Genomic DNA, 58,522 nt, shown 5'->3' on the forward strand with positions numbered 1-58,522 from the left:
TGCACTGTCCCTTAGTTTTTTGCTCGAGGATGGTACAATACCACTTGAGCCATGGCTCTTACTTCTAACCTTTTGCTGGTTAAAGCTAAAAGTCTTAAAAGACTTTCTTCCCAGGCTGTCTTCAAGCCATGATTCTTAGATCTCAGCCTCCTGAGTAGCTATGATTACAAGTGTGAGCCACCAGCACCCAGCCTACGTGATATATTTCTTAACGGTGGGAAGGCTAGCATGTATGGACTACAACCATTGCCTTAACAGTTCACCAAAAATGCCCTTATTTAACTTTTTCAGGGATGCCTGTACAAAGGCTTAAACTCAGGGCGGGCCTGGGTGCTGTCCCTGAGCCTTTTTTGCTCAAGGCTAGCACTCTACCACTTGAGCCACAGCTTTACTTCTGGATTTTTCTGAGTAGTTTATTGGATATAAGTGTCTCATGGATTTTCCTGCCCAGGCTGGCTTCCAACCACCATCCTTAGATCCCAGAGTCCTGAGTAGACAGAATTACAAGCATGAGCTGCTGGTTCCCAGCTTAACCTTTTACTTTTATGTATTTATTTTTTTTTGCCCAGTCCTGGGGCTTGAACTCAGAGCCTAGGCACAGTCCCTAGGCTATTTTTGCTCAAGACAAGCACTCTACCACTTGAGCCATAGTACTATTTCTGGCTTTTTCTGTGTATGTGTTACTGAGGAATCTAACCCAGGGCTAGGGGAGCACTCTACCACTGATCCACAGTCCAAGCCCTTGACCTTTACTTTTAAAGGATGTTTACCTGGATATAGAATGCTAGGTTGGCAGTTTTTCAGCACATTCAAAGATACCATTCTCCTGGGTACCAGTGGCTCACTCCTGTAATCCTAGCTACTCAGGAGGGTGAGATCTGAGGATTGCTGTTTGAAGCCAGCCCAAGCAGGAAAATCCATGAGACTCTTACATTCAAAATCAGGGAACCAGAAAGTGACACTGGGGCTCAACGTGCTAGAGCACTACCCTTGAGCAAAAGAGCTCAAGGACAGTACCCAGGCCCTGAGTTCAAGAACCATGACTGACTAAATAAATAATAAAGATATAATTTCATTGTCTTCCATTATATCTTTGAAAAGATATAATTGGATATTTTTGTTTTCTTTTTTGTTGGTCATGGGGCCTGAACTCTGGGCCTGGGCGCTGTCCCTGCACTCTTCAGCTCAAGGCTAGCGCTCTACCGCTTGAGCCACAGCACCACTTCCAGTTTTCTAGTGGTTTATTGGAGAGAAGAGTCTCATGGACTTTCCTGCCCGGGCTGGCTTTTTTTTTTTTTTTTTTTTTTTTGGTAAAGATACTATACAGAGGGGTTGCAGTTACATGAGTAAGGTAACAAGTACATTTTCTTTTTTTTTTTTTTTTTGTCGGTCGTGGGGCTTGAACTCTGGGCCTGGGCACTGTCCTTCAGCTCTTCAGCTCAAGGCGAGTGCTCTACCACTTGAGCTACAGCGCCACTTCCGGTTTTCTGGTGGTTTATTGGAGATAGGAGTCTCACAGTCTTTCCTTCCCCGGGCTGGCTTTGAACCATGATCCTCAGATCTTAGCCTCCTGAGTAGCTAGGATTACAGGCGTGAGCCACCAGCGCCCAGATAACGAGTACATTTTCTATCGAGCATTATTACTCCCTCCTTTGTTTTTTCCCTACTATCCCTTCCCTCCCAAACTCCCCAGCTCCCCCTCCCCAAGTTGTAAAGTTCGTTTTCAACATAGTGTCTTGTACATCTCATTGTTACAATGGGTCAACCTGTATCCTTGTTTCAGCATTTTGTTATTTCGCTTCCCTTCCCCAAATTAGAAAAATGTATATACACGATGCAGGGTATCGACATCAAATACAGTGGCAACAAGGGTCATACCATGGAGGGAAGAACATTCAAAAGAAACCAAAAAAATCACATGGTACAAAAAAAACAGCAACAATAAAGAAAAAACCTCTTGTGTCCATATCTTTGGATTCATTTCAGTTAGCCTCATCTTATTTGGTCAAATGTACATACCTTTGACCTTTTCTACTTGTCTGGTAAGATTAGCCTAGACATATATGCTAGTTATTGCAAATAAGGGAAACCATGGGACCTATGTTTCTTTGGGTCTGGCTTACTTCACTTAATATAATTTTTTCCAAGTCTTTCCATTTCCTAACAAATGGGGTGGTGTCATTCTTTCTGAAGGCATAGAATTCCCATATCACGCTGGTATCTTTAGTATGGCCTTGTTTGCGATCATTGGGGTAAATGCCCACAAGTGGGATTGCTGGGTCATAGGGGAGCTCTATGTGGAGTCTTTTGAGGAACCTCCATACTACTTTCCAAAGTGGTTGAACAAGTTTACACTCCCACCAACAATGCAGTAGGGTTCCCTTCTGTCCACATCCCCTCCAGCATCTGTTATTAGATTTCTTTTTTTTTTTTTTTTGGTCGGTCCTGGGGCTTGAACTCTGGGCCTGGGCGCTGTCCCTCAGCTCTTCAGCTCAAGGCGAGCGCTCTACCACTTGAGCTACAGCGCCACTTCCGGTTTTCTGGTGGTTTATTGGAGATAGGAGTCTCACAGTCTCTCCTGCCCCGGCTGGCTTTGAACCGAGATCTTCAGATCTCAACCTCCTGAGTAGCTAGGATGACAGGCGTGAGCCACCAGCGCCCGGCTAGATTTCTTGATTATAGCCATTCTAACTGGGGTGAGGTGGAATCTCAATGTTGTTTTGATTTGCATTTCTTTTATGGCTAGAGAAGATGAGCATTTATTCATGTGTCTATTGGCCATTCTTATTTCTTCTTCAGAGAAGTCTCTCTTTAAGTCTTTAGCCCACTTATTAATGGGGAGGTTGTTTCTTTGAGGATTTGTTGTTGGGGGACTTAATGTTTTTTAGCTCTAAGTATATTTGGATATGAGGCCCTTGTCTGTTGTATGGCTAGAGAAGATCTTCTCCTGATCCGTGGGCTTTCTATTGAGCTTGCTAGCTATGTCCTTTGCCGTGCAGAAACTGCAGTTTCATGCAATCACGGGCTGGCTTTGAACTGCTTTGCGATCCTCAGATCTCAGCCTCCAAGTAGCTAGTATTACAGGCATGAGTGACCAGTGCCCAGTCCTTTGGGTGTTTTTAATAGTTCTTTGCCTTTGATTTTCAATAGTTGAGCTGCAGCACGTCTAAGGGTGCTTTTCTTTGTATTTATCCTGCTTAATGGTTACAAACCTTTTTCAGTCTGTGATTTGATATGTTTGTATGCGTTTTAGACAAATCACAACCAGCATTTCCGCAAATATCGCTTGTCTCCCCCACCTCCACCCATCTTTGAGGGAGTGAGCACCTTGAGTCATGCCTGCATCGGTTGTTCTCCAGTGCCTTCTGTTTAAAAATAGCCGCGATGGCTGTTTTCAGTTAGTCTCTTAGAGACACTGTCATAGAGGCGCTATGGCTGGGCTAGAAGGCAATGGCGGAGCTCACGCACCATGGGCCAGGCCGTGGCTTTCATTTCTGACATTATTATTATTTCTCCTATGCCTTCAGGTACAATCCTCTCACCAAATGACCAGCCCATGTGACTTCTTCCCAATTTTCCACTTCTCCCATTCACCTCCCCGCATGTCCACATGCACGCGCGGCCCTCCCCGTTTCAGTGGGCACGCGTGGAAAGTGGAAAGCGAGGCCACCTCCCCAAACGAGCCTTCCTCCCATCTCAGACTTTTAACTCCCCCTCCCCCTCTCCACTTCCCTCCCTCCGCATAGACCCCGCCCCCCTCCTCCAGCCCCTCCCCACCCCCCCCATCCCTGTAAGCCAGAATGGCGGCAAAGGAGCTCTGAGTGCCCGAGCTGTTCTCTCTGTTGTAAAGAATACCTGGCTCTACAGCTACTGATGTTGGGGGGTTTTGTCCCCCTACAAATCTACAAGAGCCATTCTTGTGGTCTACGGGGCACCAGTTGCTGTAGCAACCTAGAGCAAGCCCTTGTGAAAGGAAGCTTGTTTTGCCCTGTCAGCGGGAGGGTGGAAAACGAGGCTGCTATTAGTGGAGGCTGCATATTAAGCAGAGCCACAGGCCGGCCTGGCAGAAGACAGGGGGCCATGGTGGCCATCTCGCAGGGACCGAGCTGCCAGCACCTCTGCTCACACAGGGAGGAAGCAGGAGAGCAGGGTGGCTTTTGTCGCCAGCCTTCACTTTTAATCAGCTCACCCAGGAGAGCTGCTGCGCCTCGGAGACAGAACGCCCCCCTGCCCCCAGCCCCCCACCGTCTCTCTGTCTCTCGGTCTGGTTCTTCCTCCCTCCTTCCCCCTCCCCCTCCATGTCTCCCTCCCTCTCTCCCTCCACTCTCCTCTCCCTCCCTCCCTCCCTCTTCCCACTTTCCCCTTCTCTTTCGCTCTCCCTCTTTCCCGCTCTGGCTGGAGTTTCTGCTGAGTCACTGCCTTAATGGCTGCCACCGCTAAGCAACTCGCCCTGTTTCTAAGGCAACCATGGAGCCCGGCTAGGAGCCACCAGCCAGCAGCGAAGCCAGCCTGGCCTATGAGACACTCCCATCTCGGCCCCCGCGTTGTCTTCTTTTTTTCCACCTTCCAGAACAGACCTATGTCCCCACAGGCAGGACTGCCAGCCATTTTGATGGATGGAGCTACTGTGTCCTCTGAGCGCGTGGGCACGGCAGGTGGGATGGGTGGCAAATGTACACTTGACGGTTGCTCTGCACGTTACTGCTCTGGCAGGGGGCTAGTCACTCCACTGTCTTTTTCTTCCTCTGCCTTTTGAAATCATGTCTTACATCCATCCGGTCTTTGCCTGTTCCCTTTGGATGCGGGCCTTATTCACTAGTCACAGGTGTTGCCATGATCAGAGTTCGAATCCCTGGTCATCTGTGTGTGGCAAATACTCTGCAAGGCTTTGGGATGTCTTTGATACGTCCTGTTAGGAAAATGAGTCAGGAGAGTATTGGAATAAAGAAAGAGCAGAGAACGTGGAAACTGAGTCATGAGTGTTAGGAGAGATCAGGCAGAGTAAAGGAGAGAAAGAAGAGAGAGACCCCAGCCGACCAGAAGAGGCTTTACTCATGGCTGCAGGGGGACTCCATGGGACACCAAGGAGAGGATCGGAGAGACAAAGAGCCGGGAGTGGGGATGGGGGTTAGGTTTGTTGCCTTTGGTTTTGTTTTGTTTTCTGGTTGTGGGTCTTGAACTCTGGGCCTGGCCACTGTCCCCAAGTTCTTCAGCTCAAGGCGAGTGCTCTACCCCTTGAGCCACATTGCCACTTCTGGTTTTCTGGTGGTTCATGGGAGATAAGAGTCTCACGGACTTTCCTGACCAGGCTGGCTTTGAACTGCAATCCTCAGATCTCAGCCTCCTGCGTAGCTAGGATTACAGGCCTGAGCCACCAGTGCGTGGCGGGGGTTAGGTTTTTCAGGCTCTTCTTTGGAATTGCTTTGTCCTGTTAGGGATGTTTATTGTCAAACTGTCCTGTTGGGAATTTATGGTACAAACTGCTCCATTTTGGGTCTTTCTTTCTTTTTTGGGGGGGGGGTCCGGTCACCATTTTGGGTCTTATGTAGGGGTATCATCCTAACTCCCTCGGTCCTGTGCTTTTGGATAAGGCTGGGGTGAGGTTTTCCTGAGGACTGAGGACCAGGGGAAGGTTCCCAGGGGAGGGCAAGTGGTGGGCCATGCGAGCAGCATGGACTTATGAGAACAGACCGATTCCCACCAAAACGTACTCAACAGACCAAGTCAACTTTAATAGAAAGTTGAAGAGGGATGCCAGGGTGACCTGAGGAGAGTCAGGACACAAGAGGCATAAAGGGACCGCATAAAGGTACTGGGGTGGAGGGACATAGAAGGTAGCTGGAGGGTTCAAAGAGTTTCCGAAGGGGCTGGGAAGGTGGCTCAGTGGTAGAGCGCTTGCCTTGCATGCCTGAGGCCCTGGGTTCGATTCCTTAGCACCAGATAAGCAAAAAGAAAAAAGCCGGAAGTGGCACCGTGGCTCAAGTGGTAGAGTGCTAGCCTTGAGCTGAAGAGCTGAGGGACAGCGCCCAGGCCCAGAAGTCAAGCCCCATGACCCCCCCCCCAAAAAAAAAGAGTTTCCGGAGTTTAAGGAGTAGCTCTGGATGCAGGAAAGAACCCATTGTTGCAGCAAGTTCCCTGTCCCTTCTTTCGGTGACCCTCACCTGAGAGGGTTGGCAGTGGGCTTTCATATTTACATTCAGATTATATGCTGGAGGTGGGGCTGGAGAATTTTGGGACAGTCCCCTGGGGGGACGGTATTCCGTGGGCCAAGCCATGGGAACAATATTGAGTTAGGAGAACAAAGCAGATTCCCATCGTTTCCCATGCAAAATTGGACTCATCTTTCCTGTATCTCTGGTTTTCACAACAGGCTTTAAAAAGTCTTTCTGCAGCCAGGCACTGGTGGCTCTTGTCTGTAATGCTAGCTACTCAAGAAGCTGAGACCTTAACATCACAGTTTGAAGCCAGCCCACGCAGGAAAAATCTACCCAAAAACTGGAAGTGGGACTGTGGCTCAAGTAGTAGAGTCCTAGCCTTGAGCAAAAAAGTTTAAGAACCATGCCCAGACCCCGAGTTCAAGTCCCAAGACTGGCACGCGTGTGCACTCATGCACACATGTGCACACACACACACACATGCACACAAATTTGCCTCTAAATCCCAATAAAACTGGGACACACACACACATACACACAGTACACTGCAGCTGGGCACTAGTGGCTTATGCCTATAATCCAACTACTCAGGAAGCTGAGATTTGAGGACAGAGGTAAAAAGCCAGCCCAGGCAGGAAAGTTCATGACATTCTTTTTATTTTTATTTATTTATTTATTTTGGGTCCGGTCATGGGGCCTGAACTCTGGGCCTGGGCGCTGTCCCTCAGCTCTTCAGCTCAAGGCTAGTGCTCTACCACTTGAGCCACAGCTCCACTTCCGGCTTTTTTCTTTTTGCTTGTGTGGTGGTGAGGAATCGAACCCAGGGCCTCATGGATGCAAGGCAAGCGCTCTGCCACGGAGCCACCTTCCCAGCCCTTCATGACATTCTTATACTGAGTGAAGTACCAAAAATCCAGAAGTGGAATTATGGTCTGTGGTTCAAATGGTAGAGCACCTTGAGCAATAAAAGCTCAGGGACAAAGATAAGTGCCAGTGGCTCACGCCTGTCATCCTAGCTACTCAGCGAGGCTGAGATCTGAGGATTGTAGTTCAAAGCCAGAACGGGCAGGAAAGTCTGTGAGACTCTTAGCTCCAATAAACCAGCAGAAAATTGGAAGTGGCGCTGTGGCTCAAGTGGTAGAGTATTAACCTTGAGCTGAAGAGCTGGGGGACAGTGCCCAGGCCCAGAGTTCAAGCCCCATGACCAACAAAGAAAAAAAGAAAAAGATAAAGCTCAGGGACAGTACCCAGGACCTGAGTTCAAGTACCAGGACTGACACAAATAGCACGTCGGGATTCCCAAATAACACGTCTGGATCCCTATAATTACCTTTTTTCCCCTGCCAGTCCCAGGCTGTTCACATTTGCTGGGTATTCATAGAGCTGTTGTCGGAAAGCCTGGAGGCAGCAAACTTTCCTCTGCTATACTAGATTGCACTTCTTTTTTTTTCCTCCCTGGAGGTCTGTCCCGTTTTGCTTGAGCTATTTTGAACCTATTTTTACATTATTCCTAAAATGTTTTGTTTTGTTCTGTCTGCTATTAATATAGCTGTGCCAGCCTCACTTAGTAGCTGCCTAGCATATCATCTTTTCTCTTGCTTGCATTCCACAGACATGTGCCTTAGGGGACCCTCTAGTAAACAGCACGCACCTGGAGGTTGGGGAGCTTTGATCCAACTTGACAGTGTCCAGCCTCTACCAGCTCCCCACCACAAGTCCTCCAGGCGGTCACGGTGTGTCTTTCCTGGCAGAATTCCCCAGAGAGGCCAGCTCAGCAGTCCTGCATGTCTTAATGGTGAGTGTCCCTAGCCCCACTCCTTCGCCTATTTGGGTTGTACAACATATGGAGCTATCCAGAAAGAAAGCCATCTGAATTGCCAAGGTAGACTTTCAAATGGTGAACACCTCTGCATAGCCTGTCAAGCCAAGGCCAGGAACTTCCCAAAGGGAAACTGAGGTGCTGTGGCCTCCCTGTGTGTCCACAGGACCCCTGATTCATTCATATGAAAGAGGGTTTACGGGCTGAGGGAGGAGAAATTGGGGGGTTCATGTAAAAGGGGGATGCAGTTTCAGTTTTACAAGATGAAAAGTAGTTCTGGAGTTGCTGGGTACTAGCAGCTCACCCCTGTCATCCTAGCTACTCAGGAGGCTGAGATCTGAGGATAGAAGTTTAAAGCCAGGGGCTGGGAAGGTGGCTCAGTGGTAGGGCGCTTGCCTTGCATGCATGAGGCCCTGGGTTCGATTCCTCAGCACCACATAAGAAAAAAGCTGGAAGTGGCACTGTGGCTCAAGTGGTAGAGCGCTAGCCTTGAGCAGAAGAGCTGAGGGACAGCGCCCAGGCCCAGAGTTCAGGCCCCATGACCAGACCCAAAAGAAAAAAAAAAAAAGAAGTTTAAAGCCAGTCTAGGAAGGAAAGTCTGTGAAACACTTATCTCCAATTATCCACTAGAAAGCCGAAGTGGCACTGTGGCTCAAAGTGATAGAGTGCTAGCCTTGAGCACAAAAACTGAGATACAGTGCCCACATGATGAGTTCAAGTACCACAACTGACAAAAAAAATTCTGGAGGTGGATTATGTTGCTAATTGCACAACTTTATATTTCAGTGCAGGATATTAAACCCAGGTTCTTGCACAAGCAAAACACTTGTTCAAAGGAGCAACATTTCCATACCCTAGAAATGTATTTACTACCATTAAAAGGTACACTGAAAATGGTTAAAATGCTGTGCAGTCAATCTGGAACACGAACTTGATTGGTTTAAGAAAGGTTTAGGAGATTAGGGAGATTCCAGAGAGGATTAACTAAAGGGCTGAGGCTCACTTCCCAGGAAGAGGCTGTGAGGCCACATTGGCTAAACTCTAGCCTATACATTAGCCCTAGGGCTCCAATGGAATCAAAGGGAAAAGGACAATCTACTATTCTCTCTCTTTTTCTCCCCCCCCACTCTTCTTCCCCCTCCCTCCTCCCATCGCTCCCTGTTTCCCTCCCTCTCTTTTTTCTCTTTCTCTGTCCTTCTTTCCTTCCTCCCTTTCTTTTTTTGGGGGGAGGGAGTTTAAATGTATTTTTTGTCTTTTCTTTATTGGTACTAGGGATTGAACCTAGGATGTTGTACTTGCTAGGCAAGTGCTTTGCACTGAGCTACATGCTAGCCTTCCTTCCTTCCTTCCTTCCTTCCTTCCTTCCTTCCTTCCTTCTTTCTTCCTTTCTTTTTTTCCTTCTTCCCACCACCATGATATCTTGTCCTCCCCACCTTGAAACTATGAAGCAAATAAATCTTTCCTTCATTGTTTTCCTCAGCTATTTTGTCACAGTGGTGAAAAGTGTAACTAATACAAATGGCAAATTTTGCCCTATGTGCATTTTACCACAATACTTCTTTTTTTCAGATTCCAAAGTGCTATATTTTTCAAAATAAAGATGACACAGTTTAGAGACAATGTCTACACAAGAGTTACAAAAAATAGCTGCCCAGGCATACATACATACAGGTTTGTTCATTATACGCATATGGTTATATGTGTGCTTGCAAAAAAAAAAAGTTCTTTGAAAATAGATACAAGAAGCTAGGCATCGGTGGCTCACACTTGTAACCCTAGCTACTCAGGAGGCTGAGATCTGAGGATCGTGGTTCAAAGCCAGACCCCGCAGGAAAGTCCACGAGACTCTTCTCTCCAATGAACCACCAGAAAACCGGAAGTGACACTGTGGCTCAAAGTGGTAGAGTGCTAACCTTGAGCTGAAGAGCTGAGGGACAGCGCCCAGGCCCCGAGTTCAAGCCCCACAACTGACCAAAAACAAAAACAAAAACAAAAACAAAAATGCTACTAGTGTGAACAGAGCCATCCTGAATGCCCCAATAATTCGTGTGTGGCACTGAGGATTAAAGCCAGGCCCCTCTCCATGCTAGGAAAGTTCACGTATGTGCCAGTCCTGGGGCTTGAACTCAGGGCCTGGGTGCTATCTTTAAGCTTTTGCATTCAATGCTAGCATTCTACCACTTGAACCACACCTCCACTTAGAGTTTTTTGTGTGTGCTGTTCCTGGGGCTTGAATTCAAGGCCTGGGCACTGTTCCTGAGCTTTTTGCTCAAGGCTAGTGCTCTACCACTTGAGCCCTAGCTCCACTTCTGGCTTTCTGGGGGGTTGGTTGGAGATAAGACTCTCATGGACTTTCCTGTCCAGGCTGGCTTCAACCTGCAATCCTCAGATCTCAGCTTTCTGAGTAGCTAGGATTACAGAAATGAACTACTCACTGGTACCCAACTTGTTTTCACTATTTTTGTTTCTGAGACAGTCTTACTGACTTTGTCAAGGCTGGCATCTATCTTGAGATGTTCTTGTCTCTGCCTCCTGGACAGCTAGTTTTACAGGTATAGGCCACCATCCCCACTCACAATAAACAGGCCTCATGCCTGTAATCCTAGCTACTCAGAAAGCTGAAATCTGAGGATCGCAGTTTGAAGCCAGCCTGGGCAGGAAAGTCCATGAGACTTTTTTTTTTTTGTCAGTTGTGGGGTTTGAACTCAGGGCTTGGGTGCTATCCCTAAGCCTCTTTGTGTTCAAGGCTAGAGCTCTACCACTTGAGCCACAGTGCCACACTTAGGAGTTTTGACTGGTTAATTAGAGGTAAGAGTCTCACGGGCAGCCCAGGCTGGCTTCAAACTGTGATTCTCAGATCTCAGCCTCCTGAGTAGCTAGGATTACAGGTGTGAGCCACTGGCACCTGGCTCCATGAGATTCTTATCCCCAGTGATCCACCAAAAAGGTGAAAGTGGAGCTACAGATCAAGTGGCAGAGTACTAGCTTTGAGTAAAAAAAGTTAAGGGACAGTGTCCAGGCCCTGAGTTCAGGCCCCAGGACTGGCAGAAAAATAAAGACATTTGGATCCAAAGTCATCATTTCAAGGGGTCTCTGGAATAGAGGTACTAACAAGAGTGACAGAGGAAAAGCCCAGAGCCCTAAGGCCCCTTCCTGTCTCTCCACAGTGAGCCATCCTGAGCTGTCAAGCTGTTAGCACTATGACTCATGCACCCCATCTGTAAGATGCTGTGAGAGTGATGGAGTCTTGCTCCCCTGCAACTTCAGGCTGTGGCAAGTAAGATTGGGGTTCCCCACACCTAAGATGTACTCAGGTCATCCCTACTCACTATTGCCTATGCCCTACGAGACAGGAAAATGAAACTCACCCCATTACTGAACAACAGAAATAAACCTTAACTCTGTGACTTTTTGACTCTGTGTGTGTGTGTGTGTGTGTGTGTGTGTGTGTGTGTGTGTGTGTGTGTGTGTGTGTACTAGTCTTAGGGCTTGAACTCAGGACCTTGGCACTGTGCACTTGAGCCACAGCTCCACTTCTGGCTTTTTTGGTAATTTGTTAGACATCAGTGTCACAGACTTTCCTGCCCTAGCTGGCTTTGAACTTCGATCCTTTTGAGTTGCTAGGATTACAGGCTTGAGCCATCAGCTATTTGAGAAGCATAAATAAGAGCATTGTGGCTAGTCCAGGATTATGCCAGACATAAATGCAAGATTCGATTGTTTAAATAAAAGTGAAAATGTACTATGGATAGGGTTCAGGTGGTTGACTACTACCTAGCAAGTGTGAATCCCTGAGTTAAAACCCCAGTACTGCCAATTACACACACACACACACACACACACACACACACACACACACACACACACACACACACACACACACAAACACAAGCACACAAACAGAAACTGATACTCTGTGCCTATTAAAGATTAAGTTCTGGGCTGGGAAGGTAGCTCAGTGGTAGAGTGCTTGCCTTGCATGCATGAGGCCCTGGGTTCAATTCCTCAGCACCACATAAGCAGAAAAAAGCCAGAAGTGGTGCTGTGGCTCAAGTGGTAGAGCGTTAGCCTTGAGCTGAAGAGCTGAGGGATAGTGCCCAGGCCCAGAGTTCAGGCCCCACGACCGACAAAAAAAAAAAAGTTCCTACTTCCCCCTTTGTGCATGTTGTAGCATGGGTCAGAATTTCCTTCCTTTTCAAGAATGAGTGATATTCCATTGTAAGTTTGACCACATTTTGTGTTTCCACTCATCCACTGATTAATATAGGTCTCTTGTACCTTGTGACTATGCTAAATGATGCTGTTGCAACCATGGCTCTTTTCTTTTCTTTTTTGTCAGTTGTGGGGCTTGAACTCTGGGCCTGGGCACTGGCCCTGAGCTCTTCAGCTCAAGGCGAGAGCTCTACCACTTGAGCCACAGCACCCCTTCCAGTTTTCCGGTGGTTCATTGGAGTCTCATGGACTTTCCTGCTTGGGCTGACTTTGAACCGAGATCCTCATATCTCAACCTCTTGAGTAGCTGGGATTACAGGCATGAGCCACCTGTGCCTGGCAACCATGGCTCATTAAGTCCCTGCTCCTAAGTCTTTTAGGGATATACCCACAAATGGGATTGCTGGATTGTGTGGCAGGTCTTTTTTATTTGTTTTTTTTTTTGGGGGGGGGACCTCAATAAGAAACTGGGAAATGGGGGGGTGGGAGATGGGAAGAGATGGGAGGGGGAAACAAAGGAGGAGGCAACAATGCTCGATAAAAAATGTACTCATTATCTTGCCCATGTAATTGTAACCCCTCTATAAGGTATTTTCACAATTTACAAAAAAAAGAAGCCAGGCGCTGGTGGCTCTCGCCTGTAATCCTAGCTACTCAGGAGGCTGAGATCTGAGGATCATGGTTCAAAGCTAGTCTGGGCAAGGAAAGTGCATGAGACTCTTAGCTCCAATAAATCACTCAAAAACTGGAAGTGGCACTGTGGCTCAAGCGGTAGAGCGCTCGTCTTGAGCTGAAGAACTGAGAGACAGCGCCCAGCCCAGAGTACAAGGCCCATGAATGACATTAAAAAAAAAAAAAAAAACTGGAAAATGGAGGCTGGGAAGGTAACTCAGGGGTAGTGTGCTTTCCTTGCATGCATAGGCATTGGGTTTGATTCCTCAGCACCACATAAGCAGAAAAAGCTGGAAGTGGCATTGTGGCTCAAATGGTAGAGCACTAGTCTTGAGCTGAAGAGCTGAGGGACAGCGCCCAGGCCGAGTTCAGGCCCCACAACCGACAAAAAAAAAAAGAAAAAGAAACTGGGAAATGGAAACTAAAACAAAAGGAAATTGTGGGTTGCCCCATGAGCTTAGCAGAGGGTAAACCCCGCAGCCACGCCAGTCCTGGGAGGCCATGATGCTATGGAAACTTAGGGGCAGGGATTTGGCAACCAGAGTGTTCTCATACGTAAGCGCCGAGTGGCACGCACAGCCTGTCTGCATTTGTGAGCAATGAGGAACCATGCCACGGCTGAGCTCTCGGCAGTGCAGGACACATGCAGAAGGTGGAAACCAGACAGAGAGTGGCATGGCTCTTGTGCATATCCAAGGAGCCTGTTGCACCGGGCAGCTGGGTGGAGAGCAGGGTTGGGCCCCAACTGAATGTGTCAGGTTTCAGGCCAAGATGGTGGCAGTGGGGACTTATTGGCTGAGGCCCACTGCAAGTGAGGCCGGGAATGGGAAGAAGAGGCAAAAGGAAAACCAGAAGTCAGCATTCTGAAATAAAACAGAAAACAGCTGCGTGTCAGCGGCTCATACCTGTAGACCTGGCTACTCAGGAAGCTGAGATCTGAGGATCACTATTCAAAGCCAGCCTGGGTAGGAAAGTCAGTGAGATCTTCATCTCCAATTAGGCACCAAAAAGCTGGAAATGGCACTGTGGCTCAAAATGGTAGAGCACTAGCCTTGAGCACAAAAGCCCAGGCACAGTGCCTAAACCCTGAGTCCAATCCCCAGGACCAGCACAAAAGAAGAATGGAAGGAAGGAAGGAAGGAAGGAAGGAAGGAAGGAAGGAAGGAAGGAAGGAAGGAAGGAAGGAAGGAGAGAAAACAAAGATCAAAGCAAAAGGTGAGGGCTGGGAAGGTGGCTCAGTGGTAGAGTGCTTGCTTTGAATGCATGAGGCCCTGGGTTCAATTCCTCAGCACCACATAAGCAGAAAAAGCCAGAAGTGGTGCTGTGGCTCAAGTGGTAGAGCACTAGTCTTGAGCTGAAGAGCTGAGGGGCAGCACCCAGCCAAGAGTTCAGGCCCCACAACTAGCCAAAAAAAAAAGAAAAGAAAAAGAAAAAGGTGTCAATGGAAGAATCTAGAAAAGCTTGAGAAGGTGAGCAAGACCCAGACTGCCACTTCAGGCCTCACTGACTGTCCAGAGCTAGAGACCCAACCCTGGGCACACGATGCCACACACTGGGCAAAGTGTGTAGTGGCCATGTGGGCAGGGTAGTTACAAAGGCTGCTTGTCAGCCTGGAATACACAGAGCTCAGGAAGCCAGCAGGCTAGGCGATAGCTCAATGGGAAGCCTCCCCTGACGCCAGATTATTATGTGCAGGATGACTTGAGGACACTCTTTTTTTTGGGGGGGGGGTCTGGTGGTGGGGCCTGAACTCTGGGCCTGGGCGCTGTCCCTCAGCTCTTCAGCTCAAGGCTAGCACTCTACCACTTGAGCCACAGTGCCACTTCCGGCTTTTTTCTTTTTGCTTATGTGGTGCTGAGGAATCGAACCCAGGGCCTCAGGCATGCAAGGCAAGCGCTCTACCACTGAGCCACCTTCCCAGCCCTTGAGGACACTCTTGAGGACATAAGTTACCTACTTTTTAGCTTTCCAATGTTTCTGCTCATGAAGGCCTCTCAAGGAAACATCACTGGCCCTGTGTTCCTGGTTTAAGGGAGCAAAGTGCCCTTGTAGTCCAAGGCTAAGACAAACTGCTTCCTGTTCTCTATAGAACATGACATGAACTTATTTATAAATGCACAGTTGAGCTTTAACAATGATTTTGGAATTATTATTATTTTAGAATTTTTGGTGTTGAAGATTGAACCCAGGGCCTTTTGCATGCTGAACACACTTCATGCCTCTCCCCTTAGATTAGCTTTCAAATTTTATAAGCGTGTCACTGGTGGCTCATGTCTGTAATCCTAGCTGCTTGAGAGGCTAAGATCTGAGAAGCCAGTCCTGGCACAGAAGTCTAGGAGATTTATCCCCAATTAACCAACAAAAAGCAGGAAGTGGTACTGTGACTCAAGTGGTAGATGGTAGCCTTGAGCAAAAGGACACTGGGGACAGTGTCCAGGCCCAGAATTTGAGACCCAGGACCAGAAAAAAGAGCACCTGCAGGGGCTGGGGAGGTGGCTCAGTGGTAGACTGCTTGTCTTGCATGCTTGAGGCCCTGGGTTTGATTCCTCAGCACCACATAAGCAGAAAAAGCTGGAACTGGTGCTGTGGTTCAAGTGGTAGAGCACTAGCCTTGACATGAAGAGCTGAGGGACAGTGAGTGCCCAGGCCCAGAGTTCAGGTACCATGACCAGCAAAAAAAAAAAAAAAAAAAAAAAAAAAAAATGAGCACCTGCAAATTATTAAAAGACAGGGCTGGGAAGGTGGCTCAGTGGTAGAGCGCTTGCCTTGCATGCATGAAGCCCTGGGTTCAATTTACCAGCACCACATAAGCAAAAAGAAAAAAAGCCGGAAGTGGCGCTGTGGCTCAAGTGGTAGAGCGCTAGCCTTGAGCTGAAGAGCTGAGGGACAGCGCCCAGGCCCAGAGTTCAGGCCCCATGACTGGATCCCACCAATAAAAAAGAGAGAAAAGACCCTGGAAATGGGGAAAGAATATATACTAGCAATTCACAGAAGGACAAACTCAAACTTGTAACAGAAAAACATGCATATGCTAGCAGTGCATTAGTGTGTGGATGGGGGGTGGGCTGTGTTAAAGTTACGATCAGATCTCTTTCCCTATCAGATTAGCACAACAGGAAAGACTGGCCACCCTTTGCTGGTGGGTGAGGGCCAAGGGAAGCAGGGAAAGTGCTGGAAGAAATGAGAAACAATCAAGAGCTTAACACGAGGGCACTTCAGCACGACTGGACAGCTCCGGGCCAAGGCTACCCGTCACCATAAGAATCACACAGTAGGTGCGTGAATGTTAATATCTCTAGCCCCCAGCTGCATCTGTGGAACGCCCTCTACCCAGACCCGAACTCCACCCTGCCCTTCACAAAGACAGATCCCTCCCTGGGTTCCCCTCCTGCTGGTTGGTTTCTCTGGGATAGGAAGGTCTGCACACTCTCCGCCCAGACCTAACTGTGCATGCAGAGAACCTCTGGCCTCTACCCAGATGTGATAAGGATGCCCCTGAATGGGGAGGGGCTCCCTGTCTCCCTCTCCCGTGGGGGAGGTGGCCTTGTCAGCCTCATCTGGCAAATAAGCCCCTTTTCCTGTACAAGACTCTGACCGTGTGCTCTTCTGGGATGGGGCTTTCAGTGGGCACACAGCCCAAGTGTGTGCAAGGCAATGAGGGAACATGGCAGCCCTGACCAAGAAGCATGCGTGTGCTGTTGAAGCCACACAGGCCTCGGGATGGCTGGGGCCGGGGGCACTGACATTCTTCTGGAGACTTTTCTGTGTGGCTCGTTTCTCCTTACCTGCCAGCCTGCACTGTCCATGCACCAGAACAAAAACAACAAAGCATTGTTTGGGGTTTTATTTTGAGCCAGAGTCTTACGATGGAGTCCAGATGGGCCTCAAACTTGTGATCCTCCGCCTCAGCCTCCCAACTGCTGGGATTCGAGGTGTGCTGTTACTGTGCACTCTAGTTGCAGTTTTGTTCTTCTGAGACACGAGGGACGGTCCACATGGGTGCTGACCTCGCTCTCCCCTTAAGAGCCTCTGAGCTATTCAGTCAAGGGTCAGGGAGAGGCCCTGGCTGTCATCCCAGCTATGGACCCCAGAAGCTCAGACCACAGGAATCCAGCAGCAGCCAAGTTCCCTAAGCCCAGTGGACATTTTGTGGTGCAGAAAGCCACGGAGGAGAGGTAGGGAGAGGGAGGCCCAACCACGAACCCTGCCTCATTATTGTGTCGGTGGCCTCTGGCAGCTGCCATCTCCAGGTCTGGGCTGCCACAGTGAGGTTCCAGCCCCAGTAGTAACATTCCCCTAAGCAGGAAGGAATGAATGCAGGAAGCACGAGGCTGATTTTTTTTAAAGGTGAGGTAGTTCTAGCCTACCACCTGCTGGGGGCCCTCTCACACCTCCCTCCTGCTTAGCCCCGTCCAGGCTCTGGGGCTTTTGGCTATGGTTGAGTTGGCTCCCTGTAGCCCTGCTGGATGTAACTAATAAAAAAAAAATTATAGGGCAGCAGTTAAATCTGAATTTCAGTAGGACAATGAATAACTTTTCAGTATAAGCATGCAATATTTCACACACATGAGTAAAAGCATTATTGGCCAGTCCTGCATATAATCTAGCAACTGTAGAGAGAAGAGAGGGGTTGGGCTTCCAAATCTGAATGTGCCACCTGTTTCCTGTGGGGACCCAACCCGACACATAAGAATGAATACCAGAAGGTTCTCAATGTGATTGCATAGGAGCTAGTAAAAATGAAAAATAACACCATGAAATCTCTTTGTACAATTAATATATACTATTTAGAGAATTAATATATACTATTGAGAGAGAGTGAGAGTATGTGTTTGTGCCAGAGAGAGAGAAGAGAGAGAGAGAGAGAGAGAGAGAGAGAGAGAGAGAGAGAGAGAGAGAGAAAGCAAGCAAGCAAGCAAGCAAGCAAGTAAGCCAGATGCCATTGGCTCATGCCTATAATTCTAACTACTCAGGAGGCTAAGATATGAGTCTCACAATTTGAAGCCAGGCAAGAAAGTCCATGACATTCTTTTTTGGTCAGTCCTGGGGCTGGAACTCTGGGCCTGGGCATTGTCCTGGAGCTTTTGTGTTCAAGGCTAGCACTCTAAAATGTGAGCCACAGTTCCACTTTTGGATTTTTATGGCTAATTGAAGATAAGAGTCTCACTGACTTTCCTGCCTGGCTTCAAACCAGGATCCTCAGATCGCAGCCTCCTCAGTAGCTAGAATTACGGGTGTGAATCACTGGTGCCTGGCTCTTATTACAATTACCCACCAAAACTCCAGATGTGGAGCTGTGGCTCAAGTGGTAGAATGCTGGCCTTCAGTGAAAAGTACCCTGGCCCTAAGTTCAATCCCTAGGACAGGTGTGGGGAGGAGAGGAGAGGAGAAGGGAGGGAAACAAGATTAAACTGGTGTTTCCAGCTCAAAGGTGTGGAATGAACAAAGGCCCACGGTCCTAGCAGTCCCTCCTGTCAGAGTGGAGATGGGGGAGGAGAGCTGGGGGCTTGGCTTAGTGGTAGAACACCTGCCTTGCAACCTCCATTCCAACTCTAGTAGCATCAAAAAGAAAAAAAATGACTTGGGCATTGGTGGCTCTTGCCTATAATCCTAGCTACTCAGGAGGCTGAGATCTGAGGATCACAGTTCAAAGCCAGCTTGGGCAGGAAAGTCTGTGAGATGCTTTTTTCCAACAAAGAATCCAAAAGTGGAGCTGTGACTCAAGTGGTAGAGAGCTAGCCTTGAGGGAAAAAAAAAGCTCAGGGACAGTGTCTAGGCCTGGAGTTCAAGTCTCAAGACAGGCACAAAAGAATAAAATCAATAAATGAGGGAAGTTCCTGACAGAGAAATAACAAAAGGAGGGGGCTTCTTGGAGCCAAATGAAGATCCTAACCCACAAGGACCCCCAATCCCATCTCCTATGCTACCTCCTCTCTGAGTCCATAGGGAAACGCACCCCCCCCAGTCTCTGGGCTAAGGACACCCCCATAGGGGTGCACAGCATTCGGCATCTCCCAGAGCACAGGGAGCCTCTGAGACAGAACTTCCAAAGGAACAAAACCATTTCCTTGGCACACACTGTCCCTGCTCTCCACCCTGCCTGGACTGCATGTCCTGCCTTGAGGCCCCAACCTGTGGGCCAGGCCTTGAAGGGGCAGAGGTTGCTGAGATATCTCTTATGGACCCTTCACTGAACTTTCCAAAGGGTTCCTCACACATGGGTTTGGTGGGACTCACTACCCACTTACTCACTTGAGATACACCCAGTGACGAGTTTCAGATCACCCCAGTTATCACAGCGCCGCAAGTTCACCCTGAGGCCCTCGTAGGAGGGCCTCGCAGGCACTGAGCAAGTCATGGGCAGCCTGTCTTCCCAGGCCATTCCGCAGGGACAAGGTGTCTTCTCTCTCATCCTGTACTACCCTTGTGCCAATTGCTTATCTATGTAATTTGTGTGCATCCACTCAGATGGGTCTAGAAAGGCCAGAATGGGAAGATCCTATCTGATATTTGTAGTTATTGGAATGAAGCCTAGCACTGGAGAGACAGTGAACTAAGTGAGTGAGTACTATTAGCTTTCTTTAGAAGTCTCCATTCTAAGCCAGGCACTAGTGGTTTGTGCTCATAATCTTAGCTACTCAAGAAGCTGAGATCCAGACCGTGGCAGTTTGTTTGGGTTTTTTTTTTAACTGTATTTTTTTCTTTTCTTTTTTGGTACTGGGGATCAAACCCAGGGTGTTGCACTTGCTAGGCAAGCGCTTTGCCACTGAGCTACATCCCAGCCCAACCATGGCAGTTTGAAGGTGTGGTTTCAGTGGTACAGTGACAGCTTAGCAAGTAAGTTAAACTATCTGGAGGCCCCAAGTTCAAAATCCAATACCACCAAAATACCCAGTCCCCTTTATAGCCCAGTGATGCTGTCCCACGCCTACTATACCAGCATTCACGAGGCTGAAGCAGGATTATGAGTTCAATGCCAAGTTGAACTGCATGAAGACTTTATCTCAAAAAGAAAAACAATGTCTCTTTTCTAGATCCAATGCCTATAAAGGCAGGGAGAGAGAGTGCATGGAAGGGAGGGGAAGGGTCTCCAGGAGCCCCTAGTGGGCAGTCCAAAGGCAGAATCCTCAGCACCTCATATTACTCAGTATAACCCATAGGGGTGGGCTGGGAAGGTGGTTCAGTGGTAGAGCACTTGCCTTGTATGCAGGAGGCCCTGGGTTCGATTCCTTAGCACTACATAAGCAGCAAAAGCCAGAAGTGGTGCTATGGCTCATGTGGTAGAGTGCTACCCTTGAGCTGAAGAACTGAGGCCCCATGACCGACCAAACCCCCCCCCAAAAAAATCCAAAGGGGTGTTGCACCCTGACCCACAGATCGGAAACTCTGATTCACGCCTGTAATCCTAGCTACTCAGGAGGCTGAGATCTGAAGATCCTGGTTCAAAGCCATCTGGCAAAGAAAGTCCTGGAGACTCTTATCTCCAATAAACTACTCAGAAAAAAGCCAGAAGTGGTGCTGTGGCTCAAGCAGTAGAACACTCATCTTGGGCACAAAGAGGTTCAGGACAGCACCCAGGCCCTGAGTTCAAGCCTGGGGACTGGCCAAAAAGTATGATTCATGAGTTCATGAGTTTAATGCTCTCATGGACACATTCAGCCTACTCGATGACAGACACAGGAAGACAGCTGAGCCCCACCTGAGTGGTAGACCCACATACAACTTTACTTTCTTTTGTTTTCTGTTTGTGTGGTCCTGGGGCTTGAACTCAGGGCCTGGACACTATCCCTGAGCTTTTGTGCTCAAGGCAAGTGTACCACTTTAAGCCACTTTGAGTCTGTAATACTCTTACACACTTTCCTGCCTGGGTTAGCTTTGAACCAGTCCTCAGATCTCAACCTCCTGAGCAGCTGGATTACAGGCATGAGTCACCAGCACATGGCTTAAATTTTTTTTTTCCATCTAGACATGCCCAGTCTCATCCCATGAGTGATGTGGGGTGACGTGGCTGTCCTGTGACTTGCCTACAGCGAACACAAAATGAAGTCAGAGTACAGCAGTCACGAGTGTGTCATCTGGCTGCTGCTGGATAGGCACAACCCCAGTCACCACTGGGGACACTCACTGGCCAGCTGTCCCCAGCCTGCCATCCTCAAGATAGTGCAGACAACTACTCTCTCCAGCCTTGAGCATGGTGGTGTTCTTGGGGTCATTCCCCCCCCCCCCGCATTTTATTTTTGAAATGTTTCAAACTACAGAGCAATGAGAACCTGCAACCGGTTCCCTGCACCCCTCCCCAGGTCTTTATTTCCTCCAGCAAGTTCGATAATACAACTCACCTGCAGTGTTGCAGTCCTCCTCATCAGGGAGGACAGTGTGTGTGGAAGCTTCCTGTGCTGTCATATACTGTCCCACTCAGGACATGTGATGACAAGAGAATGTCACTGTCAGGAGCCCATTGGTAGGCAGCTTCTTCCCACGTTTTATTTTGTCAGTTGTGATGGGGCTTGAACTCTCAGCCTGGTTGCTATCCCTTAGCTCTTCAGCTCAAGGCAAGTGCTCTACTACTTGAGCCACAGTACCACTTCCAGTTTTCTAGTGGTTGATTGGAGATAAGAGTCTCCCAGACTTTCCTGCCCAGGCTGGCTTTGAACCTCGATCCTCAGATCTCAGGCTCCTGAGTAGCTAGGGTTACAGGCGTGAGCCACCAGCTCCCCACCCACATTATTTTAAAATCTAATTTTACTGTGGTTACTAAGGTATTGTTTAATTTTTTATTGTTATTATAAAGGTGATATACACAGGGGTTACAGTTTCACAAGCCAGGTAATGAGTCCATTGTTGTTGTTTTTTTTAACAATGTTACCCCTTCCTTTGCTTCCTCCCAGTTTTCCCCACCCACAGTTGCATAGGCTACTTTCCATATAGTGTGTATTGAATAGCATAATGTCTTCCCACATTTAAAAATTTTTTTACCTCTTTTTTTAATTGTGAAAATGCTATACAGAGGGGTTACAATTACATGGGCAAGGTAATGAGTACATTTCTTTTTTTATTTTCTTTTTGGGTCCGGTCGTGGGGCCTGAGCGCTGTCCCTCAGCTTTTCAGCTCAAGGCTAGCGCTCCACCACTTGAACCATAGCGCGACTTCCGACTTTTTTTCTTTTTGCTTATGTGATGCTGAGGAATCGAACCCAGGGCCTCAGGCATGCAAGGCAAGCGCTCTACCACTGAGCCACCTGCCCAGCCCCATGAGTACATTTCTTTTTTTTTAATTATTATTTTATTTTATTTTTGTGAACACACTGTACAGAGGGGTTACAATTACATGGGCAGGATAATGCGTACATTTCTTATCAAGCATTGTTGCCTCCTCCTTTGTTTCCCCTTCCCATCCCTTCCCATCTTCCCCCCGCACCCCATATTTTAATGCATCTTTTCCTTGGGATGGAGTCTTGGCGAAGTATTTAAATTGGTCAGAAACAAAAATGCAAAATGAAACTGGAGCACATCACAGACTTTGGACCAGAAGTGGCCTGTGAGGCGCTGGAAAGGAAGCCACTGGGCAAGCTCATGGTCATACAGCTTGAGGAGCACAAAACCCAGGCAGGAGAGCATGCCCAAGGCTAAGTAGGTGGCTGAGGTGTCACTGCCATACCGCCTGTGGGTGCGGAGGGCCTGCCCAACAGCAGCCACCACGTGAGCACCCAGTGCCACCTCGAACCCCTGCGGGTGCAGCAGGGCAAGGCCATAACTGGACAGGGACAGGCCCTCGATGCAGAGCAACAACCAAGGTGCCCAGCCTCTATCTATGGAGAGACACCAGGCCACCACCCAGGCAAATATAGGCAAGGTCAGCCACTGGTCAAGCACCGCAGCAGGGTGTGTCTGTGTCCAGATCCGTAGCCACTGAACAGGACCGTAGACCAGGGCCATGCTGGCAAAGACATCCTTCAGGTACTGAGCTCTCTGCAGCTCGGTGGGATGGCTCAGGGTACCAACATCTGTCCACATCCAGCACGCTCCCAGTAGCACGTAGGCCAAGTTAATGAGTGAGTTGAAGGGCATGGCTAGGAAGGCCGGCAGGGACTCATCCATGGCTTCCGCATAGTGCTCGAAGCCCACTTGCACAAAGACATCCTCAAAAAAGCCCATGTACACTGTGGCTGCACACAGGCCGCTGGCCACGCACACATGGCAGATGGCCTGCCATGACTCAGGCTTCATCTTGACTTGGCTAGAGAGCTGAAAAGCATAGCCGTCTTCACCTTTATTCAGAATTCAGATAAATGGCCTTTGCAAAGCATTCCTGGGCTTCCCAGCTGAGCCAGCAGGAAGAAGTCTCTGAGATTTCGGCTACAGATGCTAAGACTCTGCCCCGGGGTGGCTGCAGCAGGCTGGAAGAAGGCAGGAGGCTTTCTGATTGGCTGGCGCGAGGGGCCGACTGAGCTGCCTTCTTCCTTTGTGCTTATGAAAAGAATGTGGTTAGAAAAAAAAAAAAAAAACCTTCTAAAAAGGAGCCTCCATCTTCCCCCTTGTCAGCTTCAGGATCCACTCACAGTTTCCATCAAACAAAGTAAATAAGAGTGAAACAGTACTGTGTCTTCACCTTCTAGCTCACTATCTCTAGAAATCTCTGTTGCATACAGGCTTTGCACCTTTCCTCTCTTGGTTCCTACATGGTGCATATTATACAGTCCTGCTCACTGTGTTTGGTAGAACACAGGAAGCTCCCCCCCCCCCAGCCTCCAGTCAGAGGGATTATAAATATGCAGCTTTCTAGCCCAGCCACAAAGCCCTTTTGTGTGCCAGTCCTGGGGCTTGAACTCAAGGCCTCAGCAGTGTCCCTGAGCTTCAACACTTGAGCCACAGCTCCACTTCTCGCTTTTTGTCAGTAGTTTACTGGAGATGAGTCTGACATAGTATTGTGTGTTCTACAGCTAAAAAGGGGGAGGGGGAGTCTCACAGCCAGCACCAGTGATTCATGCCTATTATCCTAGCTACTCCAAAGGCTGAGACCTGAGGATCGTGGCTAGTAGCCAGCACAGACAGAAAAGTCTCCATGAGACTCTTTTGTCCAAGCAACCACTCAAAACCTGGAAGTTGAACTGTGGCTCAAAGTGGTAGAGTGCTAGCCTTGAGCAAAAAGAACCCAGGGACAATGCTCAGACCCATGACTGACCAAAAAACAAAAAACAAAAAGAGTCTCACAAACTTGCCTGGTTTTGAAACATGATCCTCAGACCTCAGCCTCGTGAGCAGCTAGGAATACAGGCATCAGCCACCAGTGCCTGACTAGCCAGGCCTTTTTGCTGGTTATTTTGCAAGGCAAGCGCTCTACCACTGAGCCACCTTCCCAGTCCCTTGCTGGTTATTTTGAAGATGGGGGTCTCACAAACTTTTCTACCCAAGCCAACTTTGAACCGTGATCCTCTAGACTTCAGCCTACTAAGTAGCTAGGATTATAGGCATGAGCCACCAGCACCAAGGCACAAAGCCCTTTTTAACCAAATCTCCAGATGAACTAGAGAACAGTACATGCAGTACAGAATTTGGCAATGTGGCCTGCACTAAAAAAGGGTGACAACCCCAAATCACCATTTTTCTCTGCTGTATGACAAAACCTTTTACTGCCTGCAGTCATAGAACCAGACTGTCACAGTTAACGGTTGTGGGACCTGTGGTGTGAGTGAGCAAAGAAGTAGAGATGTATAGGAATTGTTTTCTTCTTGAGACAGGGGGTTGCTCTGTAACCCAGACTGGCCTTGGAATCACAATCCACCTGTCTCTACCTCAGCTCCTGTCAGGGTGTCATGTGTACAACCATACCTGGCCAGAAATGCATTGATACTGGGGGGAAGATGTTCAATACCATGAAAAATGACTCAGCCAACAAGACAAGCACACAGACATGAAGGACAGCCCTCAACACCCCGAACCCCACCCCCGCTGTCCTCCAACACCAGTCTCTCTTCCACTCCTTACTCTCCCACTTACTAACTAGTCACGAACCATTCTAGGTCTCAATGTGCTCATCTTCAAAATGTGGGAGCTAATAGCACCTTCATGCCACGGTCCTCACATCTCATATCTGAGTAGCTAGGACTACAGGTGTGAGACACTGGCACCTGGCAAAACCCAGTCTCTTGGTCAGATTTGAAGGACTGCCCACAGATAGTGTTAAAAGCTCCTAAGGGGAGCCGGAATGAGAGTTCTAGACTCTCCTGTCTGCTGGAAAGCAGGCTGGCAAGCTGGGGACAGGACTTAAACATGGTCAGCTTGACTGAGGAGGAAATCCAGGAAGGGTATAGAAAGCAACTCTTCTTTCCTGAGATAGGAAAGTGTCTACCTTAGGCCAGGCTGAAAGTGCTAAGCAATCAAATCAATTGTCCAAGAAAAATTGTCCCAGAAAAATCAGGCTGGTTACTATGTAGCTTAGCTCCTCCAGACCCCACAATTGCTACAACCCTTGCTCTGTGGCTTATTGTTTCTCACAGCTTCTCCTGGAACCTGGCAGATGATGGTTCAACAGCATTGACTTTGGGGTCCGGGATCTTTTGGGCAAGTCCTAATTGTAAAACAAAATTTGAGACAGATTCTCAATGTGTGGCTCAGTCTGGCTGCATAATTCAAGACCCTCTTGTCTTAGCCTGCTGAGTGCTGGTACTGCAAGCATGCGCCCTCAGACCTAGTTAATTATGAAAATCTCCTAGGTGAGGGGCTTCCATCAAACAAGTTCCTTAGACTTCCTTGCTTTCTGTGACTGCATACATTACGCAGCAGCCACTGCCACCTCCAGTTGAAGGAATAGAGGTGGTTTCTTTGTCCTGTAGCATTTATGACAGCTGTTGGGTCCATATGCACCCCCCGCTGTCTTATTTGGGGACATAATTTAGTATATGCATAGCAGGTGAGGACGACCTGAGGCAAATGCAAGCCCCTGAGGCAAATGCAAGCCCAAGCAGCCCAGAGCATGCACAGTGGCTTTTGAATTTGAGGGAGATACATGATCAATCCAGGGAAGATCATGGGAAAATAGCTGCTCAGTTTCCTGATTTTGGGTGGGAGGGTCTTGGAGGCCAGAGAGGTCATGACCTGAGAAAGTCACACAGGGCAGTCGATGACATGGTCATATTATAAGCAAGGTCTCTTTGGCTGTGCTACAGTCCTCTATGACATTTTCATATGAATGCTTCCAAGTGTATAAACTAAAACATAATAAACCCAATAAATGTAATAGGTGGAAAGAAGACTTCAGTATTTCTGAACAAGTATGATATGGTAATGTATGTGCTTCTTTACTAACATAGTAAATTACAAGTTGTTGTATTTGTGAGATCTTACAGTTTAGTTTGTTACACTTGTCTATGAGTATAGAGTGTGAAATGATCTGTCCATTTTCTTTAGGAACAAAGTTCCGGTTTGGCTAATGCTGTGTGCTCTGCTTCCCATACCTGTAATATGAAGAAATGTTCTTTTGCGACGAGAGATTATTGATAATAAAACTACAATAAAGATGAAATAAAGTGGGGAAGCCGTCATCTGTTCATGCAGTAGTCTGAGGAACACGATACCAGCTTAGAAATCCTAGGCTACAGCCTGCGTGTGTGGCAGATGACAGGCTGTGGCAGGAGGCGCAGGAGGCGTCCTGGGAGACTTGGGGCATGAGGGTGATGCTGGTACCCACCTTTCAAGGTTGTCGTGAGAATTCAGAGTATTGGCGCGAAAAGGCCAGCAACATCCATCCGGGTATTTTTTTGTTTGTCTTGCTTTGCTGGGGCAAATTCAAATCGAGAAAAAGGGCGGACCCGAAAGGCGACCCTGCGCCTGCGCAAGGGGCGGGGTGTGGAGCCCTGGGAAGCAGGCGGGGCGAGATGACGTGGGAAGACGCGAATGATGTAAGCAGTTCCCTAGCTCGCCGTTCCAGACCTGCGGGCCCTCCGCCCGCCTCGCGGCTAGCAGGACTTGTGCGGGGCGACGGAGGAGGCTCGGCGCGTCGCGGCCCCGTGCATGGCCCGGGCTTATTTCTTTGAGACGAGCAGGGAGGCAGCGGTGCCGGGGGGCCGTGCTGCCGGGCCTGGGAGCGGGCAGCAGCTCCGCCCCGCTGCGCTCATCCGCGTCACCGCCCACGCTGAGCCCGCCCCCAGCTTCCGTTCCCGAGCCGCCTCTTGCAGCTCCCCAGTTTGTGGGCGGGAAAACGGCTACTTCCCAGTCGGAGACACAAACTATAGTATCCCTTTCCTGCTACCTTTAACAATATGTGCCCCGGTCCCCACTACTGGTTAAAAGGTCACTCCTCGGCATGTATCCGTTCAATCCGAGAGCGTTTTCCCAGGGGGGCGGGGCTGAGAGCGTCGCGGAGTTAGTGTTCTCATCCGGGCATCCCCAAGTGCCGCCGCCATCTTTGTTTTGTGCTGAAAGTCGCTATTGACGCCCACGGCCGGCCGGGCGAGAAGTGGCAAGATGGCGGCTCCCAGAGCGGAGGCGTGGAGGCGCCCTGGGAGGGAGGGAAGTGGGGCGGAGCACACTTGCACACTTGACTCAAGCCCAGCTACAGCCCTAGTCCACTGCGTACCAGCGCCGGCCTGCAGGTCTGCAAGCAGTGGGGGACTTTAAGAGAACTGAGCCCAGAGGCGTAGCCATGCGCGGGCGGGGGAACGATGACGTAGGCCGACTCCACCCCCTCGCCCGACCGCCGCCGCCATGTTTAGTTGTTACTTCTTTACACAAGATGGCGGCTCCCAGGGAGGAGGCATGAGAGCCCTGCCGTTACCGCTCCTCCTGCCGTACAGTTGCCACCTCGCGGCCTAGCTCTGGCTCTTTGGATCGGCTCCTGTGGGAAGGAGTCATAAAGAGGGAAGCGAAGACTGGACACTGCCTTGCATTTGGTTTGCATTGGAAGAACTAACCCAAGAGGAAGAGAATAGGGGGGAAGGGGGAGGTAGTCTCAAGATGGCGGCTCCCAGGGCAACAGGCGCAGCCTGAGCAGGAGACGAACTCAACGGAGAGGTGCAAGACCTCACGACCTGTACGGCCTGTGCTCTCGGGAAGTCCCTGACTGATCGGTCTGGTTGCCTTGGCTTTGGGCGCGCCTCCATTCCTTAGGAGTGTCGAGGTTGTTTTGGGAGTGGCGGCTCTACTAACTGCTGGGCGGGGAAGCGGGACGGTCTCAAGATGGCGACTCCCACAATTGTGGTTTAAGCGCCGGCGGGGTTGGGACGATCACGGCGTTTGTGGCTCCTTTCCACCCGCCCCGGAAGCCAGCCAGTGCTGAGCACTTGGGGGTGTGGGAACCGGGCCGGGGCTCCGCCATTTCCGGCGGGGGAGGGATACGACTGAGGAAGGGAGGAGAGAGAGGCGTCTCAAGATGGCGGCTCCCAGAGCCTCTCGTCCGAGCTTGTAAGCCGGAGGATCCAGGCAAATAGTCAGGGCGGCGGGACTCGGTGGCCTCCAGCTTTTTGGGCCTAGGTGCTCGACAGTTCCGGGAATCTTGCGAGAAGACCGGGCGAGCGAGAAGAAGGGGAAGAGCCAGAGGGTAGGGGGGTAGTTAAGATGGCGGCCTCCATGGAGTCGTCTACCGCGGTGTGAACAGCCGCTTCTCTGTGAGAGCTGCCTTAGACCAAAGGGGGTGTGTGTTCGGAATTGAGGGTCTCCCTTCCTGCTCGGCAACTTCGTTCCACCTCACCCTTTCCTGTAACCATGGCTTCGGCCGTGTCGCCCGCCAACTCGCCAGCGGTGCTCTTACAGCCCCGCTGGAAGCGAGTGGTGGGCTGGTCGGGTCCCGTGCCCCGACCCCGCCACGGCCATCGAGCCGTGGCCATCAAGGAGCTCATCGTGGTATTTGGCGGCGGCAATGAAGGGATAGTGGACGAACTGCACGTGTATAACACGGGTGAGTGCAAAGCCCGCTGGGTCGCCTAGATCCTTCCCTCCATCTCCCTCTCCCTCTTTCCCTCTCTGCTCATCCCCTCCCCTTCCCTCCGCCTCTTTTTCCTCCCTCCCTTCCCCCCCTTCCCCCTCCCTTTCCGCACTCCTCTGCTCCCCGTTTTGCTCTGCCGGTTTCTCTGCTTTTCCTCGGTCTTCTCCCCCATCCTGACACCCCCGGACTTTGCGGGGTTTCGGTGTTACATTTTGTTACTTGGATGCAACGCCGTGGTCCGGAGGGGAGGGAACAGGAGTAGGGTATCGCACGGTTGGTGACTTCCGACGTACTCCCGTTACCCGGCTGGAGGAGGAGGGCGGAGGTGGCCCCCCCTCTTCTCTTCCTCATCCTAGGTGCCCATACCCATTCAGGAGAAATGACCAATTCCAGATTACAAATACCTTCTCTGCCTCTAGTAAAACCGAGGAAAGCACTCTCAGGGGCGAGAGTTGTAACAGCCTACCGAACCACTTCCCACATTATGCCTCTGGCTTCTTAGAGACCCATAGGATAAGTGGGTGTGCATCCTTCTGCCTTTGGCATTTCTGCATCTTTTTATTTATTTATTTATTGTGTGTGAGTGCATGTGCATGTGGGGAGGAGGGACAGAGAGATCCCTTTTTCCCCCAGTCTGGTCCCTTCCCTTGAGGAGATGAATTCATGTCCCTGCAGTAGGCCAGGTGGTCCAGCACTTTCCCTCTTGAGTGTCACGGGAAGCGGCTATCCTGCCCCTTCTCCCTTCCCTCCTAAAACCAAGCTTTTGTTAATTGTGAGGGGCCTCTGCAGGTATAGCTGACACACCATCTGGCCTCTGCCCCTTCCCTCATGGGAGCCACATGTCCCTTGCCTGGTCGCCGTGTTGAGTCTCTAGGGCAGCAAGCCTGCTGCCTCATCACCACAGCTTTATCCCATCCTTCCCCTGTGGTGGCTTCTTGGCCCGCGAGTAGCACAGTGGCCCTCAGGACCCTCGCCTTGCTCCAGTCTCGTGGAGCCTGGGCTGTGAGTGTGGAGGACCGCAGCAGGGCAGGAGCAGCCTGCGCCGGTGGGCTTCAGGAAGCACTGCTTTGTATGCCATGGCTACTTGCCAGCTCCTTTGCCCCCTCTCCCTCGTTCATCTTCCCACAGCTCTACTGGTCACTCCCAGGCACCTCCTCTTGCGTTGATGGGTGCAGCAAGCGCCATTTTTCTGACTGGCCTCAGTTGTCGACTTGCTCCAGGGTTGGCAACAGGCAGCAGGAGAGAGAGTTTTGGTGCAAGTGCGGGGCGGGCCTCCAGTGCCTCTGAGGTTATTTCCCCCTACCAAGTTGACTTTGAAAGGTTGGCAGGGTGCTGCTGCTCACTCTTTGCATTCCTGGTCTCCTCGGCACCTGTTGCCTCTAGGGAGCAGGGCTTTTCTCAGGGCCTCCACAGGAAAGGGGGGGGGGGGGGTCACTGGGGCTTGCGCCCAGGCAGCTGCAGGGACAGGAATTAGCCCGGTAAGCTAAAGCCAAGGGCAGGGATGGAACCTCTCTGGTGGTAGGGCTGTTTTTAGAGATGCCCTAGCCAGGAGTGGCACTGGGCTCTGCTCCTTGGACCAACTTTCTCTTAAGGCCTGGAGCAGGCTCCCTGGCAGGGAAATGCAATTTTAGAAAGTAGGGCAGGGGCCTAATTACAGTCAGCTCCAAAGTCCACTGCAGGCCCTGCCTTGGCTCCCTGGGGCCTCTGCATATTCATTAGTTTATTAAAATGAATTGACCACTTTGGCATTCATTCTGTTAACCAGTCTGCAAAGATAAGATGGGTGTTAGCTAGCCATCCTTTACAGTCAGGGTAGCATTTTGGAAATCATCACAAGGTATTTCTTAGGTGACTTGAAAGAGCAACTAGGAGACTTGTTCTTCCCCAAGCTGTGTCCATTATTTTGGCAGATCCAGGATGTGCCCAGCTCATGGGTCTTGATGCTATCCTGGCTGCCCGGCCTTTCCAACTGCAGCCTCTCCCACTTACTTACCTTGGTTTTGGAGAAGGTATTCTTCCCCTGACTCTGCCCCTAGCACCTTCTGTGGAATCAGCCCATGAAAAGGCTTTTCTCTGAAGACCAGGCGTGTCTGGATGCCTTGCTCAGTACTGAAGGCTCTTGGGGTGTGCATTCCTTGCTGACTGGGTCAGCAGTGCAGTCTGGAGGTGATGATGTATGGGGTGCAGTATGAGACAGAAAGCAAGCACAGGTTCTTCCTCTTCGGTGGCAGCTACCACAACGCCAGAGGGGGCCGTTGACTGGCCTTTGGTAGGTGGTAGGGTAGCTGCTATTCTTGTCCTCAGGGAATTTCATTTCCATGAGACAAAGTAGATTACCCAGAGGCCCTGAGCCAAAGGATTGAGAGCGCCTGTTGGAGTGGAGCGCACCCTGCTGAAGCCGCCGTGCGTGTGACTGCTTGCCCTTGCTGCCTTTTTTGGCCTCAGTGGTTTGTCAGTGTCATGGACTCTCGAAGGAAATTTGGGAGATACTGAATGGGACTTCCTTGTTTCTGTCGCTGAGGAAATTGGTGTCCAAAGAGGGGAAGTGAGGCCCAGGGTCACCTCCACCAGCTGGTGGAGGAATTGGGCGGGAACCCAACGTTCACCAGGACTGTCTGTCCCGCTTGTGTCTCAGTTAACTGGCTGCCAGCTGCCGCCTTTAAAGCACCTCCCTTTCCCTCTGTTGCTATGCCTAGCTAACTGATCACTAAGTGAAACTGGTATCACATCTGCTCTCCCTCCGCCTCAGCAGTCCCTCCTCACTTCTTACCACATTCTCCAAGAGACTTCTGGATTTAGCCCAGTAGTTGGCCTTGTCCTGAAATCTCTTTCACCCTTCAGGGCCTGGCTACAGTGTTACCTTTTCTCAGAAGCCAGTCATGCCTCTGTTACATTTGTTCTGTTCCCAGGGGTCCACTCCATTCTCAGCTCTTACAGGTGTGCTTCCCTTGGCTGGAGGAGGGTTCACAGCCTTTCTACCAGATGGGAGATAGGAAGTAGCTCTTCTGCCTCATCGCATGGGGCCTGCTGCACCAGAAATGCTTTGATGTGACAGATCGAACACAAAGGAAGCAGACTTCTCAAACTTGACCATCTGCTCTGCTTCTTGGGTGTCAGTCTCTAGGTCGTGAAGGGACAGCAGCAACTACCAATGGAATTGGCATCCTATGAAGAGGGATGGGAGACCTGGTGAAGCAGAAGTGGGTTTTGTCCTAGTTGAAAGGGAAGGTGGACATAGTACCTCACTCAGAGTTCCACAACTGGGTGCCCTATTTTCCCCCTAAATTCTCCTCTGTTGTCAGTCAGCCTGGAGGGTAGTAAGCGATGTGCCAGGGCATGTCCAGAATAAGGAACCCTGGGATTGAGTTGCAGGATACCCCCCCCCACACACATACACGTGATAAGAGGGGAGACAGTGTAGCTGTTGGGCTTAAAAGACAAGAAGAGGAGAACTCACTGTGCTCTTCCAGGGGGTGAAATGAGGAGTGACAGAGTTACCTCCCTACTAGGATCTGCACTCCCCAACAAACTCTTTTGATGGGAAGAGTCCCTGCCTTGCCTGAAATACTCTAGAACTACTTCAGCACCTGTTGGTGCACCAAAAAAGCTGGCTGGTCATCTGGAGGCTAGGGAGTATTGCAGGTCACTTCTGGTTGAGCCAGCTAGGGTGATCAGTGTGGTGGGAAAGCTGTGGCTCGGGCTCATTTGCCTCTTAACCATTTGTCCTCATCCTTGACTGATGGCTCTTAGCTAGGTGCTGTGCACATGCGGGTGAGGGAGGGTAGCTGCTGGCTGCCCCTTACGTGGACAATGGGCAGATCATTCTAAGTGAGCAACTGGGTTCATCTCTCTGATTGCTCCAGTGACCTCAGGTGAGTCATAGCCCTCTTAGGCTCTCTCCTTTATCAACTGACAGCTACGCTGAGGCAGTCAGAGGCTGCCTTCTATTGGCTTTTCTCCTGGTAACTTGGAGGAAACTCCTGGGGATTGGGTGAGGCCCTCTATCCCAACATAGGCAAGGTTGATTTGCCTTGGCATTGCAAACTCCTGGTTTTCTTGTTTCATGTTTGCACTATGAGAACGAGGCAGCGAGCTGGCATCTGGTGTGAGTGCATGCATGCGCACACGCGTTCTTGTGTATGGGCAGTTCCAGCACTACTTCAGGAAGATGGCAGCGGATGGGTGCTAGGCAGCCTCTAGTCTCTCAGTGACTCAGCTAAGCCACTGAGGCACCCAGCAGCTGCTCCAAAAGCACCTGTGGAGAGGGTGTGAAGAGACACTCCTCCTGCAAGGCTGCCAGACACTGGAACCTTCAGACTGATGGCTTAGGACTTGAGTTCTTAGGGTGCATTGAGGGTAGATAATGGCTAGCCTCCCCTTTGGAGATGCATTTGAATAAGGATAGAAATAACAGGGTTTCCTGTTCTCTACTTTCATAGAGCTTTTGGTTTCCAAGTCCCATATGTTTTGTGGGGGGTGGGAGGGGGTGTACGCATGCGCACACACCACTCCTAGGGCTGGAACTCTTTTGCCCAAGGCTAGTGCTCTACCACTTGAGCCACAGTGCTACTTCTGGCTTTTTGGAATGAGTCTCTTGATCTTTTCCTGCCCAGTCTGGCTTTGAACCTTGATCCTTAGATCTCAGCCTCCTGAGTAGCTATAATTACAGGTGTGAACTACCAGCACCCAGCTATATTTTCTTTTTTTCTATCACAGTATCCTAGTATTCCTGTGGGGAAAGTCGGCTGCGGAGCAGTAAGCACCCTAGATTGGTCTTCAGAAGCCTTCCAAGATGTCTCCTCCCACAGGACTATCCTGGTCTCCCAGTCAGCTCCCCAGGCGCCAGTCTTGTCTTGACTCACAAATTTTTCCCCTGCTGTAGCCACTGCCCCTGGGCCTGAGCTTCACCTCCTTTTTGTAGCTCGCTTCCTTAGATCTAACCAAACTGACTTGGGCCTGATGCATTTGTATCTGGTCCCCAGCTTGGGGTTTGGGGAGAGGGACATGTCCTTTAAGTAAAGTTGCGTGAGAGAGGAAGACAGTTGCCCGTGTCACTATCTGGGCAGTCCTGGCACCATAGATGTGAGAGGCACAGAGGACTGGGTGAAGAAGCAGGGCACCAGGTAGGTAAAGTAGGGAATGGTGCCATCCTTACCAGAGGCTGCAAGTGTAAAAGGCTTTTGAAAAGCTGCTGTCACCATAGTCCTTGCTGTGGTTGCCACCTCTGGCTTGAGAGTGTTCTGGAGTGGTGTAGGCATGGTGGCCATGGGGGAGGGGCACTGGCGCTGCCACAGAGCCTGTAGACCATCACCTAGGAGACGAGAAGTCGGAGTAGGAGACAGTGAGGCCTGGGAGGTTAGAGCAGAGGCTGGATTCTTGTCTCCACCGCTCTCTGCCTGCAGGCTGGGTCTGGCTGTGCCCCCCCCCGCCAGGCCACCAGCTGTTTGCATAGGAGGTGTTGGCCTCCTGCCCTTGCGTTTCCCTGACCCCCCCACAGGTGCAGCTGTTTGCTGTGGCTCCCTTGACCCTGTAGTGCAGGCAGGGGGAGCATGGGGCCCCAGGGGGCACTTTTGGCATAGAAGTTTGTGGTGATCCTGTGAACAATCAGGGAAGGAAGTCAGTAGTTAGAGAGAGCCCCAGAAACTGATGAATTATCTTGGTCAGTGACTTCCTGCTTGCTGAAATGACCTTGACCAAAGCAGGTTGACGTGGGCAGTTGTGTAGTTGGAAGTCCAAGACTCTGGCAGATGGCTTGACTAGAGTGGCCCGAGGTGACAGCGATGGGGCCCAAGTCACAGTGTACTGTGGCTCAGCCCCTCCTTTCTTTGGCCATGTTTGACGACTAGATGGGGTGGAAGGTACCAGACTGGAGGACTAAGAATGGAGGCTTAGTAATAAGAGACTCCTAGGTGTTTGACTTGTGCTTCATTTTTTCCCCCTCAGCAACCAACCAGTGGTTCATCCCAGCTGTGCGAGGGGACATCCCTCCAGGGTGTGCAGCCTATGGCTTCGTGTGTGACGGTACTCGCCTGCTAGTGTTTGGTGGGATGGTGGAATATGGGAAATACAGCAACGACCTCTACGAGCTGCAGGTAACGGAGTGTATAGCTCCCCAGAAGCTGCCTATCTATCCATAGGCCCGGGTTCTCACACTGCCTCCTCTGGCCCCACATCACCCCTGTGGTGCTCTTTCTGTCAGGGGTTTGGAGTTTGACACAAATGAATGAGGCTGTCTTCATTTTGCAGGCGAGCCGATGGGAGTGGAAGAGACTCAAAGCAAAGACACCCAAAAATGGACCCCCTCCGTGCCCTCGGCTTGGGCACAGCTTCTCCCTTGTGGGCAACAAATGCTACCTGTTTGGGGGTCTGGCCAATGATAGTGAAGACCCCAAGAACAACATTCCAAGGTGAGGCTTTGTCCTTTTGTGCTATAGACCCCAGCCTAGGTAGGTGTGCTTGCCCAGGCACAGGGCTCACTGGAATTCCAAAGTCAGATGGTCCGGGTGCTAGTGGCTCACGCCTGTAATCATGCTCCTCAGGAGTCTGAAATCTGAGGGTCATGGTTCAAAGCCAGTCCGGGCAGGGAAGTCTGTGAGACTCATCTCTAATTCACCAAAGAAAGAAAGAAAAACTTAGGAGTGGAGCCCATAGCTCAAGTGCTAGAGCACCAGCCTTGAGTAAAACAGCGTGGGCACAGTACCCGGGCCCTTATTTCAAGCCCCAGTACTGGCACAGAAAATAACGTTGGATGTGCCAGCAAACTAACCTCCGCTACCTCATCTTCTGTGCTGAGTAGTCAGCGAGGGTGACACTAGATGCCCAGTACCAAGCTTTTTGATTTTGAAACCTAAAACCCTAAAGAGGCCTATGCAAGACGGCAGAACCCTGTTTTGCTTTGGGCTGCTCCCTATTCCTCAGACCCAAGTTCGAGCTGGGTTCCTTCCTTCTCAGCCTCTGCTGCCTGCAAGTTTCCTGATGGGTATTTTCCAAGGCCCGTGGCCAAAAGCCTTTCTGTCTGGAGGTAGTCCCAAGCTGACACCCCCTCACTGTACAGAGGCCTTTATATAATGCCTGGCTTTGTGAGCAGGGCAGCCTGGAGGGGCCTACACTGGGTGTGAACTCGAGGCTGCCGTCGCGCCTCATACACCCCTCCTGTTACTCCAGTTGGACTTGTCCTTGAGAGCTTGTGGCAGCCCCTTCCTCAGTGGCAAGGGTAGAAGAGGAACTCGGAATGCACATGGCCTTTGCTCTTTATAGTCTCTGGAGGGTCCAGTGTGGTTAAACCTGGTGAAGTTTCTGCATGCAAACGAGGCCTGCTATAACTTCTCTTTCTTCATCAGGTACCTGAATGATTTATATATCCTGGAATTACGACCAGGCTCCGGAGTGGTAGCCTGGGACATCCCCATCACTTACGGGGTCCTTCCCCCACCACGGGAGTCTCATACTGCTGTGGTCTACACTGAGAAAGATAATAAGAAATCCAAGCTGGTGATCTATGGAGGGATGAGTGGCTGCAGGCTGGGGGACCTCTGGACCCTGGACATTGGTAAGATGCTGCTACGCCTCTAGTAGCCTCAGAGCCAAGGCAATCTGCTGGCTATGCATCCCCCTTAGGTCTTTCCACGCCACATGGCTGACGACAGGATGCTTGGTGCTCCCTAGGTATGGAATCCGTTATTTTGCCCTGTGCTCGTAGCATTTGTTAAAAGAAAGATAAAGGCACCAGTGGCTCACACCTATAATCCTAGCTACTCAGGAGGCTGAAATCTGAGGATCTTGGTTCAAAGCCAATCCAAGCAGGGCAGTCTGTGGCACTCTTCAATGAACCGTCAAAAGCCAGAAATAGCCAGGCATTGGTGGCTCATGCCTATAATCCTAGCTACTCAGGTGGCTGAGATCTGAGGATCGCAGTGTGAAAGCCAGCCTGGGTAGAAAATTCCCCATGAGACTCTTATTTCCAATTATCTACTAAAAAACTGGAAGTGTAGCCGGGCGCCAGTGGCTCATGCCTGTAATCCTAGCTACTCAGGAGGCTGAGATCAGAGGATCCCGGTTCAAAGTCAGCCCGGGCAGGAAATTCCGTGAAACTCTTATCTCCAATAAACCACCAGAAAACTAGAAGTGGCGCTGTAGCACAAGTGGTAGAGCACTAGCCTTGAGCTGAAGAGCTGAGGGACAGTGCTCAGGCCCAGAGTTAAGGCCCACGACTGATAAAAAAAAAAAAAAAAAATTGGAAGTGGTGCTGTAGCTAAAGTGGTAGAGTGCTAGCCTTGAGCACAAAGAGGCTCAGGGACAGCGTCCAGGCCCTGAGTTGAAGCCCCACAACTGAACCAAAAAAAAAAAAGGAAGAAAAAAATGAAGTGAAGTTCATTAGCTGAAAGATGAGCTCCACGCCCGCCCCCCCCCCCCCCCCCAACTCCATCCCTGGAAATAGTGCCACCATGTAGCAGGCACTCAGTTGTTTTGGAAGAAACTCGATTGCCAGGATGGCTGAAACGCCTTTGGAAAATGCTGAATCTGGTTGTTTGGGAGATGTGGGATACAGTGCTTGCATTGAGTCAGAGCCTGCCTTGCCTGTGTCCGAAGAATGGTTGTGTCTGATTGAGCATGGATAACCTTTTTCTCTGTCTCCACAGAGACGCTGACATGGAACAAGCCTAGCCTCAGTGGGGTAGCACCCCTTCCTCGCAGTCTCCACTCTGCAACTACTATAGGAAACAAGTGAGTAGCTGCTTTTCTTGGCCTAGCCTTTCCCCTGTCCCTGAAGTGTACCCAGTCAGTTTGGTTGTGACAGTCCTTAGGACCCTAGGAGGCCTCTTGCTTGCCTGGCTGGCGTTTTCCCATCACAATCCCTGGGGGAACCCAGAGAAGGTAGGTTCAGTATAGGGGTTCTACAGGGAACCCTGCCTGAGACTTTCTGGACCTGTCACACTGCATCAAGAGTATGACCTGTCTGGGTTCTGATGGCTTGTGCCTGTTATTCCTAGCTATGCAGGTGGCAGAGGTAAAGGGGATCCATGCTTAGAGAGAGCTAACCTGGGCAGAAAAATCCCCAAGACTATCTTCCATTAACCAACAAAAGTCCAGAAGTGAAGATGTGGCACAAGTTGTAGAGTACCAACCTTGGACGAGAAAGCTAAGCATGAGCACGGGGCCCTGAGTTCAAGCCCCAGTACTAGCACCAAAAAAGGGGGGGGGTGTATGTGACCTGTTTTCCATCCTCCATTAAATGCGACTGTCTTTGCGAGTGCCAGCATCGTAAAGGGTGGTGGTAGGTAAGATGAGCTGTACAGGAACTGAGTGATGCTCTCTCGCTGTAGAGGTGACACCACGCTTGTGAGGGCTGAGCCTGTAGTTGAGAGAGGGCCACGTCAGAAGATTTTGTGTACCCCAGAAACTCCTGGGTAGAGGGAGAACTTTGTGGGCAGAGGAGGTAGCTTGGCAGATTCTCTATGATCTTTTGCTTTTCTTCATCCTCTTGCAGAATGTACGTGTTTGGTGGCTGGGTGCCTCTTGTCATGGATGATGTCAAAGTGGCTACACACGAGAAGGAGTGGAAGTGCACCAACACGCTGGCTTGTCTCAACCTGGGTATGGCCTCCTGGGGCTTGGAGAAGCCTTGGGGAGGCTAGCCCTCCTCATCCCTGAGAGCTTTGTGGGGTGTGCAGGAAGCGAAGCCAGTCCCTCGACTCCTAGAATTCACCAGAAATATCCAGTGGGTTGAGTGCTCTGAAGCAGTGCCCCTCCTAACTATTCAGATAGGCCCTTCAGTTACACAGTTTGATGGCCCAAAGTACACGGGCACTCGCGGCGTGCTGCCTCCCTCACCCCTACCCGGGTCTCACGTGGCCACATGAGCAGTTTCTTATGCCCTCTGCCTTCAGGGATCCTACATACATACAATAGCTCTGGGTCCTTAACACGTTTTCCCCAGGACCACTGGCCCTTTTTCATTGACTATGTATCTTGGAGATCATTTCACATCACTCAACAGTGAGCAGCTGCAGTCTTTACATTGCTATCATGGTGGTGGTGAAACTTGTTCACACAGTGCTCCTGTGAGTATCCTTGCACCACTTCTACCTCAAGTGCAAGTGCATTCAAAGGCCCAAAGCCTAGAGGTAGCTAGCCAGTGATACACATCTATGGCCCCGGCTATTCAGGAGGCTGAGGCAGGAAGATGACTTGAGTCAGGAGTTTGAGACCTCCCTGGCAACATAGACTCCATTTCTCAAAACAACAACAAAAAAGAAAAATGAGAGGAAAAAAAAAAAAAACCCAGAGGTAAGAGTTGCTGTCAGATATCATCAAACTGTCCTGCACAGATCCCATACATTATAGTACTCAGCTCACCCTAGTGGTGCCTGGGTTCCCATAACCCCCCACGCCACCATGTGAGACCCACGTTTCTAGGAGGTGTAAGATCTGTGTTTTGTTTTGTTTTTTTTTAACTGAGGGAGCATGACTTTGATTATCTTTTTTTTTTTTCTTTTTTGGTAGTACTGGGATTTGAACTTAGGGCCTCACACTTGATAGGCAGGTGCCCTACCAGTTGTGTGGCTTTTATTTATTTTATGATACTTTTTGCTTTGGGGTTTTTGGTTGTTTTCATTGAGTACTCTTACCACTTCCTGGTTTCAGAAGCCTAACCCTGACAAAGAAAATCCGGAAAGCAACTGGAAATTGAGGGATAGGTGTTTTCTATTCTCCCTGCTGACCTTCAGTGCTGTCCATCCCTAGATACCATGGCCTGGGAAACCATTCTGATGGACACACTGGAGGACAACATTCCCCGGGCCCGTGCTGGCCACTGTGCAGTCGCCATCAATACCCGCCTGTACATTTGGAGTGGGCGCGACGGCTACCGCAAGGCATGGAATAACCAAGTATGCTGCAAGGACCTCTGGTACCTGGAGACAGGTATGCTGCCCTGCGCCGCCCCATAGCTAACAGACCCTTCCCTGCCCCGTGCCCTCATTACCAGTGATGTTCTCTTACAGAAAAGCCACCGCCCCCAGCCCGAGTACAACTGGTACGAGCTAATACCAACTCTCTGGAGGTGAGCTGGGGGGCAGTGGCAACAGCCGACAGTTACCTTCTTCAGCTCCAGAAATATGACATTCCTGCCACGGCTGCTACCGCCACCTCCCCCACACCCAATCCAGTCCCATCCGTGCCTGCCAACCCTCCCAAGAGCCCTGCCCCAGCAGCAGCTGCGCCTGCTGTACAGCCGCTGACCCAAGTAGGCATCACGCTCCTGCCCCAAGCTGCTGCTGCCGCTGCCGCTGCCGCCGCTGCACCCCCGACCACTACCACTATCCAGGTTTTGCCCACCGTGCCAGGCAGCTCCATTGCTGTGCCCACCGCAGCCAGGACTCAAGGTAAGCCAGGGACCAGACCGGACCGGACCGGACCGGGGCTGGGGGTGGGGGTGGGGGAGGGATCAGAAGGAAGGGGCTGCGCAGTGAACAGGTGCTTGGTGGCTCTTTAGGAGACTCCCCTTGTCCTGCTCACGGGGACTGTGCACCGACGAGGGCGTGCAGGAGAACCACACAGAAAGCATGCACAGGTGTGCACTGAACCTCTGGCAGAGGACATTGTGCGGAAGGCGACTTGCTGATCCCTGATTCCCTTCTTGTCTCATCAGGTGTCCCTGCTGTTCTCAAAGTGACTGGGCCTCAGGCCACTGCAGGAACCCCATTGGTCACTATGCGGCCTGCCAGTCAAGCTGGAAAAGCCCCTGTTACTGTGACCTCCCTGCCTGCTGGTGTACGAATGGTTGTGCCCACACAGAGTGCCCAGGGGACGGTGAGCTGGGGAATATGGGGGAACAGATGCAGGATTTCTGGCCTGGTAGAATAAATAGGTCTGGGGGAGGTGGGGGAGGTGGTGAGCTCCCACCTCCCCCAGCATCTCTGCTGTCTACAGTATGCGCGTAATATGCCTGTCCTGTCCTGAAAGCTGCTGAGGCTGAGGTCTCTGGCAGGCTTGAGAGTTAATAAGTTAATGCCACAGAAGGACCTAACCTTCCATGTGATCCTTGGGGCATTTTAGATGTGGACTTCCTTGTCCTGGAGCCTGAGGGGAAAATCTGATCATCTGGGTCTGACCCAGGCCTCTGAGAAGTGAGCTTTGTTTGGCTCTGTGAGGGTTTTTTTTTTTTTTTTTTTTTTTTTTTTGGCGTGTTTGTTTTGCTTTGCAGTGCTGGATATAGAACCCTGGCCCCTTGAGCATGCCAAGCAGGTGTTCTACCACTAAGCTATATACTCAACAGCTCTTTATTTTGAGACAGGGCATCACTAAGTTGCCTGGGCTGCCCTCAAACGTGTGGTTCTTCTATCTCAGCCTCCTGAGTTACAGGGCTTACAGGCATTTGTCGTCACTTTAGGCCTGACCCCGTGGTCTTTATAGAAGATGTGGAACCCTGGAAGCTCCTGCCTCTTGGCTGGCTTCCTGCTCAGTGGCGGGGAGGCAAGTCCTTGCTCTTGGGGACTAGGAACAAGGGGACTAGCAGCAGGCAAAAGCAAAGGATGCTGCTGAGCCTCTTGGCAGGTTCTGGGGAGGCTGTGGAATTAAGAAGTCGGTGTCCCCGTGGCTCACACACCTCGTGCTCACCACAGGTGATTGGCAGCAACCCACAGATGAGTGGAATGGCTGCCCTAGCAGCTGCTGCCGCCGCCACCCAGAAAATCCCCCCTTCCTCGGCACCCACTGTGCTGAGTGTCCCAGCGGGGACCACCATTGTCAAGACTGTGGCTGTCACACCTGGCACGACCACCCTCCCGGCCACTGTGAAGGTGGCCTCCTCCCCTGTCATGGTGAGCATCTGTCTTCTACAGCTGCTTCTCAACCAGCGGCTTCAGGGCTATGGGCTTCTTAATGCTGAGCAGCCGTCGGAAAGAAGTGATTTCTAAAGAAGTGATTTCTACGAGGTTTTGGACCAGCCCTTGAGGGCATAATCCGTGCTGGCATCAGGCTGTGGAGTTAGCAGTGAACCTTCGGTGTGTGGCGGCCTTGGGCGAGCCCTGTGGTTGTCGTTCAGTAAACAGAGCTGCGCCTCCAGCTGAGGATGGCCAGTTGCGCCTGAGGCACAGGCGTTTGGTCTCATGCGCACGTGGTCTCATGCGCACGTATAGTCTCTGCCTCTGGCTGGCACATATAGTCTCTGCCTCAGCACCCTGCTCATCACCTGCCTCTGCTTTCTCCAGGTGAGCAACCCAGCCACTCGAATGCTGAAGACTGCAGCTGCCCAAGTGGGCACATCTGTGTCCTCTGCAGCTAACACATCTACCCGCCCTATCATCACGGTACACAAGTCTGGAACAGTGACGGTGGCTCAGCAAGCCCAAGTAGTGACCACGGTAGTGGGCGGTGTCACCAAGACCATCACCCTGGTGAAAAGCCCTATCTCTGTCCCAGGAGGCAGTGCTCTGGTGAGTGACAGGCACTGGCTGCCCCTGGTGACACGTTGCCCCGGGCTAGCTCCAGAAGTGTGTCCCAGGCCATGCCCTTGTTTGGTTTCCAGATCATTGCCTACTTCATGCTTTCCTTTTTAGATTTCCAATCTGGGGAAAGTGATGTCAGTGGTCCAGACCAAACCAGTTCAGACTTCAGCTGTTACTGGCCAAGCGTCTACAGGCCCCGTGACTCAGATCATCCAGGTAAGCTGCGAGGCCTTCCTGGAAATGGGCCCCAGACCATGGGCACTGCGCCACAAGAACACTCTCGCTTCTTCTCTGCCTGCAGGAGATCCCACAAGCTTGTGTGTATGGTTCAGTGAGTCCTGCTGCTCAGTCACATTTGCCCACAGTGTCTAGAGCATTCTCTGAGCTGCTTAGCTCGCCATTAGACAGTACAGTAACAAGCCTGCCTTGTATATTTGAGGACTCGTTCTATTTCCGGTATACATCCGGCTCAGCTCAGTGGATAGAACAATATTAATATTGTCGGTCAGTCCCAGATTACAGTCAGTTGTGTTGCACATTATTTTCCTGTGTTGGTTTCCTTGGGGTACCTACAGCAAGCATTCTCTCCCAGGAGTGGTGCCATTCATCCCCCATCTTCTCCTTTCCAGACCAAAGGGCCCCTGCCAGCAGGGACAATCCTGAAGCTGGTGACCTCAGCCGACGGCAAGCCCACCACCATTATCACCACCACTCAGGCCAGTGGGGCCGGGACCAAGCCCACCATCTTGGGCATTAGCAGTGTCTCCCCCAGCACCACCAAACCCGGCACGACCACCATTATCAAGACCATCCCCATGTCGGCCATCATCACCCAAGCGGGTGCCACAGGTAGGAGGCTCTCCATCCTACGGCTTCCTAGAGTCCTTTGCCAGCGAGTAACTTGGGTGGGGAAAGTAGGAGACCAAGTGCTCCCTCCTACCTTTTTTTCCGCCCCTCCCTCTGCCGATCTTCTTGACTTTCTTCCGTCCCTTGGTGTGAGGCATGTGAGCTGCTGAGGGGTGGTAGGGTCCTGATTGGTAGTGCTTTCACCTTCCTGTCGTACAGCATAGGTAACTGCTTAGAAGCATGGTGTGGGGAAGCAATCTCTGACGCTCTCGGTGTCCCCATGCAGGCGTGACCAGCACTCCCGGCATCAAGTCCCCCATCACCATCATCACCACCAAAGTTATGACTTCGGGGACTGGAACACCCGCCAAGATCATCACCGCTGTTCCCAAGATTGCTACAGGCCACGGGCAGCAAGGAGTGACCCAGGTGAGGCCCTTGCGGCCCCTCTTCACCGCAGTATCCAGGGCAGTCCACCGCCCCCCCCCCCCCCCGCAGGCCATAGGTGCCCTCCTGATGGGCCTGGGAGGGGCAGCACAGTCCAGCCAGCCTGGGAGTGACGTTGGCGGCGCTTTGCTCTGGTGTTCCAGGTGGTGCTAAAGGGGGCCCCTGGACAGCCAGGCACCATCCTCCGCACCGTGCCCATGGGCGGCGTTCGCCTGGTCACCCCTGTCACCGTCTCCGCTGTCAAGCCAGCCGTCACCACATTGGTTGTGAAGGGCACCACAGGTGTGTAGCCAGCAGGCCAGGTCCTCAGCAATGCTGGGCTCCATCCCTTTAGCCTCCCTGTGGCCGCCTCCCCTTAGTCTGCTGGGGGAGTCGTGGAAGGTGCCGTCTGGAGCCTTCTGCCTCCGATGGCTGTCCTCCAGAGCTCGCATTCTCCCAACCCCGTTCAGGGAGAGAGGCTCCTCGGGAGGAGGAGGCGGCGGCAGGCCTCATTCTACCTCTACCTCCCTTTTCCTCAGGTGTCACAACCCTAGGCACAGTGACGGGAACCGTCTCTACCAGCCTTGCTGGCGCTGGGGCCCACAGCACCAGCGCCTCCCTGGCTACACCCATTACCACCCTGGGCACCATTGCCACCCTCTCGAGTCAGGTGATCAATCCTACTGCCATCACTGTGTCTGCAGCCCAGACTACCCTGACAGCTGCCGGCGGCCTCACCACCCCCACCATCACCATGCAGGTGAGTCCGGCCCCGAGGATCTGCCCCCTCTCACGGGAACATAGGCCTCGCAGCCCCTCTCCATTCTCCACCCATGCAGCTCGGCTGTGGGCGGCCGGGCAGCATTTCCATACCTGGGCGCATTCCCATTGCACAGTCCCTGCCTTGCCGCCCATCACGCAGACAGCGCATTTTGAGCAGAGTCCAGTTTGGAAGCATTAAGATGGTTCTTTTACCAGGGTAGAGGATGTGGCGGTTGATGTCCTTACTCACGTAGACCGTGCTTTTCTCTTGATGCATTTTCTTAAGCTGTGCTCTCCTAAAGGTGGCGGAGCATGTGTGGGTGACTTTGGCACATTCTGGACAGGCTCCATTTTCTTGGCAGAGGGCTTGCCTCTAGCTCCACCTCTGATCCTTCTTGGTCTCTGAACAAGTCAGTGTCCTGGGATCGCAGAGCGAGTTGATCTTGAGATTGCTCGCCATGGCAGATCCAGAGATACAGCTGGTGGGCCCAGCTGGCATGGGTGGCACCTCCGCCCTGTGGGAGAGCCCTCACATAATGCCTGGCACTAACTTGGAGTCTCGTGTCTGCCCTAGCCCGTCTCTCAGCCTACCCAGGTGACTTTGATCACAGCACCCAGTGGAGTGGAGGCCCAGCCCGTGCATGACCTTCCTGTGTCCATTCTGGCCTCACCTACGACAGAACAGCCCACGGCCACGGTCACCATTGCTGACTCGGGGCAAGGGGATGTGCAGCCTGGCACGGTGACCCTGGTGTGCTCCAACCCGCCCTGCGAGACGCACGAGACGGGCACCACCAACACCGCCACCACCACCGTGGTGGCTAACCTTGGGGGCCACCCCCAGCCTACCCAAGTGCAGTTTGTTTGTGACAGACAGGAAGCAGCTTCACTCGTGACCTCTGCCGTGGGCCAGCAGAATGGCAGCGTGGTCCGCGTCTGCTCCAATCCGCCCTGTGAGACCCACGAGACAGGCACCACCAACACAGCCACCACAGCCACGTCCAACCTAGCCGGGCAGCACGGCTGCTCCAACCCGCCCTGCGAGACCCACGAGACGGGCACCACCAGCACTGCCACCACGGCCATGTCCAACATGGGGGCCCGGCAGCAGCGAGACGCCCGTCGCGCCTCGGGCACCCCCACTCTGGTCCGCATCACTGTGGCTCCTGGGGTGTCAGAGGGAGCCCCGGGCGCTGTCAAGCCTCCGTGCCAAGCCCGCCAGATGTGCGCAACAAGCACCACCATGACTGTGATGGCCACCGGGGGCCCGCGCTCAGCCGGGCCCATGCTCAGGCCCAGCGCTGCCCTGGAGGCTGGGGCCCACAGCCCTGTTTTTGTGCAGCCCGCCCCTCCAGGCAGCAGCAAAGCCAGCCTGAGCGCTCCCGGCAGCAAGGACGTGCTCCTCGGGTGCCAGCTGGAGCCCCATCCCACCTACACCTCCAACGCACCGACCGTGGCCCTCCCCTTGATGGGGGCCGGGGAGCCTGGCACCGTGCTGGGCATCCCCGCGCCCCTGTATGAGAGCCTGCACCCAGGAGCGCCCAGCACCACCATGACTGTGACGGCCCTGGAGGCGCTGCTGTGCCCCTCGGCCACCGTGACCCAAGTGTGCTCCAACCCACCCTGTGAGACCCACGAGACGGGCACCACCAACACCGCCACTACCTCCAATGCGGGCAGCGCCCAGCGGGTGTGCTCCAACCCGCCTTGCGAGACTCACGAGACGGGCACCACTCACACGACCACCACTGCCACCGCCAACGGGGGTGCAGGCCAGCCCGATGGCGGGCAGCAGCCCCCACCAGGCCACCCCTGCGAGACACACCAGACCACTTCCACTGGCACTACCATGTCAGTCAGTGTGGGCGCCCTGCTGCCCGACGCCGCCCCCGCTCACAGGACCCTAGAGTCCGCCGTCTCCTCCCAGGCCGGTGCTTCATTGCTGACTCCCTTCCCGACACAGAGGGTGTGCTCCAACCCTCCCTGTGAGACCCACGAGACGGGCACCACGCACACAGCCACCACTGTCACCTCCAACATGAGCTCAAACCAAGGTGAGTGGAGGCCTTTGCGGCCCAGTGGCCTACACCTGAGAGGATGAAAGCAAAGATGGCGGGACAGCCTGTCGCCAATCCAGCACATGCGGAGCCTCCCAGTCTAGCCTGGGGTGGGGCAGGGATGTGTGGCTGTGCCGACCGCTCACCTGCGAAGGTGTCTAGCAGATGGCCCGTCTCCACTCCGCTGGCCCTCCCTCCAGGACACTGGAAGCCCCATGGAGGCCAACCAGTCTCCTTGTCACCTCCCCCCCCCCAGACCCCCCACCAGCTGCCAGTGACCAGGGGGAAGCGGAGAGCACCCAGGGTGACAGCATAAACATCACCAGCTCCAGTGCCATCACCACGACTGTGTCCTCCACGCTGCCCCGAGCGGTGACCACCGTGACACAGTCCACACCAGTACCAGGCCCCTCTGTGCCGGTAAGAGCCCCCAAAGGACCCCTTCGTCCGTTTTGCCTCTGGCCCTTGCTGTTCCAGATTTGGACACCAGATGTCACTGTTGTACCGGGCAAGGTCCTGCTCCCGGTTTCCTTTTTCAGACCATAAAAGGGCAACCTGGGTGTCTACTGGGCAGGAGGCCAGAGCCCAGTCGTGCTGAGAGACTGCTGATGGTGGTTTCTTTCTAAACCTCCTTCCTATCATAGCTGTGCACCATCGCTTGTCATTTGCTGTAGCTTGTAATAAAAGTAAGGCCACGGGAGTGCAGTGCCCTTGTATCGAAAGCGGGAAGCAAGCGTCTCTGAAGAAGAGTCACACTGGGGGGGAGGGGAGAAGTCCTCAACCATATCTCCCTGCCTGGCCACACCTAGCACCCCAGCCATCCCCAGCCACGCTTGGCATGGGGTCAGGCTGGCCTGGGAGGAAGATGCTGTAGGTTTACAGGGAAAGATGGGAGTTTCTTTTCTTCTTTCGGCTTCACTGCCTGCTTCTAGCCTCCCTCTCCTCCCCTCTGACGGGGGCTTCTCTCCCTTTCTAGAAGATCTCATCACTGACTGAAACTGCCCCAGGGGCTCTGACTTCCGAAGTCCCCATTCCGGCCACCATAACAGTGACCATAGCCAACACAGAAACTTCTGACATGCCCTTCTCTGCTGTTGACATCCTGCAGCCCCCGGAAGAACTCCAGATCTCACCAGGGCCCCGCCAGCAGCTGCCACCCCGGCAACTCCTGCAGTCTACCGCCACGCCCCTGATGGCGGAATCCACCGAGGTCCTGACAGCCTCCCAGACCCCTGAGCTCCAGGCCGCCGTGGATCTGAGCAGCACGGGGGACCCATCTTCGGGCCAGGAGCCTGCCAGCTCGGCAGTAGTGGCCACTGTGGTGGTCCAGCCGCCCCCGCCCACGCAGTCTGAAGTAGACCAGTTGTCCCTGCCCCAAGAGCTGATGGCTGAGGCCCAGGCGGGCACCACCACGCTCATGGTGACAGGGCTCACCCCCGAGGAGCTGGCGGTGACTGCGGCAGCTGAAGCAGCTGCCCAGGCCGCAGCCACAGAGGAAGCTCAGGCCCTGGCCATCCAGGCAGTGCTCCAGGCTGCCCAACAGGCCGTCATGGGTAGGTGCCAACCGGCAGCCTCCGGGGATGGGCACCCTGGGGAGAAATGACAGCCCTAGGTGGAGGTGCCACGGCTCACCTCCTGCAGGAATGGCACCTTGGGCCTCAGGGTGGGGGTAGGTGTCCGATGGGCCGGCCTGGGGGTTAGCCCATTGGCCAGGGTATAGAACCTGTCCCCCAGTAGGGGTGGGACAGAAGCTTACAGGGAAACGAGGTCTTGGTAATGAGGTCTTGGTAACAGTGAGCGTCTGGGTCTGTATCAGGGACACGGCCAGCTACCCAGCGAGGATTGGGCCAGGCCCAGGCAGGGGTCGGAGTTCCTTTTGAGTCGTTGTTTTTCTTGGTCCTGGAACAGGTACGGGGGAGCCCATGGATACCTCCGAGGCGGCAGCGGCCGTGACCCAGGCTGAGCTGGGACACCTTTCAGCCGAAGGCCAGGAGGGCCAGGCCACCACCATCCCCATTGTGCTGACCCAGCAGGAGCTGGCCGCCCTGGTGCAGCAGCAGCAGCAGCTGCAGGAAGCCCAGGCCCAGCAGCAGCACCACCTCCCCACCGAGGCCCTGGCCCCCGCCGACAGCCTCAATGACCCAACCATCGAGAGCAACTGTCTGAATGAGCTGGCCGGGGCTGTCCCCAACACGGTGGCCTTGCTGCCTTCTACAGCCACTGAAAGTAAGCAGGGTCCTGCCTTACCCCCAGGGAACGCTGATGGAGGGAAAGGCGTTTCCTACTGCTAGAGTTGCGACGTGGGGATGTGTGGATGGTATGGTGATATCAAGCGGTCCAGGCCCTGAGCAGAAGCCCTTCCCACAAATTCTGTGTGTGTTTGTGTGTGTGTGTGTGTGTGTGTGTGTCGGTGTGTGTGTGTGTGTGTCGGTGTGTGTCAGTGTGTCAGTCAGTTGGTCGGTTATGGTGCTTGAACCCAGGGCCTGAGCTCTGCTCAAAGCTAGCGCTCTACCACTTGAGCCACAGCGCCATTTCTGGTTTTCTGGTGGTTAATTGGAGATAGAGTCTCACAGACTTTCCTGCCCAGGCTGGCTTTGAACCGCAATCGTCAGGTCTCAGCCTCCTGAGTCGCTAGGATGTAAGTTTGGGCTGCCAGCGCCCAGCTCAGTTCCATGAACTCTTTATTTCTTCCTAGGCCTGGCTCCGTCCAACACGTTCGTGGCCCCCCAGCCTGTTGTGGCCAGCCCAGCAAAGCTGCAGGCTGCGGCTACCCTGACTGAAGTGGCCAATGGCATTGAGACTCTGGGCGTGGTGAGTTGTGTGTGCTGGGGGTCAAGGGGTCAGCACTGCCAACAGGCCCCAGGTCCTTAATTTCATCTCTCTTACATTTTCCAGAAACCAGACTTGCCACCCCCACCCAGCAAAGCCCCCGTCAAAAAGGAGAACCAGTGGTTTGACGTGGGGGTCATTAAGGGCACCAATGTAATGGTGACCCACTACTTTCTGCCATCAGAAGATGCTGTCCCGTTGGATGTAAGTGACGCCAGGAGCTAACAGTGCAGGGGGGTACATGAAACAAGTATTGTAGAAGCAGGATCAGCGCCACCACCCAGAGTTGGGGCTCACCGAACGCTCTGTCCTTGGGCCAACTTGAATAGCAGGAATCCTGAGGGCACCTCCATCCAAAGCAGGAGCAAAGCAAGGGATCTTGGTCCTTCTTTGCCAGGACCCAGTCTCCAGCCTCACCATGCCCACCATGCCCGGCCTTGCTGCGAAGGGGCAGCCAGTGCTGACCTTCCCGAGTCCTGGGGCATCAGCAGACTTCCCAGGATGGGAAACACGTGCTGAGGATGGAGCTTGGGGCCTCACCTGTGCTAGGCCAGCGCTGTGCCAATGAGCACCGCCCCCAGGCCCAGAGCTCGCTGCTTTTATGTTATTATAAAGGTGATGTATAGAGGGGTTACAGTTATGTGAGTAACGAGTCCCATTTCCTATCCAGCATTGTTACCACTCCCCATCCCTTCCTTCCCACCCCAAGTTGTAAAGTTTGTTTTCAACAGTGTCTTGTACATCTCATTGTTACAATGATTCAACCTGTGTCCTTGTGTCAGTATTTTATTATTTCCCTTTCCTTCCCCTCCCCAAATTAGACAAATGTATCTACAAGATGCAGAGCTGGAATGAAATACAGTGACAATGGATTATTACCATGGGGGAAGAACATACAAAACAAACAAAAAAAATCACATAATATAAGTACCTTAAAAACAACAGCAACAAAAACAACAGCAACAAAGATAAAACCTCCTGTGTCCCTGTCTCAGGGTTCATTTGGGGTTCATTTTGCATATGAGCTTGCTTTCTTGATGACATGCTGGCTTCATGCTATTCTCTTCTGTTCTGCCTTCTTCCCACCAGGATGACTCAAGCACAGTCCCTGACTATAACCAGCTGAAGAAGCAGGAGCTGCAGCCAGGCACAGCCTACAAGTTTCGTGTTGCTGGTATCAATGCCTGTGGCCGGGGGCCCTTCAGTGAGATATCGGCCTTTAAGACCTGTCTGCCTGGCTTTCCAGGAGCTCCTTGTGCCATTAAAATTAGCAAAGTGAGTCTTACCTGGAGGCGGTATTTAGTATGCCAACCAGTGGGCAGGGAGGGCCTGGCCGGTGCAGCTCCACCCCCTGGAGAAAGGCTGCTGCCTAGTGGTTAATGAATGTCAAGAGCCTGGTTTTGCCATTGGTTACCAGGGTAACCAGGAAAAGGTCTCCATGTTCTTAGCCTCACTTTGTGGTAACCTGGCAGCTAAGCTTCAGTGAGCAGCCGCTGGATGCAAGACAGCCCGTGCACAGCGTGTTCTTTTTTGTGGTGGGAGGGGTCTGGTCATGGGGCCTGAACTCTGGGCCTGGGCGCTGTCCCTCAGCTCTTCAGCTCAAGGCAAGGGCTCTATCACTTGACCCACAGCGCCACTTCCAGCCTTTTTTTTTTTTTTTTTTTTTTTTTTTTTTTTTTGCTTATGTGGTGCTGAGGAATCGAACCCAGGGCCTCATGCCTGCAAGGCAAGCGCTCTACCACTGAGCCACCTTCCCAGCCTGACAGCGTGTTCTTTAGTCCTGCACGTATCCTGAAGGGCTCTGATGCCTTGAGCGCCATTTCTCAGGGTTCTCAGGGATAAGACCCTGCATCTCATACGCTTAGTGACATAAGGTGTTTGAAGGGCTACTTTGGTGTCCTGGTTCTCTTTTTCCACTTGAGAGGCCGTGTCTGGGATGTGTGTGGCGTTAGAGGGGATTGGTGTATGGGATGTGTGTGGCGTTAGGGGGTATTAGGAACAGTCAGTTCTAGAAGCTCCTTGCCCCCTTTTCTTGAGTACAGGCAGGGTGGGCAGTTACCACAGCAGCTGAATAAGACACGGCTTGACTTTGCCTTGGGTTCTAGAGTCCCGATGGTGCCCACCTCACCTGGGAGCCGCCCTCAGTGACGTCTGGCAAGATCATCGAGTACTCTGTGTACTTGGCCATCCAGAGCTCCCAGGCCGGAGGCGAGTCCAAGAGCTCGGCCCCGGCGCAGCTGGCCTTCATGCGAGTGTACTGCGGGCCCAGCCCCTCCTGCCTAGTGCAGTCGTCCAGCCTGTCCAATGCCCACATTGACTATACCACCAAACCCGCCATCATCTTCCGCATCGCCGCTCGGAATGAGAAGGGCTATGGCCCAGCCACGCAAGTGAGGTGGTTGCAAGGTGGGTGCTTCATAGGGCTGAGCACAGCCAGAGGTATGGGGGTACAGGAGAGGTAGCAGGTGGGACAGGGTCCCTAGCTACACTCAGGCGGCTTGGAAGCACGCGGGTGGCAAGGTGTGAGCTTCTTGGAGGGTCTTTCGCCGTTCGCTCTGGAGTGGAACCCTGTCATGACTCAAGACCATAACTGCATATTTAGACGAGGGTACTCGGGCTCAGCCGGGCAAGGTGGTGGCATCTGTGGGGGAGGGGGGCAGCCCCCTGTGCTCAGGAAAGGCAGCCAGGCAGGAGCTGAGCAGTGAAGGCTGTGGCCTGGGAGGACCCGAAGGGATGTAGCCCTGAAGGGGGGGCACAGAGGGGGCCCGATGGAGGCAGGGGTAGAAGGCACAAAAGCATTCTCAGCCTTTGTTTCTGCTTTTTTCCTTGGTTGGTCTTGGGGCTTGAACTCCGGGGCTGTTCCTGAGCTTTTTTGCTGAATCACTTTGAGCCACAGCACCACTTCCAAGTTTCTGGTGGTTAAATGGAGATCAGGGTCTCACGGACTTTCTTGCCTGGGCTGGCTACCTACTGCGACCTTCACATCTCAGCCTCCCGAGTAGTTGAGATGACAGGCGCGAGCCACTGGCTCTGGCTCTCACTGTCAGCTCTTCACTGGTCTCCTCACCATCCCCTGTTCCTTTCAGAAACCAGTAAAGACAGCTCAGGCACCAAGCCAGCCAGCAAGCGGCCCATGTCCTCTCCGGAGATGTAAGCAAGTCCTCTTTGTCACCTGTGTGGCTTGGGGTGGGGCCGCGGGCTCAGGGCTCGGCCTGTCCCGGGTCCTGGGCCTCGCCGTGCTCGCCAGTCCTCACTGAGCTCTTGCCTTTTTTCTATCTTCAAAGGAAATCTGCTCCAAAGAAGTCGAAGGCAGATGGCCAGTGAGATTGAGCTGACCAGCACCTGGATTCTCCTCCAGACCCCCTCTGCTTCAGGAAGCACCCTCCAGGGCCCTCCCCTTCCGCCCTGCCTGCCTGGCCTTTGTACTTCGCCTCACCAGCCACTGGCCACCCACCATGCGTTCCCCTCCCGCCTCTTTTTTTACAAGAATCGAAAGAAAGCACATTTCAACCATTGCTGCTGGGGGGAAGCAGAAGGCAGATTGGAAAGAGCAGTGAGCAAGCGAGCAAGCGAGAGAGAGAGAGAGAGAGAGAGAGCTGGGCTCTTCCTTCCTCCCTTCTTCCCTTCCTCCCTCCTTCCCTCCCTCCTCCTCCACCCAACATCCGCCCCAGGACTGAGTAAGACTGGAGAATTCCAGAGACCTTGGGGGAAGAGAAAAATTCAGAGCGGATAGTGCCCGCTTCTCCAAGTCCAGGCCCAATCATGTTCTGGGGTCCTGGCGCCCCCCCCCCCCGGCTGAGGGGCGATCAGGATCAGGGGGAGAGGCCCATAGGACTGAGGGGAGAGCCCCATGCCAGCTGCCTCCTTGGAGGCCAGGTCAGGTCCTGTTACATTAGTGCCCTTGTGTCCCGCCACCTCCCGCCTCCCGCCTCTCGCTTCGCCAGCCGCGTCTCGCCAGGCAAACCCCCAGGAAGCTTCCACACCTCTCAGAGGCCTTTGTGCGCCCGCCTTCCCCCCATGCCCCCTTTACCAAGAGAAAAGAAAGAAGGAAAAAGCAAAAGGGAGGAAGGAGCCTGGAAGGCAAGCCTGCGCAGCGGCTGCAGAATCCTCCAGAATCCTCCGTGCGCCCGGAGCCGGCGCCGCTCACAACTGCTGCATTTGTTGTATTTTTTAAGTTGAGATTGAAGTTAACATTTTTATTGTAATTTTAGCCTTAGCGTGTGGGGTTTTTGGCCCCCCCTTTTTTGTTGTTGTTTGTTAGCTGTGTACAGAACGTGTAACTTTTTTTTCTCTTCTTTTTTTCTCCTTGGCTAATCCTTGACAGGGATCTTTTCTGGAGAAAACAGCGGGGTCAGCAAGGGCAGGAGAGGTCTGGGGGCTCCCGTGTAGGATCTGGTAGTCAACACCCAGTCTAGTCTCCTCCAACTAAGCCCTGTGCCCTTTGTCCCCGTGCCTCTGGGACAAAGGAAGGGTGAGCTGCCCCGTGAGTGAGCACTCCCCTGGAAGAGGCCTCGTCTCCCTCAGCATCATTGTTTCCGAAATTGACCCTGGCTCTGTCGGGCCACTGGGGGCGGGAGGGCGGGGGCAGGGGGGCCGGGAAGGCGGGGAGGGGCAAGGGTGCGAGCTGGCCCTTGTGGCAGGTAATCCCTAGAGAGTTGGCTGACCACCAGCTCTGGGTTTGACTGTTGTCTCCTAGGCTGAGCCCTTCTCCCTTGGGGTCCAGACTCAGGGTTGGGGGTCTGGATTTTTGGGCTCCGCACCCAAGCTTTAGGCAATGAATAATAAGGTTTGCAGGCAGGCCACAGAAGGATTTGAACTGAATAGCCGCCCTTTTCAGTCTCCCCAGCTCTGCCTGGAGATTTAGCAGGGGAGGGGAGAATTAGCACCCCACCCTATCCCCCAACCTCTGGCCCATACCCTGTGGGCCTCCGGTCCGTGTATTATAGTATATTTCTCTGTGGAAAATGTCACGTTTAGTCACCTTGCAGCCACTAGCCTGGACCCATTGTTTTGCCCCGCCCCCCACCCTGTCTCTTCTCCCAAGCGCCCTTGGATTTCTCCTTTCTGAGAACAGCACCACCCGTTCCTCTATTGTAGAGTAACCCCGTGACTCAATATTACCATAGTGCGATGTTGTTTTGTGCTATTTTGAACAATTAAAAGACTTTTTTTGAAATAAACTCGTCTCACTGTCAGGGAGGACCTGCCCAAGGCTCATATGTGGGTAACTTCCTGGTTGCCCTTAGAAAATCCTGAAACAAATCAGCGGCTCACCTGTGTTAGTCTGAGGGCCTCAAGAGGCTGACTCCTGCAGGATTGGAAGCCAGCCAGCCAGGGCAGCAAAGTGTAAGACTGGCATCTCCAGGTAACCAGGCTGGCGGGTGGCTCATGTGGTAAGCAAGGAGGCCAAAGGGAACAAGAGGCTGAGTTCAAGTCTCTGTCCCTGCACACGAGGAAAAAGGTGGTGAAGGTTTTTCTTCCTTTTAATTTCTAAGTAGCTATACAAAGGGGTTTCAAATTGGATTGTGAAGTACAAGTATCGTTACTATAAAGGTGATGTACAGAATGGTTACTGTTTTGTAATGAGTATATCTTTTATTTTTGGTTGGTCATGGGGCTTGAACTCGGCCTGGGCGCTGTCCCTCAGCTCTTCAGCACAAGGTGAGCGCTCTCCCACTTGAGCCACCGTGCCACTTCTGGTTTTCTGGTGGTTCATTGGAGATAAGAGTCTCAGGACTTTCCTGCCTGGGCTGGCTTTGAACCACAGTCCTCAGGTCTCAGCCTCCTAAGTAGCTAGGATGACAGGTGTGAGCCACTGGCACCGGGTACGAGTACATTTCTTTTTGGACAATGTTACCCCTTTTTAGTCTCCCTGTTTTTCCCTTCGGTCCCTCCCACAAGTTGGATGGTTCATTTTCCCCATAGTGTTTTCTGCATCTGTTAACCTGTCCCTCCAAAAACATTGGGGGCTTTTGGGCTAGGACCCCCAGGATGGCATTTCAGTGATGGCCCAGGGGCTTCTGGTGCACCTGCTGCTGACTGCTCCTTCCCCGCTAGAGGGCAGGGCACTGGGTGGAGCACTGCCAGATCATCTGAGCAGCCAATTTCCTTGGGTGGGTTACGGGAGAAGCAGCTGGTATGCTTTCTACCCACAACAAGCTCAGGGGCTCCAGCATGTCATCTGGGACACATCTTCCTCCTGGTAGGGGCTACAAGAGTGAACCCTCTTCCGCTTTTTGTCTTTCCTTTTTTTTTTAATGGTCAGTTATGGGGCTTGAACTCAGGGCCTGGGTGCTGTCCCTGAGCTTCTTTAGCTCAAGGCTAGCCCTCTACCACTTAAGCCACAGCGCCACTTCCGGGTTTTTCCGAGCAGTTTCTTGGAGATGAGTCTCACAGATTTTCCTGCTCTGGCTGGCTTTGAACTGGGATCCTCGGATCTCTGCCTCCTGAGTAGCTAGGATTACAGGCATGAGCCAGCTTTTGCTGTTTTCTCTTGAGCAAGACTGAGCCATACTGATAGCTCAGCCCCTGGAAGGAGCAGCACAGCCAGGATCCAATGGACTGAGTGCTGGGCGAAGTGTGCAGCAAGCAGGCCAAGAGCGCCTGGGGGACAAGGAGCCCAAGACTGTCCAGGGTCAGCCCGAGCATGCAGGTCCCGGTGCCAGGCTAGTTAAGGAGAGCAACCTGGCCCCTCCCCTCAGGTCTGTTGTAAGGGTGTGAGGGGCATGCTTCCTTCCACACACCACCGCTCTGCTACCAAGGGCTGCCTTTGACGCCCCTCCCACACTACTGTGCTTTCCTGCACGTGCTGGTGGCTGGAAGAAGGTCCAGTAGCATGGCTTCCCTCCAAGCCTTGTGTCCTTCCACCTAGCCTGCTGGTCTTTACACCACAGGCCTTGGCCATTTCCTACCATAGGAACTCCGACCTGCCTCAGATGGAACCCAGCACTTGGTATCTCCCCAGGGAGCCTAGGAGTGTGGCCTCACAGGGGACCTACAATCTCTAGGGCTCTGGTTCGGCCAGGGTACCTGTGGAGCACGAAGATTGGGAAACATTTCAGCCACCCCGTCTGTAGGGGTATGGAGACAGATGAGATACTGTCCTTTCCAGCTGGGCACTGGTCCCTCATGCCTGTAATCCTATTTAGGAGACAGATTTGAAGATGGAGGTTCAAAGCCAGCCTGAACAGGAAAGTCCATGAGATTCTTGTCTCCACTTAACCACCAAAACACCAGAAGTAGAGCTGTGGCTCTAATGGTAGAGTGCTAGCATTGAACAAAAGGGCTGTCCCTTTTTTCCATTAAACCACCAGAAAACTGGAAGTGGCATTGTGGCTCAAGCAGTACAATATTGGCCTTGAGCTGAAGAGCTGAGGGACAGTGCCCAGGCCCACTGGGTGTCAGTGGCTCACGCCTGTAATCCTAGGTACTCAAGAGGCTGAGATCTGAGGATCGAGGTTCAAAGCCAGCCCAGGCAGGAAAGTCCATGAGACTCATCTCCAATAAACCACCAGAAGTGGCACTGTGGCTCAAGTGGTAGAGTGCTCGCCTTCACCTGAAGAGCTGAGGGACAGCGTCCAGACTCAGAGTTCAAGCCCCAAGACCGACAAAACAAAAGAAAAAGGGCTGTCCCAGCAGCTCACATCTGTAATCCTAGTTACTCAGGAAGCTAAGATTGGAGGATCGCAGCTCGAAACCAGCTGGCACAAGAAAGTCCATGAGACATTATCTTCACTACACTATCAAAAAACCAGAAGTAGGGCTGTGGCTCAAGTGGTAGAGCACTAACCTTGAGCAAAAAGAGCTCAGGGACAGCACTTGGGCCCTTAGCCCTGGGCCCTAGCCCAGGACTGGCAAACCAAAAAAAAGCCGGGCTCCAGTGGCTCATGCTTATAATCCTAGCTACTCAAGAGGCTGAGATCAGAGGATCGTGGTCCAAAGCCAGCTTGGGCCAGAAAGTCCATGAAACTCTTAGTTCCATTAAACCACCAGAAAAGTGGAAGTGGCATTGTGGTTCAAGTGGTACAGTACTGGCCCTGAGCTGAAGAGCTGAGGGACAGCGCCCAGGCCCAGAGTTCAAGCCCTATGCATGACTAACAAAAAAAAAAAAAAAAAAAAAAAAAAAAAAAAGAAGAAGAGAGAGGAAGAAAGAAAAGAATGAAGGTAGGAAGGAGAAAAGACAGGAGCATGGCTCAGCTGGAGTGAAGAGGCCAGAACCGGAGAGGCCTGTTCAGATCTGTCAGATGCACATACTTAGCTTGGGAGGGGTTCAAAGGTTCTTCACGTCCTAGTCTGTGGCCAGCACCTGTGGGGCCACCTGTCCTCGCATTCACTGCACCCACCTGCATCACAGGAATGACAGGATCACACACGGAGTGTCTCTGCTACTGGTCTTGAGTCTGAGCACAGCCTTTCTCAGCCTCCGGGAAGAAAGGAGAAGAGGGACTTCCGAGGCTCTACCTTTGGACTGGATTCGGTCCCCTGGACCCAGGACTACCCCCCAGGAACATACCAAAGCTTACCCTTGGTGTGAGGGAAGCAGTTTGTGCACGGGAGGCAGGGGAGAGACAGGACATGGACTGAGGCAGCATTAGTAATGACACACCTGTGAGCCACGGGACCTGAAGCATGAGTTAAGCCAAGAGTGGACATGGACACGGCAGGCCTGCCAGCCCCGGAGACATCACAAAGGGAAACTGGTGGTGGTGGTGGGGGGGGGCAGCCCACAGCATAAGCCAAGCCATCTGGAAGGAGGCAGCCATCATGATACCATGCCCCAGCACAGGGCCAGGTCCTGGAACCTCTCTGTGCTGACCCTCTTGCAGAACTATATCAACAAGGCACAAACACCTAGTGATGCCCCTGGGCATAACCTTCCAGAAGTTATCCTAGCTCCCCAAGCCACTCTAGCAGCCTAAGGACCTCAGACATTTCGGTTCCTGAAACACCTTCTGCATATAATTGTACTAAGTAGGGAAGGTCCTGGCAGGTAGTGACAATGGGGGTAGGTTCAATGTGGTTACCCTGTCTCAAAGATTCTGAAGGGATTACACCATCATGGAGCAACTCGAAGCAAGCTGGGCAGCTGGAGGTCAGGCCTGACCTGCAGTGTTAGTCTGGCTTCCTAGCAGCATCCTTTGTGGTGAAGAAGTCAGGGTCAAACTAGGTACTGGTGGTTCACCCCCATAATTCCAGCTAGGAGACTGTGATCCGAGGATTGCAATTCAAAGCCAGCCGGGGTAGGATAGCTCATGAGACTTCTATCTCCAACTAACCACGAGAAGACTAGAAGTGCTGCTGTGGCTCAAGTGGTGGCATGCTAGCCTTGAGTGAAAGAGCTCAGGGATAGAGCTCGGGCCCTGAGTTCAAGCCCCAGGA

General features: G+C 52.3%; 2 protein-coding genes and 1 long non-coding RNA gene across 6 annotated transcripts; 2 read left to right on the forward strand and 1 right to left on the reverse strand.

Moving 5' to 3' along the window:
• Nucleotides 1–4,426: 4,426 nt before the first annotated feature.
• Nucleotides 4,427–11,395, forward strand: LOC138839975 (uncharacterized). The gene is made up of 3 exons (XR_011376025.1): nt 4,427–4,655; nt 7,768–7,950; nt 11,142–11,395. It is a non-coding gene; the product is annotated as an uncharacterized lncRNA (long non-coding RNA).
• Nucleotides 11,396–21,657: 10,262 nt separating this feature from the next.
• On the reverse strand, nt 21,658–27,060 carry Tmem187 (transmembrane protein 187). Its single transcript, XM_070039484.1, has 2 exons — nt 26,545–27,060; nt 21,658–23,324 (listed from the first exon to the last, which is right to left on the reverse strand). The coding sequence occupies exon 2, from the start codon at nt 23,082–23,084 to the stop codon at nt 22,284–22,286; it is 801 nt and encodes a 266-aa protein (XP_069895585.1). The 5' UTR covers nt 23,085–23,324; nt 26,545–27,060; the 3' UTR covers nt 21,658–22,283.
• A 489-nt stretch (nt 27,061–27,549) lies between these two features.
• On the forward strand, nt 27,550–54,681 carry Hcfc1 (host cell factor C1). 4 transcript variants are annotated; one of them, XM_070039481.1, is made up of 27 exons: nt 27,551–28,749; nt 34,720–34,868; nt 35,023–35,183; nt 36,117–36,325; nt 37,416–37,500; nt 38,264–38,370; nt 39,520–39,699; nt 39,780–39,811; nt 39,884–40,160; nt 40,427–40,587; nt 41,400–41,597; nt 41,988–42,212; nt 42,336–42,440; nt 42,854–43,073; nt 43,357–43,499; nt 43,661–43,799; nt 44,036–44,256; nt 44,833–46,312; nt 46,572–46,735; nt 47,424–47,868; nt 48,224–48,541; nt 49,011–49,126; nt 49,211–49,348; nt 50,234–50,419; nt 51,250–51,550; nt 52,231–52,294; nt 52,429–54,681. In XM_070039481.1, exons 1-27 carry the CDS (start codon nt 28,557–28,559, stop codon nt 52,466–52,468), a joined length of 6,057 nt encoding a protein of 2,018 aa, XP_069895582.1. In that variant the 5' UTR covers nt 27,551–28,556; the 3' UTR covers nt 52,469–54,681. The 4 variants fall into 4 exon arrangements, with proteins under 4 accessions (XP_069895580.1, XP_069895582.1, XP_069895581.1 ...); XM_070039479.1 differs by having other exon boundaries at nt 27,550–28,749; nt 39,780–40,160; nt 47,292–47,868; XM_070039480.1 differs by having other exon boundaries at nt 39,780–40,160.
• Nucleotides 54,682–58,522: the final 3,841 nt, after the last annotated feature.

The sequence above is a fragment of the Dipodomys merriami genome, unplaced genomic scaffold, assembly GCF_024711535.1.
Source record: "Dipodomys merriami isolate MVZ:Mamm:240054 unplaced genomic scaffold, mDipMer1.0.p SCAF_3, whole genome shotgun sequence".
NCBI lineage: Eukaryota > Metazoa > Chordata > Mammalia > Rodentia > Heteromyidae > Dipodomys > Dipodomys merriami.

Excerpts from the sequence above, each read along its gene's own strand:
- Hcfc1 (XM_070039479.1), top strand. The coding sequence starts at position 28,557 with ATGGCTTCGGCCGTGTCGCCCGCCAACTCGCCAGCGGTGCTCTTACAG. Across the intron at positions 36,326-37,415 it reads CCTCTGGACCCTGGACATTG|AGACGCTGACATGGAACAAG; the intron begins GTAAGATGCTGC and ends CTGTCTCCACAG. Across the intron at positions 40,588-41,399 it reads CACAGAGTGCCCAGGGGACG|GTGATTGGCAGCAACCCACA; the intron begins GTGAGCTGGGGA and ends TGCTCACCACAG.
- Tmem187 (XM_070039484.1), bottom strand. The coding sequence starts at position 23,084 with ATGAAGCCTGAGTCATGGCAGGCCATCTGCCATGTGTGCGTGGCCAGC.